Genomic DNA, 67,152 nt, shown 5'->3' with positions numbered 1-67,152 from the left:
GTTTCTCTTCTAAAGGATTGCTTGGAAGATTTTTATCTGGACCATTCTTATACTTGAAACTTTAGATCTCCAGATGGTATTATTTGACCAAACATATATATTACTATTTGTGGTGACATTTGCTGAGAAAGTTGTTCTTTATTTAGGGTTTTTTACTTAGTAGCTTTACCCATGACAATGGTAATTTTTTTTTATATTTTGTTTTGAAGGGATCTGGAGATGGACACTAATTTGTCTGAAGTCATGTTCTCAGGAATATCATCCTGCAGAACCTCTTTGGTAAACTTGTTGCTCCTGAAGGGTAACCCTAAGAAACGCTGCCCAGGGGCTTGCACTTATATGCATTGGTTTAATTCCTTCTGATTTCAAGATTTACTTAGTTTTATCATTTCTCAGTGATTCAACAAAGCATCCCTCTTTTGAGTTTTGTTCTAAACATCTTGATCTTTGGGCATTATTTTTCTGTACGAATTTTCTGAAAATCTTCTGGCCAATCCGATTGGTGGAAGCTTCTCTTTCTAATGCTATTTTCTCTGTAATTATATCCTAAATGGAACTCCTCTGTCAGACCAGAATTTTGGGGGGAATTTCCTTCCAGATATCTGATAATCGGATTTAATTGCTCCTGAATTGACTTGTGAAAGATCATGTCTTTGTCATCATCTTTTCTACATGAGAGCCTCCCCAAGGGAGTGGCTTGGGGAATTGGTCACAGTCAAATTTGCCCATTGATGAGAAATCCATTGATGTCACTTAAAGAATGTGTCCCAGTCTATGTTTCTTAAAAAAAAAAAAATGAACTGCATGCAAACACAACGTGCGCGCACACACACACTACTATAAAAAAGATGCTCCATGTCCAACATGGGGCTTGAACTCATGACCCTGAGATAAAAAGCTGTATGCTCTACCAACTGAGCCAACGAAACACCCCACATGCACTACTTTCTGAAGAGCCTTGTCTTGAATATATTTCTCCAAGGACCTCGGGCCTCCAAGGGACCCTACTGGGCTAATTATTTTGTGGCTAATTTTATTCATGGAATCTTTTTATTCAGCAACGACATTTTGAGGAGTCTCATAAACACTGATTTTAAGTACAATGTCATGATTATGACAGTAATGAATATTGAGGAATTTTTCCTGGGCTCACTTTTCTCATGAAATTGCTTTCTATTGGTCATCATTCATGGAGGTTTTTCCTTGGTCATGCTCATCTTTGAATTTATCTCTCCTGGTGATAATTCTTGCAAAGTCTCTTCTCAGCTATTTGCATCCATGTAGTTAGTTTCTCCAGACAAATGATCTGGAGCTATTTCATTCTGGCCCATTCTGGTTCTGGAATATATCCCCAGGAGTAACTTTTTGAGGGGAGGGGTGGGGAATGATCGCAGTCTGGCTAAAATAGCCATGGGTTTCATCATTAGGGGCAATGAGTTCTCTGAATTTCTCCCTTCCTGGCATTATATGTGGATTTTTCTCTTCTGGTGCTTCACATGGAGGAATTTTTGCCCCAGCAACCTGTACATATGAACTGTACAACTTTTAATATTTTTTTTCATTCCATTTCACTTTGCCTAAACTTATCTATACGTGTGATATTTTCAGACAATGATGTCTTTGGATCCTGTCATTTTATTCCTGAAGGTTGTCCTTTGGACAATAGTAACCAAAGAATTGCTTCCTTTTCTAATTGTTTCTTTGGGATGGGTATCTTTTGACCATGACTCTAGAGGACAGCAGATCCAAGAAACCCCATCTGATGCCAGCATGACTTCTGACCCTGGCTTCCAAAGGTCTGCTTCTGGGAACACTAATTAAAATTTTCTTCTTTCTCTAACATTCAGACTTGCCTTTTTGTTGAAAAACATCATAAGATGTTTCTTCTCGATGAACAGAGCTCAAACACGAAAGCAGAAAGACCAAGAGAACTTTCCCTTTACTAATATGAGACATGCAGTATGACTCAGCTATGAGCCTCCTTGAGGAATTTTTGGCTCAAGCATTGGACTATCTTCACACAAATCATAAATTTTAATCCGGCCATGAAAATCATTCACCAGTTTTTCTTCATTGACAAGCATCTTCTTAAAGCCACATTGTTGACTGATAGAAGCTATTTCACTTTCATATTCTGAACATATCTGGTTGAGAGAGCATAGCTTTTGTATTTGTTTCCCAAAAGTCATCCTTCTTATTTTCTTTCCAAAGATAGAAAAAGGGTATTTGTTTCTCCATAGGATAGTATTTTGAAAAAATTTATAATCTATATAAAAGTGTAAGAATGATATCAATCAGTACTAATTACTCAAAAGAATGTTTTTACTGGAACATGTTCTGTCACTGGGAAGAACTTTAATTTATGGACTTTATGACTTTCATGATTATAACAGCATCTCAAAGGATCTAAGATGAAATTTTGAAGTAGCCTGTTTGGGATTGCAAATGCTTAGAACATCAGTTAATTTTGGCTGATAATCAAGACAATAAAATATGCATGAGCAGGCTTAAATGCTTCTGGATAACAGTGATCATTTGAAAGCTCTTTGAAGATTTCATTTCGTCTAAGAGGTAAGAAAAAAACTGTAATTGACTTGGAGCAAAATGTCCATGGACAGGGGAATTAAACTTCCTTTATCAATAAGTGCAACTCAACACAGCCTAGCAGTCCAGTGTGTGAGTTCTTGACAGACAGACCTCAATGCCATCTCCCAGTTTGCTGGCCTTGGGCCAGTCATCCATCTCTGAGCCTTACTTGTTTCCTCAGCCATAACATGGGGATTATTAAAGTGCCCAACTTGGGAGTGCTCAGAGTGCTGAATGTGATAATGTAGTCAAGCACTTAGCATAGTGCCTGGCACATATTAAATATCCATTGTAAGTCAGATAGTAGTCTTGAAAACAAAGATAATGCTTTTTAAACTGTATATTTCATTCTATTTATTTATTTGACAGAGAGAGAGAGACAGCAAGAGAGGAACACAAGTAGGGTGAGAGAGAGAGGGAGAAGCAGATTCCCCACTGAGCAGGGAGCCCGATGCGGTGCTGGATCGCAGGACCCTGGGATCATGACCTGAGCTGAAGGCAGACACTTAATGACTGAGCCACCCAGGTGTCTGTCCCATATGTTTCATTCTTTTTTTTTTTTTTTAATTTTTAAAAAAGATTTTCTTGGGGCACCTGGGTGGCTCAGTGGGTTAAGCCTCTGCCTTCGGCCCAGGTCATGATCTCAGAGTCCTGGGATCGAGCCCCGCATCGGGCTCTCTGCTCAGCAGGGAGCTTGCTTCCCCCTCCCTCTCTGCCTGCCTCTCTACCTGCTTGTGATCTGTCAAATAAATAAAAATCTTTAAAAAAAAAAAAAGATTTTCTTTATTTATTTGAGAGAGAGAGAGAGTGAAAGAGAACATGAGAGGGGAGAAGGTCGGGGGAGAAGCAGACTCCCCATGGAGCTGGGCGCCCAATGCAGGACTTGATCCCAGGACTCCAGGATCATGACCTGAGCTGAAGGCAGTAGCCCAACCAACTGAGCCACCCAGATGCCCCTGTTTCGTTCTTTAAACACATGTGGAAGAATAAATTTGAAGGGTAAGTGGGAATTTGTATATTCCCTTTAGAAAGCATAGAAAGTCTGAGTGAAATCATATGGTATTTGTCTTTCTCTGACTGACTGACTTTGCTTAGGATAATGCACTCTCAGTCCATCCATGTTGCATCCGAAATGCAAGATTTTCTTTTTATGTCTGAATAATATTCCATTATATATTATTATATCCATTATATATATATGTATATATGTATATATATGTATATATATATATATGGTGTGTGTGTGTGTATATATATATATATATATATATACACACACCCCATTCCAGCATAGAAAATCTGAGTGAAATCATATGGTATTTGTATTTCTCTGACTGACTTATTTTGCTTAGGATAATGCACTCTCAGTCCATCCATGTTGCATCCGAAATGCAAGATTTTATTCTTTTTATGTCTGACTAATATTCCATTATAGATATATCTATATCTATACCTATAATATATATCTATTATCTATATAATCCCTATCTTCTTTATTCATTCGTTTATCATGTATGGAATTTAAGAAACAAAACAAATGAGCCAAGGGGGTAAAAAGAGAGAGAGAAAAACCAGGAAATAGACTCTGAACTATAGAGAACAAACTGGTGGTTTTCAGAGGGGTGGTGGGTGTGGGGGATGGGTGTAATCGATGACGGGGATTAAGGAGGGTGATGCATGGAAATGTTGAATCACTCTATTATACATCCGAAACTAATACTACACTGTATGTTAACTAAATTGGAATTAAAATAAAAACTTAAAAAAAGAAAAAAAAAAGAAAGTATAGAAAGTCTGACTGAATGCATATGTTTTGGGTGCAGAAGCAATCCATCCTAAACCTTTCCTCTTTGGGAATGGTCCTGATTTTAAAGTCACTTCAAAATTGGGCATTATTTTGCAGCAAGTTTATTCAGGCTCTTCATTTCTCCCTAAACAAATAAAAGCTGGGATTCAACCTAGACTTCTCCTTCCCACTCACAGTGGATTCCTCCTCCCCAGCACCTCCCAGATCCAGCCCTTTCCTGCACCCTGAGCCTTTCCAGCCGTTCCTCCACACACACCACTGACGCTCTAGTGAGACCTCGTTGCTGCCTCCGAGCCTTTGCACGTGTCCTCCCACTCTCAAACTGCTCCTGGTGGTGTCTCAACTGCTGTCATCTCCACCGCCATCTCTCCTTGCACTGCACTTACTGTGGTCCCTGAGCCTCTCCTGCACTCAGCACTGAATGCCTTACTGCTCCTGCCCATCAGGAGAGGGAGGCCAGTGAAGAAAGCTGCCAACCACAAGAGCTAGAAGGTGAGGAAAACGTGATTGCCCTTCTTCAGGTCTGCCTTTAGTTTCTCACTAAAAACAAAGCCAGCTTGGCCAGAGGTGGGATACGTAATGTCATTTTAGCAAGAGAGGCGAGAAAGACCATACAGTGAGCGAAGGCACTGAACTTCCTCTAGAGAATATGTCCACCAGAAAGGGGCAGCACAAGCATTGGCAGTGACCTCCAGGCACTGCCCTGGGGGAGGAGGGAAGAACTTGGCCATTTTCTTTTGCTATTCAGTCCCTGAGCAAACCTGGCTTTTGGTAAAGCCTATGAGACTCTGGTCACTATCATGACTTGGTTTGTCCTGGGCTGTTGAGAACAGCCATCTCTACTGGGGGAGGGATGAGTCAGGCTGCAAGTCCCATACCCTTAACCAGATGATCTCTGAGGCTGCTTTTCTGAGGGTGGTGCTGAGGAGTGAGTTCAGGCCCTTACTCTGGAACCAAACCTTTGGGAGTTTGAACACTGGCTCTCCTTTCTAGCCAGGTGGGCCCAGGCAGGTTAACTGATGTCTTTGTGCTTCAGATTCTTCATTGGTAAAATGGGCATAATAACCATATGTATCTGCAAAACATATGTCTGATAAAGGGTCAGAATCCAGAATATATGTCAAAACTCTACTTTTCACATATTAGGTTGGCAGAAAATAAAAGTAAAATAACTAGCTCAGTGTGCCAAGAGGATAAAGAAGAGCCACTTTCAAATGGGAGTGTAAATGAGTCTAGCTTTCCAGCTGACAATCTGGCAAAATTGATTGCAATTAAAGATAAAAAACTAGAATTTTCTTTTCAAAATAAATAAAAACTACAGTACATTTTTGGGATAATTGAGGGTGTTTGAAAATGAAGTGTACATAAGGCAAGAATTTTATCAACTTTTAAAAAATTAACTTTTTTTTTTTTTGAGAGAGAGGGAGAGAGAGAGAGAGAGCAAGCACGAGCAGAGGAGGGGGAGAGGGAGAGGAAGAGAGGGAATACAGCAAAGTCTGAGTGATTTGAGTTTTCATCATCCTCACCGACATTCAGTGTTGCAGTATTTTCTTTTAAGGACTTATTTATTTCTTGGAGAGAAAGCATGAGAGAGGAGGAGGGAGGGCAGAGGGAGAGAGAGAATCCCAAGCAGACTCCCTGCTGAGCGTGGAGCCTGATGCAGAGCTTGATCCCACAACCCTGAGATCACCACCAGAACCAAAATCAAGAGTCAGACGTTCCATCAACTGAGCCACACAGGCGCCCCCACTGTCACTATTTTTTAACTCCGGCTATCCTGACAGATGTGTAGTGATGCATCATTGTGATTTAAATTTGCATTTCTGTAATGGTTAATGGGGTTGAACATATTTTCATGTGCTTATTTGTCTTAAGTATATACTCTTCCATGAAATGTCTGTTCATGTCTTTTATCCCCCAAATGCCAATATCTTTTGATTTAGCAATCCATAAACAGATCAGCAGAGACCTCCTAAGATCTGTGCACAAGGGGCGCCTGGGTGGCTCAGTGGGTTAAAGCCTCTGCCTTCAGCTCAGGCCGTGATCCCGGGGTTCTGGGATCGAGCCCCACATCCGGCTCACTGCTCAGCAGGGAGCCTGCTTCCTCCTCTCTCTCTCTGCCTGCCTCTCTGCCTGCTTGTGATCTCTGTCTGTCAAATAAATAAATAAAATCTAAAAAAAAAAAAAAAAAAAGATCTGTGCACAAGAAGTGCACTGTAACAACTTTTCAGTAACAAAATAACAGCAAACAAAAAGCCAAGCTTGGCAACAGTGCAACAAAACAGTAGTAAGATGGATTACATTTTCATGGCCCAGGGATGTGACCAAACACTGGGGCCAAAGAATGACAAAAGGCAAAAGTATGGAATCTCTTAAAGTAGACAAAAATTATGACTTCCCTCACACAGGCTGTGATGTCCAAGAGATAACCGCTCTCAGGTAGAGGACAAGCTTCCCAGATTTCACCTTTCTCCTGGGATGCTGCAGGTACCACCAGTCCCCCTACAAAGCTCTCTTGGCTTCTTTGTGTGGGTTTTTGGATCCTTTGGCTTCTTCCAGCTACTCTGGAAAGTGTGGCTGAATGCCTTCCCACCAGGTGCCAATTAGAAGGACCTCAGCACCTGCCCAGAGTGCTTCACTCAAAGACTAAATGGGTCAAGGCCACTGAGAGTTTCCCAGATTGGCCCTTTGTGATAATGTCAGACTCCATTTTTTGGTGTCTGCCTGCTGACAGCTTGTAGACGTCAACTCTCCTCCTCCCCGCATCTGGGCAAGCTGATAAACTCAGGTGTTCTCAACTTTGGCACAGCGAGAGTTTCAAGCCAGGCAAGTCTCTCCCCAAGGATGGGCACTCCTACCTGGGTCCACCCCGACAGAAATACAAACCCTAAGCCAGTGTCCTTTCCTTGCAACCTCAAGTTATTTTCAAGCCTAGCTTGGGAAGCTCGTCCTTTTCTTCCCCAAATGCATCATCGTGGAACCATTTAATACCCTCTTGATGTGTGGCCACAACACCCTCCCTTTGAGCTTTACTGTCTTTGGAGCTGCTTTAAAATACCTGTTGTCAGTGACACAGATACACTCTAGGACATGTATAAACACTCTAGGCCTGACTGGAAGGTTTACCTAAAACTGAGACATCAACATGTGAAATGGATGTGTTTCCACTGTCTAATCTCAAAAAATTTGAAATCCTTTTGAGTTTATTTTATCCTATCAGTAGTTCAAATGCTTACATGATTAAGGGTTATCAAGGCCACCAGAAGAGAACTTCAGCTGGAGAGTCCGTTCCTGCAAGACACCTCCTTCCACAATAAGCGTCATGAAAATCCACCTTTTGATAACTTAAGAAGATTTGGAACCAGGATGTATTTGAGCAGATATTTCATGCTGAAAAGCCTGGGAATTTATTCCTTGGGGAGTTTTGACACAGTTGCCAGTCTGGCCAGAATACTCTGGGGAGGGACTCTATTGAGGCATTCCTGGAATCATATTGGAAGTACCTGGCAGAGATTCTTGCTTCAAGGCATCCTTCTCAAGGGGTTTTGTGTTCTCTTGTATGAGTGTGGTCTTCTTTGTGGAACTAGCTACAGATGTCAGTGGCTAAACAAAACAAAAAGCAAAAGAGTCATTAGCAGAGACTAAAACACATTCAGTATGTCAAGAACACAACACTGCCATTTTCATGCCCAAGACTAATAACGAAATCGTAACACATCAGCTCTAGCAAAGCATAAGGCAAATCAGATAGGAACAAGATAATTCACCAATAATTTTACTGCCTGCCAGAACAAAACTCAACACCACTTAAAGGAAAACTACATAATCTGAACTCCCTACAAAGTATCATCTACAATGTTCAGCACGTTAGTAATAATTCCTAGACCTGTGAACCATATTCTAGAAAAAAAGGATAAAATAGAGAACCCAAAATGACAAAGATCATGGAATTGGTGGACAAGGACTTAAACCAGCCATGACAAATATTTTCAAATATTTAAGAGAAAAAATGGGCACAATGAGTGAAAAGTTAGGGTAGATAAGCAGAGAAAATGAAAATTATAGAAAGGAACCAGATAGAAATTCTAAAATTGAACAGTGCAATATTCAAAATGAAAAAAATCACTGAATCCCTGAGTGGGATACTGGGCATTGTAGAAGAGGTCAGTCAAACCTGAAGTCAGATCAAAATAAATGATCTAAACTGAAACAGAGAAAAAAGACGGAAAAAATATATTCAGTCTCAATGAGCTATAAGAAGATATCCCGCAGCCTAGCAGCTATGTGATTGTAGTCGTTGGTGAGAGAGGAATCTTTGGAGCTTACGCTCTCCCAGCCACTTCTACCTCCATCTTTGTGCCCTGTCCAGTGGAGACCGTGCACAATGGATACCGTGTCCAGTGGGTCCTGCGGGGCACTGCAGAGAGGTCTGTGGAGCATTTGCCCATGTGATCGGCAAGACCCTTCTAACTATAGGCAATAAGTCTATGTGTTGACTCCATAAGAATGTGTTTGTAAAATATTCGTATGGCTACAGCTTTATAAACAAAGGGATTGTTTTCAAACTTAGAATCATGGCTTACTTACTCAAAACTGCCTCAACTTAATAAAGAGAAACCAACACAAGGCAACTTTTGCTAAGTTTCTTTGAGGTCTGACTCACACACTGCCTCCTCTGAACATCTCTTCCTGAGTGCTATAATTGGATATGATATCTACCACACACAGTGCTGTTTCTACTCCTCTTTCTGACACAGCCCCTGGACCAGTGGTATTCAATCAGGGGTACTCAAAGGCTTTCTAAGCCAAATGCAAGCAATGATGGTTTTAAGATATGAAGGGAAATTTTGCAAAGCTTTGAGTATGGGCATAAAAACCCATCTGCAGGCCTGCTGAAATCTTATGCAACCCATCCTGGGCCTACATGTGAGACCAGGTTTAATAACACTAGTGACTCAAAATTTGAAAATGACCAGGAGCAAGGAAAAGTTTGTAATTTGCCTTGAGCCAAGGAAAAATGAGAACTTAGAATCTCATCTTATTTGAGGGACCTTCACTTCTTTATCTTCTACCTAGTTCTTTCCATCTTTTACTATAAGAGTAGTTCTCCTTAGCCAGGCAAGTTTGTTTTAAGATCCCTGTTGGGCTTCTCTGTTTCCTTCTAAAAAAAAAAAAAAAAAGGATCAATTTCCATAATCACAATTTGTGCATGAGTACTTTCTTAAAAGTGAAAACTTGCTTCTAGTCCAGGTATTCTGCTGGCTTTTATTCCCATCTTCCCTGACAATGGCCTTTGTCTCACACTTGGCAAGGGAACAGCATACCTTTTACTCATCTAAATCTTGCAAAGGAATATTGCTAGTAAAATATCTTGGGTGCAACTCATTTGGACAATTCCAAACATTAATGCAATCAAAGTTTTCTTCAATAAAGGCATCATGAAACCAGGGTGGAGTTTTGGAAGTCTTTCCCTGCCTTATATATATTGGTATTTCTGTTAACAGGGAAGCATGGTGTTCAGAAAGGATGACAAGGGCCGCAAGGGGATGACAACTTCCTTGTCATGCCCTCCGCTCTACCATCTCTTAGCACCTGTTCAAATGAACTATTCCTGAGTGAGTCCACTTTGTCACTTTAGACTAGTGAAAAAACAGTAGTTTGAAACCACCTTTCTTTTGACCTCTTCTCCCAATAAAACATCGACTTAAACAATAAATATGAATGAATTATAAGGAGAGCCAAGCATATTAGTGTGAGTATACATAAACAGTTTTGTGTCTCTTCATCAAAGGTGGCTTTGGAAACTAGCAAAAGCCAGTGGATTGTATGAAACTGCATGGAAGATTTTAATGCACAGGGTACAGTGATAGTTGGAAAGATGTCAGATATCTAAGCCCCGTGAGTCGATTCCCTGTCTCGATATCGTGCACTTTGGAGAAAGCACAAAATCGGCACAAGCTGCTTTTCAGAAGATGGTAGCAAAAGACGTGGAAGATTAAAGATACCCTTGTCAGGTTCATGAACACACAGCTGTTTCCGACTACGAGAAGGTAATAATTTATGCCAGTATTACAGCATTGCAGAGAAGGCATCGGTGCCTTGATACATAAATAAATAGCACACAGTAACTAAAACACTTAATAGTAGATAATAAATAAAATAATATACCTGACTTATATACTGATAACTGTATTTGGTTTCTGAAATACTGAATAAGTTTTGAAAGGGTTCAAAGGAAATATATTAGTTCCAAGTGACTTAACAAGATTTTTAAAGAAACCCAATTTTTTCAAACCAGTAACAGCTAAGGTATTTCCTGGAATCTAAAATGGAATTGCCTTTCAACACTTCCTTTTTTCATTGGCTAGGATTGTCGAAAAGACCAGTTTACATATAACTCTAAGAAGATGGAGACAAGTGAGCTCCGGGAGCCTCAGTGCACTGGGCACTGTGGCCTTGCTGGCCCGTGGATTTCCTGGGATCCAGCTCTGGGGTGTGCTCCTGTCCACTGCTGGGTTCCTTCCTCCCTACCTTGTCACACTTTTCACACTTCTGCTGAATCTGACACTCTTCTTGGTTCAGAATTTCTGTCATTGCGGTTTCTTTCAGGTTATTACCCTGTTCTTCCTTCAACTGGATCTCCCGTTGGCTCTCCTGGGGTGAGAGGAGAGCGGAGTCAGGTCAGCCCCTGGGAAACCTATACTAACAGGCTTGTCCTCACTGGGACAGACCACAGGCCCAGGGCTGTGAGGACCTCCCAAGTTTGCTCCTGTGAGCAGCTTTTGCCTGCTAGTAGGTCCAAACCCACCAATCCCACAACTCCTCTGAGCTGGACTCCCACCTCAGCCCCAGACTCCTCATGTTTCAGGAATATCTAGGCCTAAGGGATCTCGCAAGTCAATAAACCAAGAAGCTTTCTGGGCTAGCTCTGGAATCCCACTTTGGATTTCAAATTGCCATGAGAAAGCTGGAAAGCCCTCCCCAAGACAACTCTGGGCACACACACACCTCTTCTTTTGCTTTAAGGGCTTTCCTGTAATGATAAAGCCAGTGACCCAGGTACTCTATGGGGTCACTGGGCTGAACCTTCGCCACCTCTGCCAGTGCCTGGCTCAGGCAGTTTCCGAAGCACCTCTTCAGGTAGTCAGTTTCCATCCTTGCAGGCCTGAGAAACAGCATAGTGGAGTCACATTACTTTATAAATCAAATCTGGTCTTTAAGATAGACACACTCTAGTAAATTCAGATCCGTTTCAGGATAAATGCGAGCTCCTTCTGGATGCCACCCTTCCCAAAAGAAACGATAAATACATACTTGCCAATTGCTCTTACATTCAAATGGACTTTTTTTTAAAAAGCTCTCCAGCTGTCTTGGGTCAGATAACAGGTCCTGGGGGTCATGAGGCCCAAGAGGAGCTTGACAGAGTGGTGGTTAAGGGTGGCTAAGGTCTCCACTTACCCAAAAATCTCTACCCTGGAGTAGGGAGGAAATAACTGCGCAACCAGGAGGTCCCCAGGGGGGGATCTAAGGACCCAGCAAGCTGTGCTATTGTGAGGTTGGAAACAACACTCCTCTGTGACATGGATAAGTGAGGCTTATTTATTTCAGAAGGGACCATGGAAAAGTCCTGGGGAGGAGAGGGAGGGAGAATGGCAGGCACCGTAGCTACCCATGGTCACAGGTTCTGCCAGGGTGTAACACACTATTCTACTCTAGAGAGCAAGCAAGAAACTAGTGGAAGTTGAGCTGATGCCCCAGTATTTACTATTAATCCAATTTCAGGAGCTGGAGATAGTGTAGCCTGAGTCACACGATAGGTTAGGCGTGGCCATGTAGAGCTGCAGTCTGAACACAGACTCTGGGAAGAGACAGACTGAGTTCCCGTCCTGGTACTGCCGCTTGTTAGCTGTGTGATCTTCAACAAGTCACCCGGTCTCCCTGAGCCTTGGTTTTCTCATCTGTAGAAAAAAATAATAAAGGTATGGGCTTCATAATTGCGGGGGTGAGAAGAGATAACAAACAGAGGTAAAGCACTTAGCCTGGCACACAGTACATAAAATATATATATTTTGGATTTTTACTTATTTGAGAGAAAGAGACAGTGAGAGAGAGCATGAAAAAAGGCGGGGGAGGGTGGGAGAGGGAGAAGCAGGCTCTCCACTGAGCAGAGAGCCCAATGCGGGCCTTGATCCCAGAACTCTGGGATCATGACCTGAGCCGAAGACAGACTATTAACTGACCAAGCCAGCCAGGTGCTCTGGTACATGTTAAATAAATATTAGCTATTATGCTGGAAGACTGTGACATACAATGGACTAACATCTATTTCTGGTCACCTCCATATTTCTGAAGTTTACATACTTTAAGTCCAAGAGCTAATAATAAAATGAATAATAAAGTCTTAGTTCTAGTATTAACATTTTCTGGAGATGTTTTTCAGCTTAAGGAAGGAAAGATACATAGATACTCATAGAAAAAAAAAATACATATATTTCCTAGCTCTTTCCATTAGAAAAGCCTAGAGGCAAAAACAGTTAAGTAGCAATGAATGAACACAGTGATTATAGGGAACTTGCTTTGAAATAGCCTTTACCATTTAAGAGCAATCAGGGCTCCTTGGAGAAATGGTGAATTCCAAGTTTGGGGCAGGAGAGGTCCAAGAAGCCTGGAACATTTTCTCGTCTCACAAAGTAAAAAAATGCTAGAAAGTAAGCGATTAAGGACACAGGAACCAGCAGACTGGGCTGCTACTGGCCCAATCTGGGGCAATTAGACCACTGAAATAAATACTGACTCTAACACATTATAATTAATTAGGTAAAATAAAAAATCCATGAATCAATGTAAGAACAGATTAGTAAGTGAGTGAATGGGAGAGAAGCCAAGTTCTAAAGGTAGAATGTCAACCAATAAACATGGGAAGAATAATGGAGTTTTTAAAAAATCAACATTTTAAACCATCATAGTATAACTGCATCAAGCCAGAATCCTCAGTGAGGACTAAAACTGAATGAATATTTGATAAAAAATAGGATACCCGTATAGTCTCAAGGTTTCTCTCCACAAATTATGTATTAATTCCAAAAGGAAATAGAAGAACTTTACAGTGCTGAGGCCTGCCTGATACAACCTTCAGCAAGTGATCTAAGGAAACATCACTAACAAAGGGACAAAGTGACATCATGCGTCTCCTGATGGGATGCACTTCTTAGGGGGATGAAATATATTTCTGTGGATTCCTTGCCCAAAATGCAAAACTTGAATCTAATTGAGGAAATATGAACAAAGCCAAATTGAGAGACAGTCTGCAACTGGTCTGCACTGTTAAAAATGTCAAGATCGTGAAAGACAAAAAAAGAGGAGGAACCATTCCAGATCAAAGGAGCTGAAACAGGCCTAACGAATGCACGGAACGCATGATTCTGGATTGAGTCTGAAACAGAAAAAAGAATTTTATGAAGTGTTGTTGAGGAAACTGAATGTGAATTGTACATTACATAATAGAAGTGTATTAAGGTTACGGAGCCTGGTGTCTAAGTCTGTTAAGCATCTGACTCTTGATTTTGGCTCAAGTCATGATCTCAGGGTTGTGAGATCAAGGCCCACGTCAGGCTCTGTGCTGAGTGTAAAGTCTGCTGAAGATTCTCTCTCTCTTTTCCTCTGCCCCTCCCCCTGCTTGCCCTCATGTTCTTTCCCGTAGTTCACCCTCCGCCCCACAAAAAGTGTATCAAGGTTAAATATCCTGGTTTGACTCACTGAAATATGAGTAAGAAAATGCAATTTTTCTTTGGAAATACATGGTGTCGTAGGGCTAAGTAATGGCTTCCCAAAGTGTCTAAGTCCTAATAACTGGAACCTATGAAATCTGTTACCTTGTCTGGCAAAAGGCACTTTGCAGGTGTGATAAAGGATTTTGATTTGGGAAGATGATACTGGCTTATCCCTGGAGGTACACTGTAATCTCAAGAGTTTTTATAACTGGAACACAGTAAAGTCAGACAGGGAACAAGGAGATGTGATGGTGTAAGTTGAGAGAGAAAAGGTGATGTCATTCAGGGCCTTGAGCCAAAGACTGTGGGTAGCCTGTGCAGCTGGAAAAGGCAAGGACATAGATTCTCCCCTAGAGCCTGCAGAAGGAACCAGCCTTGCTGACACCTTAGTTTTAGCCCTGCAAAACTCATTTTGGATTCTGGCTTCAAAAAACTGCAAGAGAGTATGTGTTTAAAGCCACTAAGTTTGGGGAGTGCATGGGTGGCGCAGTTGATTAAACGTTTGCCTTCAGCTCAGGTCACGATCTCAGGATCCGGGATTGAGTCCCCTTCCACTCCAAGTGTGGTCTGTGATCTGCAGCGTTCATCACCCAGAGGCTTGACAAAATGCAGATTCTCGGGTCCCACCCCCAAACCTACTTACTCAGATTTTGCATTTTAACAAAAATACCCAGGTGATTCAGTTACAGATCTACTTTGCTTTTATCGCTGGAGAACCGCCCTTCCCAGAGGGCGGAATTCCCAACTCTGCATTCCGGAAAAGCTCTCCACTTCCCAACCCTCGAAAGTCTGCTTCTCTGTTGAGGTGTGGCAAACCCTTTCTGGAGAAAGCATCTGCTCGAAATTGCACGTTTCAACAATGGTCTCAATAAAACAGGGGACCTGACTGTTACTAAAACTTAATGCAAAGACAGTAGAGCCAGAATAACAGAGCCGCAGTGTCAGGCCGGGAGAGGGAGGAGAACAAAGGGATGCCCTTTACAGCCCTCTCTCCACAAACACCCCGCACACTTACCAAGGGGGAGGGGCCTCTTTTTCCCAGAGCTCCCCACAGAGTCAACTTATACGGCCCCTCCTTGTTCACCGACTTCCAACTCAGCAGGCAGGGCAAAAAGCATAGAGCTGGTCTTTGTTCACACTATATTCCCAGTGCTAGGCACACAGTAGGTGCTCAGGAAATATTTTTTTGACTTAACCCAGTGAAGGCTGGAGGCCGGTCCATCTGTCAGCGCCCACTCTGGTATCTACTGCCTCCACAACGCTTAGGGAGGCTTCTCCTGCCCAGCACTGCCCAACATAAATGGAAACGGAACGTGGGAAATGCTAGCAGCGTGCTGTACACAAAACACTTGGGTCAGGGAAGATGGCAGTGGCTCTGGCCTGGCGGAGGTTGGACGGCTTCCCGGAGGTGCGGGCGCCCGAGCTAGCTCTGAAAGGAACCAAGCCGGGGTCACCAGAATCTCAAAGGTGCGAAGCCGTGCAAATACAGGGCCATCAAACTCCGGGGACGGGGACTGTCTCCTCTGCCCGGAGGCTGGGGGATTTCCCACCCTAGGGGGGCAGGTACCCCCCTGCGGCTGCTCCCGGCGAGCCCGCCACCCCTCTCTCCCTCCCAGCGCCCCCGGCTCGACTACTCTTCTCGGCCTCCCCTCCTCCCAGCCTCCAGGCTCTAAGTCTCTGCTCGCCCACCCTGGCGGTCCCTCCTGTGTGGGGCGCCCCCGCCACACCCCGCGAGCGCCGTCTGTCCGCGACTCTCGCGCCCCTCCTCTCCGCCGCGCGCTCGCTCCCCAGCCCGTCGTCCCACTCCCGAGCCTCCCGCTCCCCGCCGCGCGTTCTCCCGGCGCCCCATCCCACGCTCACCGCTCAGCGCGCCCCAGCCGCTGTGCAGTGCGCAGTCCCGGGTTCCGAGGCACGCACGCTCGTTGCCTAGCGACGGGACGCGACGGGCGGGGCGAGGGTACGCGCACGCGTCGGGTACGCGCACCGAGAGCGCAGGCGTCTTTCGCCCAGACAGAGACCTGGAGCTTGGCGGGGATCCCGCGGGAACCGTGGTTTGAGCCGTTGGGCCTTGCGAGTGGTGCGGGGCTCAGACGACGCCCCGGCTTCTTTGGGCGGAAAGAGGTTTGTGTAGCGCCTGGGAGTGCCGCCTCCTCCTCCATCCCTTCTCCTCGGCTGGCCTCGCCACGCTGGGTGGAGAGGACCGGGAAGGCGGGAGACCCTTCCGCAGACCCAGGATAGGAAAACGAACCCAAGAGCCCCGAATCGAGGGTTGCCAGATACACACGGGACACCGGTTCATTATACATTTCAGATAAACAACGAATGATTTTGTATCATACTACACTGTACTAACACGTTATTCCTTATTTCTCTGAAATTCATGTTGACCTGTGCATCCCCCTATTTTTATGTGCTACATCTGGCAACTCTACCCGAATCCCCTCCTTTCCCACTAGGCTGGCCGGATTTCTCCTAGGCATGGGCAAAGGACCTCTTTCTGTTTCTTGTGACAACGTCTCCAGGCTCGCGGCAGCTGTTTCCCTGGGAAAGGGCTTTCTTATCTTGAGCCGAGATGCCTGTTGGTGTATATGAAAAATAACATTCTTTCAACAACCTGTGGGATGGGTATTATCGCCATTTCATGGACAGGAAACATGAGAAGCTAAGTAACCAGTTTACCTGGGTTCTGTTAATCTAGGCCCATAGATCCGAGACCCACACTCGATGGGATCTACTCTTAGGCTAGAGGTTTCTCCCTTGAGGACACGGTCCTTTTCCCGTGTATTATTTTTCTGAACAGCAGCGGGAATCTGTTCCCTGTTTTACCTTTTCAAAAGACATTGAGATGTCACTGTAGTTATTTTGTCTTTAGAATATGTCCCATTGCAGAAGCACAGTGAAGATACTGTGTCTCAAACTGGTTTGTAATACTATAATCCTTCTCTCTGTATGGTTAAGACATACTTAACCAGCTTGAAATGCCGGCTTGAAAAGGAATTCGGTTCATTCATGCCAGTTTATAGAGTTTTTATGACTACATTTATGTACACACATACACATGCCTTCCCCCACTGCTGTTAATACAAAAGGTGGCATACTATATATAATTTCTACACCTTGCTTTTTTCCCCTCACCTCACACTATGTCCTAGAGATCACTCCCTATTTTAGAGATCTTCCTAATGTCTTTTATATACTATATATGCAAGTAATCCATTGCATTATTGTATCTCAACAGTCCCTTAAGGATGAGTTTTTGGATGGGGTTCCAGTTTGACTATTCTAAGTAATGGTGCAACGTAACTACGTGCATATACCATCACTCCATGTTTTATCAAGTTAAGATCTGAGAAGGGAGATCTATGGTTCAAAGAGTAAATACCTATGTAATTCCATAGATATGTCAGATTCCTCTCTGTGGGGGCTATACCGTTTATACATGCACCACCATCAAATGGGAGAGACACTACTGGGCTTTATGAACCTCAGGAGGTTGTTGTTTCTGAAATTTTATGCAGAATGTTCAGTGCATTTGTCCAGGGACAGGACTAGACTTGCTGGCATTCTACTCTCTCATATTCAGCTAATGCCTGACCTATAGTAGGTACTCAGCATATATTTGTTGAATAATGAATAGCAACTAGATTCCATAAGGATAATTTGAGGGTGATCAGTTTTTTCAAAGCACCTGAAGTACAGTAGTTTCTACATTTCCCTTCCTTCCTTAACATCTGGTCTAAGATTATTTCTGTCCATCTTAATAACTGGATAGACAGGAACATTACTGGGAGAGTGGAGAAACTCATTCACTTGCCTCCATGGGGAGCCAGCATGCCCACCCTGTGACTGAAACACACTCCTTGAGGAGCTGAAGGAGCTTGTCTTGGGAGGACAGATGGGTGTGTACACAGATGATTCTCAGGTTGCATGACAGGTGCTGTGTGAGTTGCTTGGAGAAGGAGGATCTCCTTTGCATGGCCTGGGAAGGCTCAGGGAATGAGAGATGACCTACATCTTGCAGGTGATGAGATATATTTTCTAAGCTGGGAGATAGTGAGGAAGCATTATGTTCAAAAGCCTTAGAAGTGGAAGTGGGCAAGGTATGACCAGCAGAATGGTAGAATATTAAGTGGGGTTAGAGCCCAGGATATGTTGGAGGCAGAAGAGATGTCTGGAGTTGACCTGAGAAGAAATTGGGGCCAAAGTGTGAGGAGCATCATATGCTATTCTTTGATGGCTGAATTTTTTTTTTTTTTTTTTAATTTTATTCTCTGGCCTTGGAGATTCATGGCCTTTTGTGTTTTTTTTGTTTGTTTTTTTTTTGAGAGTCAAGCCACTGACCTTCGTGGCTTGGGAGGAACATCTGTGTAATTAAGATAATGACTCTGGAATCAAGAGTTGAGTATAATCCCATGTTCACCATGTTGACTTATATGCTCTTTGTGCATGGGCTTCCTCATCTGCACAGCGGGGGTAATGACACTGATTTATCACCCACATTGTGAGGATGGAGTGAGACATGCATTGCTTGGCAAGTAGCCATCTCACAGGAATGATGGTATTCCTTTTTATGACTCTCATTATTTTATTGTTGCTGTTGTTTGGTTTCTATATCATTTATTTCTGCTTTAATCTTTATTATTTCCTTCCCTTTGCTGGTTGGCGGTTTTGTTTGCTCTTCTTTTCTGACTCTTGGCCTTGAGAGCCTATCAGGATTTTGAAAGTGCATCTTTGTGGTAGCTGTTGTGAAGTCTGTGGATTCTCTTTGGAAACTGCCAGAAGCTTCATGGAGCCAGCTTGCTTGTGTCATCCCTGATGGGAGGTGCCCATAAGAGGATGTAATGCTTTGTTGGCCTCACTAGAGTCTACTTTTATTGTCCTTATTGAACATTCCCTGCATTAATGCAAAAATATTTACCTTTTAGAAGTCAGAGGTGAGAAATGGAGTCAAGGTATCTTCAAAAGTGCCTTGGGACATGTCTAACTCAAGGTCTTGCAGAAGTGGCAAGAATTCGCCCAGTGGATCCAATAGAATATTTAGGATTGTGGATTTACAAATATAAGGAAAACATGACCATGGAACAATTGGTAAGTAGGGATCTTCTTTTAGAAAATTAGAAGAGTAAGATAGTTGTTTCCATTTGTCTCCTTTTAGAAAAAATTTAGTGTTATTTCTATTATGAAAATAGTATGTTTATTATGAAAAACTTGGGCAGTATGAATAAAACACTCCATAGATTACCTCCTTGTAGATTTTTAAGTATTTTCTTATCTTTTTTTCCTATGGATTGCCTATATATTTGTAGACTTTTTCTGTACATAATTGTGATCATACCCAAGGTTTAATTTTAATTTTATGCTCTTTGTTCAAATAAAACACACATTTCCCCAAATTATTACACATTTTCTAAATGGGGTGGAGTAAAATTTGCTTCCCCTTTCCCTCTTGTTGATGGTTAACATGCTTTCAAGATTGTTTCTACAGGGGCGCCTGGGTGGCTCAGTGGGTTAAGCCACTGCCTTCGGCTCAGGTCATGATCTCAGGGTCCTGGGATCGAGTCCCGCGTCGGGCTCTCTGCTCAGCAGGGAGCCTGCCTCCCTCTCTCTCTCTCTCTCTCTCTCTCTCTCTGCCTGCCTCTCTATCTACTTGTGATCTCTCTCTGTCAAATAAATAAATAAAATCTTTAAAAAAAAAAAAAAGATTGTTTCTACAAATTGTTCTAGCTCTAATTAGTCATGTGACATTGTTTTTAAACACTGCTAGAGACAGAAGGAAATGGCCGACCTGGAGCATGAGAGAGAACTAGCTGTGATAGAGCAGGAGATGATGGAGAGGCTCAAAGCAGAGGAGCTCCTGTTCCAGCAGGTGAGACAAGACAAGCGTGGGAGTTCAGGGGTGACTGGAGTTAGCGGTGTCAGCCTCAGTGTGGTGCAACCCAAGTGTTGAAAAACCCCCCATCTCTAATGAGTTAGGAATGGCTCTCTTATATCTTCATGTTTCTGTATTTCTGTATCTGTGTCATCTTTGCTGGAGAAACAGCAGCAGTGGGGTGGGAGGAAGACCCAGGAAGTGTGCTCTTGTGGAGGCCAAGGGGAGAGACCCAAGGGGTCAACCATGCCTACTGCTGGTTGAGTGAGAGCAAGAGGGCAAAGTGCTCATTCAAGACCACTGGTGACCTTGGAGGGAGCAGTATGCATGAGGTTGGGTGCAACAGTGGAGATGGTGAGTGCAGGTAATACTTTCTAGGAGATTTTCAGGGAAGGAGATTGGTTTTTTTTTTGTTTTGTTTGTTTTGTTTTGTTTTTAAGGAGCAGAGAGGAGAGGATGGTTGATGTTAAGGGATAGGGAGAGGGGTGCCTGGGTGACTCAGTGGGTTAAGCCTCTGCCTTTGGCTCAGGTCATGATCTCAGGGTCCTGGAATTGAGCCCCACATCGGGCTCTCTGCTCAGCAGGGACCCTGCCTCCCCCTTTCTCTCTGCCTGCCTCTCTGCCTACTTCTGATCTCTGCCTGTCAAATAAATAAATAAAATCTTTTAAAAAGGTGGGGGGGATAGGGAGAGGATGGTCTAGGTACATGTGGATGTATAGGTTTTGTGGCGCAAGGTTTAAAACAGTTTCTGTATGACTCTTTCTTCTTTTTGAAGTAGGGACCATGATCATCTTCCAAGAATGAAGTGAAGTGGCAGGTGTGGGGAGAGTGGGGAGGATTTGAAATGGTAGTGTTGAAGAATGGTAGAGTTGACCGGGAAACTTAGCCTTACTTGGTAGCATTGAATAACCTGTCAGAGTTAGAGACCAGGCATTTATAATGTTGCCATTTGGTTTGGTTTTAAGATTCTGTGATTTTCTCCACTTGGGCCTAGAAATTTGAGTGATGATGTGGAAGGGGCAGAACCTTTGATTGAAGTAGGTTTGGGATAGCAGGATTGGGGAGCTGAAAATGTTGATAAGAGAATGGTTTCAGGAATAAGTCATGGATTATAAACTAGATAGGGAAAGTTCCAGAGTGGCTTTTGGACTAATTATATTTGTGGAGAGCTTCTGAACTAAATTTGTTATCTCCATCATTCTACCATTTAGTACTTAACCCCAGAGTCTCAACTCAAGTCTATACAGTTGTAAAAGGGAAAGAAGCCTGTTATTTGGGTGTGTGGATAAAAAGGAAAATATAGACATGACAAATAGCTTCTCTGCCTAACCTCTTATCCCTGACACTGAGGTAGAACATTCTAGGTACCCAAGATAGATATGGCTGTTGAAAACTTTACTGCTCCTGAATCTTCATTTTTCAGTCACTTGGTTTATTCTTATGGGGGGTTTGCAGAATGTTGAGTTGGGTGTCAGACAATCATCCAAATGGGCGAGCATCTGCCACAAAATTGCCCCACTTTGAGTGAGAATCTGCCCTTCATCTTACATTTTCTACAGCTAGTCTCTCAGAATGAGAACTTCTCAGCAGTTCTCCTTCTCTAGGATAATTCCATCACAAACGTGGGGCTACTTGACTTTCCTTGGCTCATCTACTTCATCTTACTTAGATAAAATTGGTCAATAGTAGAAATCAAGCACTTCTTTCCCTGTATCCTGTATCAGTAAGAAGGGCTCCCCTGTGCACTGAACCTTGAGCATTGGGTCCAGAGTGGAGGATGCAACAACATTCTGCAGAGATTTTATGACCCATGAAAGAAACAGTGTGGTGGCCAGAAATAGATGAGAGAAGGAAAAAGGGGCCTGTGGAGAGAAGGTCCACTGATGAAGAGCTTAAGAGAGAGTGAGCCAGAGATGCTAAGGGACAGGAGCTCTGAGTCCACCACTGAGTCAAGTGAGCTGAGGCTTCAGGACTCTGGTCCCCACCCTGTTGTTCTCAGTCGGTGCCACTGACTTAAAATGCCCTGAAAGTTTAGGACACTCTCCAGTAAACCCAGGGCTCTGTGAACAGGGAAGTACTTTGACTGATATTTTCTACCTACAAACTTACTGAGGAAGTAAAAGCTTTTTGGTTTGTTTGATTTGTTGGAATATATTCCTAATGGTTTTACTCCTGTGTGAAGAAAGGGATTGAGCTTTGAAGTTTTCCAGAAAATGTTGAGAAACTGGTTCTCTTGACCAGTGTGGTTGGTACTTCACAAATGCATTTTACACTGCTGTTCTTAGATTAGTCATTTTACTTCCTGCACCAATATCTGAAAGTGGATCAAAATGCCATGTTCCTGCCCTTCAGCGACCTGGCCCATCACTTTTATCCCAGTGTGGATAATTCAAGGTTACCAGGAAATTCCCTTTAACAACCCTCTGTAAATAAATAGTAATGACTGTTTATTATCTCTTTATTTATAAAAATGTATTATTTTTTAAGAATGCATTTGAAAGACATAAGGGTACATGGAGGTGTTATGGTATATTATGTAAATTCAGCGAGAGAGAACAAATTTCCATTCCAAAAGTTATATCGACAAAATAATTTTTTTTAAAAAAAAATAGTAATTAAGTACAATTTTCCTTTTGGAATATAGGCTTACTGCTTAAGAGAATTAAATTATTTTCTTAGAGATAACATTTCTTTTAGTTGGAGTTCAAAGTTAGTGTTCCCTATCATCAAAATTGATTAAAAACATTTATCTGTTAATGTTGATCTTTAATGAGATTTTAGTATTTCCTCTTTGAAAATAGCTGAGAGATTGGTCCTGCCAAATGCTGATATCGGTCCGTGTGGATATAATTTTGACCATATTTATCTCTTGGAATGCATCTGTAGAATTCTATTAGATTTTATCTTGTTTTGCCTTTTGGCATGTCATTACCTCCTAGATTAGTCAGTTCCAGTTGAAAGTTGGTAAAAGCTTCTCAGTTACACAGTTACCTGGATTTGAAGATAGGGAAATTTCATTCACATTGAAGTCAAGGCCACAAAATACTTTGGGCCTATAGTCTGAACTCGGGAAATACACCTGCTGCCAATTTTGTGTGGAAACTGGGGGAGAGGAGCATCTAGATTCTTGTTTAAGGTTTTGAACACATGGGAAGTGTATAAAGCAGCTTGACATTGCCATTCAAACATTAGTTGTTGAAATGGCTTCTCCGAAGTGTTAAGTTTTACATGTAAGAGCTGTTTTGCCTTGTAAGTTTAGTTTGAATTGATTTAAAAACATTATTAAGCCTGCAGTAAAGCTTATGTGCAAAGCCATTTCAGGTTTGATAATAGAGATTGAGAATGAGTCTTCTCATTCCAAAAAATTTCAGTCTTGGTCCTGAGCCCCACAATGCACAGTAACCCGTCACCATGTGCAGCCATATGCACTGCTGTGTGCTGGGGCGAGCTGAGATATATTCATTTTCTCTTTTTGACAAAAATCTGCAAAACTGATGATGGTTGCATTCATAAGAGAGAATGAAGGACGCTCTTGGCACTGCTGGCTCAGTGGCACATGAGAGATTCAAGCATTTTCCGCAGAGTGTCTGCTGTTGAATAATACAATGAGTATTCTTGGGCTTTCAACACTGCATTTTCACAAGCTCTGTAAATTTATCCAACTAAGCCTCTTTCTGTTCCACATACGTTTTTATCATCATTGGTTGTAACACATCTTAGCAGATTTCACTGCTGATTGTACTGAATTCACGTTTCTCAACTTCTTTGGAAATATTTCTTGGGACGCCTGGGTGGTTCAGTCGGGTTAAGTGTCTGACTCTTGATTTCAGCTCAGGTCATGATCTCAGGGCTGTGGGATGTAGCCTCGGGCTGGACTCCATGCTGAGCGTGGAGCCAGCTTAAGATTCTCTCTTTCCCTCTCTCCCCAACCACCGTGTGCTCACGCACTCCACTCCCTCCCTAGAAAGAAAGAAAGAACAAGGGGGTGGGGGGAAGAAAGGAAGGAAGAAAGACAGGCAGGAAGGAAGGAAGGGAAAGAAAGAAAAAGAAAGAAAGGAAGAAAGAAAGAAGGAAAGAAAATACCTCTTGACTATTCATAGAGGCTGATCTTTCACTCCCTTCAAATTCAGCATTGATACCAGTAAATGACAACAGCTGAGCAGTGTTGGGAATATTTGCCTACCTATCAAGAGCCAAGGAAAATCGCTCAAAATAATTCGCCTCGTTTTTACTTGACTGTTGATGTTGTTCCTGGTGTCATCAATTCTTTGGGCAACTGTTTTCTGCAAAAAGCTAATAATCTTAATTTAAGTTTATTATTATTTTTTTGAACACTGAAGTCCAACACGTTTTAATTAAATCGTCATTGGGATATGAACTTTTTTGTTTGGCTAACAAATGAACCACTTGGAAACTTGCTTTCATTGCAGCCTCATTTTTATTTTTAATTTTTGTGAAGAAATTTTACTGTGATGAAATAATCCTGTTTAAAATAGTCTACTATTTCTGGGTGCCTGGGTGGCTCAGTGGGTTAAAACCTCTGCCTTCAGCTCAGGTCATGATCCCAGGGTCCTGGGATTGAGTCCCTCATTGGGCTCTCTGCTCAGCAGGGAGCCTGCTTCTCTGTCTCTCTCTGCCTGCCTCTCTGCCTACTTGTGATCTCTGTCTGTCAAATAAATAAATAAATAAATAAATCTTAAAAAAAAAAAATAGTCTACTATTTCTGACCTTTGTTTTCACGTGAGTTGAGAATACTGTGATGATAAGTGTTTAGTCTGATAACATTGCTATTGCATTCTTTTAGTAAAGTATACTTCATAATAAACACCATACTTTGATATTTAATTTGGTGTTAATATACTGTCTACTGTATCTTAAAGGGGCAACATTCAAAGTCTACTTCTTTTCTTGTTATGATGTGGTGGGTACACATCGATTTAAAAAATGTCACGGTGTAGGGATACCGTGACACTCCAAGAACTGTTGAGATAAAACAGAGTCACTGGTTGGTAGCACGCTGAGCACCAGTGCAAAGTGATGAGAGCACTGCCGATGGTCCCTGTTGCCACCACTCAACTGTGCTATTGTGCAAAAATAGTCACAGACAATAAGTAAGCAAACGAACATGATGGTGTTTCAATAAAACTTTATTTATAGGCACCGAGATTTAAATTTTTTTGTAATTCCCATGTATCAGGAATGTATGTAATGTAAATGTAAAACCTTTCCTAGCTCAGGGGCTGTACAAATACAGGACTGAGTCAGATTTGGCCCACAGAATTTAGTTTGCTGACCCTTATTCTAGTGTGGCATGTATGTTGAGTTGGGACGAATACATTTTTGATTATCTATAGTTTTAGATAATATACTTAAGATTTTCTCATCCACTCTTCTGCAACTAAGGTTTGGCTCTTTGAATACCCATCTATGCTTGAAAGGATTTTATCTAAAAGAAGTACTGCAATCTCATTTGTTGCTTCAAGAAGAAAATAACTTGATTTTGTACAAATTGTGCTTTTCTACAAATTAGCAATTAAGGAAGTTTCCTCTTTTATGTTAGACTTCAGGAAATATTTGTAAAAGCTAAAGTATTAAGTGGCTGTGATCATTTATTCTTGTAAGCTTCTGAAATTTAGGTGGGTATAAACTTAATTATCCTGGGACTTTTCAGAGTGATTAGAGTTAATTCCTTGCAATTGATCTGACGCTAATATGACTTATTTATTTCTGAATATTCAGCAACAGCTGGCATTCCAGCTGGAGTTGGAAATGCAAGAAAAAGAGAGACAAAGAATAGAAGAGCTACAGAGAGCTCAAGAAGAATTAGAGAAGGTAATCTGAAGTTTTATTTTTAAAAAAGTATGTTTTATTAAAAAAAAAGGTCTGTTTTATTTAAAACCTCATAGAATCCTCAAACTGTTTTTTGCAACTGTCATATATGGGATTCAGAGATGTACCACACATTAGCTGTGCAACTGAAACAAGTCTTACAACCTTTTCAATCTCAGTTTGCCTTTTTGAAAAATAGGGGTAAAAGTCTAATTTTACTAGCAGTATCTCACTGGTTTGTTATAAGGGTCAGCTACCGATTGTTTGTGGGAAACTGCTTTGTGAGCCGCAGATTTCTCTCATGGTGATGGAAGTAACTTTCTAGCCCAGGCACAGGTGTTCTTGACCGTGGTAGCTGATGTTCAAGTTCTTTGTAATATTGAGGGCATTTGGCTTAACCAACTGAGCCACCCAGGCGCCTCCAGCCAGTCTCTCTCATGCAAATATGACTCCTCTATTTATTCCATAATTAAAGTTAAAAACAGAAGTAGGTCTTGTAGAATATGTGTACCCCAGCTTAGATGAGAGCATAATTATTTAAAGCACTTTTTTAAAAGTTGGAAGTCTGAATTGAATTTAAAAAAGTGATATTCTTTAAAAGATAAATTCAAAGACCTATACATAGTTTAAAAAAACACATCGTTAACAAAAACACAGATGCTGAGCTTATCTTAGTCTGAGTGCTGTAGGGTGCAAAGATTCACACCATGCACATGTGCCCATAAATACATGGAGATATAGACCCCCTTTGTCTTCAGTGAAGACTCAGTGATACAAAATGATGGAAGAAAAGTTTCTGTTTTATCACTTGTCTCATTGGCTAATAATTTGGCTTTAGGTTTAACCTTTCAGATCATTTCATTTTTTAAAAAGTCATGTTTAATTATAAATAAAACATGGTTTTCTATTAGTAGCCAGTGTTAAATGAGACTGCAGGCTACAGTTTTGTACTAAATGTATTCAGATCACCCTTTTATTACTCATGACCTATTTGCTATTAAATTGATCATATCATTATTTAAAAATAAAATTTCTTGGGGTGCCTGGGTGGCTCAGTAGGTTGAGCCTCTGCCTTCGGCTCAGGTCTTGATCCTGGGGTCCTGGGATCGAGTCCCGTGTTGGGCTTTCTGCTCGGTGGGGAGCCTGCTTCCCCCTCTCTCTCTGCCTGCCTCCCTATCTACTTGTGACCTCTCTCTCTCTGTCAAATAAATAAAATTTTAAAAAATCTTTAAACAAATTTCTTAAAAATTAAACATGGAATCAAAATGGAAAGTATGTTCAAATATTTTTCTTCATTTTTGTATATTATAGAAGATGAGAATGAATACAGAAAATATAGCTAAGAGTGAAGATAGTTCACATTCAGAGGTGAGAAGGAAAAGTTATTCTGTGTTAAGTGAAATGAATGAGTGTCCTGGAAAGCAAAGCTTAACGTTGATGCATGAGTAACTAAACCTTTTAATAAGGAAAGTGTAAAAATTGATAGTCTAAGTATGTGTTCTAGTAACAAACAATTCACAAGTATGATAAGCTTTAAAGCAAAATCTCAAAGTGGATAGAAATGGGACATTCAATTTCTGTTTGTATTTTTAAAAACAAAAATGTCATAAGATATTTATTGACCATATGTTTAGTTACAATGATAGATCTTAAATTTCTGAATGTGGTTTTTAATTAAGTTTTAGCATTTATTTCTAGAATTCTCTCTCTAGTAACAGGTATTGGTTCATTCCATTAACATTAAAGTTTGATGTTGTAATTCAGACGTTACTGAAATCAAAAGAAAATGAGTGTCTTAATTTTGAACTCATTTAAACTTAAAAATGAATTTTAACGATTGTAGGATGTAACATCAGACACAAGCAAAACACTAGCTGAAATTAGTGATCGATATGGGGCACCTAACCTGAGCAGAGTGGAAGAACTTGATGAGCCAATGCTATCTGATGTAAGTATCTTTAAGAAAGTGTGTTGTGGAGGCGCCTGGGTGACTCAGTGGGTTAAGCCTCTGCCTTCAGCTCTGGTCATGATCCCAGGGTCCTGGGCTCTCTACTCTCTACTCTGCAGGGAGCCTGCTTCCTCCTCTCTCTCTCTCTGCCTGACTCTCTGCCTACTTATGATCTTTCTGTCAAATAAATAAATTAATTAAATCTTAAAAAAAAAGAAAGTGTGTTGTGAAAAACAGGGGTTTCGTTTTTGTTTTGTTTTTGTTTGTTTGTTTTTTGACTTTGGGAAAGCCTAGTGCATAGGAGACCAGGGTTTGTTGGCAAATGGGCCCTTAATGTCAGAGAAAGACAATCAGTTCCCTGGGTGTTGACCATCTGTTCTTGCTGGGCTTTCTGCTCTTTCGTGAATGTGTGCTGCTGGCCACAAGGGTCAGGGTGGGCACAGGTCTGGCTCCTTGCAAATGTGTCAGCACTGATGGGAAAGTAGCTGGAACCTAGTGTTGAGGTCATAGTGTGCCCTTGTGCAGAGGGCAGCGTGTATATTTTGGGCTCAGGCTTTGAAAATCTCAGAATCTCTTCAAAATATATATTTAAAATCCTTTGGTGAAATACATAATCTTTAAGTTAAATTTGGGGGCCAACTAGTTGATTCTCAATGGCAAACACTAGAACCAGATACAAATGCTAATGAAAAATGCATGCTTTTCTACTATAGGCTTGTGTAATAAACATACAGTGTTTTCTACGTACCAGGCACTGTGCCTGTTACTGTTACTGTTGTGCGTAGTTATTGAAACACATAGTTATTGATCTTGTCTGGGGGGAAACAGACAATTGGACAAGCAGTTAATAGTCTTTGCTTGAGTGATCAAGTGATTTATTGGCCAGAGCATAGATTTTGAGAGTGAACAGGTGAGCTGTTAATAACTAAGCCAGATCCGCTGGTGTAGACCAGGACTGTCAGAGGGTAGAGGGTATATTTAGTGACCTAACCATGTACGCTGACAAAGTGGGGCAGCCAGCCCAGTGGAGGAGCTCTATCCAGGAAGGTTTCCTGAAGGAAGTTGATGACTGGTTGCTGAGAGTGGGAGGAGGAGAGCACAGCCTCTCCTCTGTGCTCTCACAGTCTGAGAGCACAGCCAGTATGAGATACCCCAGGGGAGAGTGAGGGGGTGTGAGGCAGGGAGGGAGGAGGGACCAGGCAGGGGAGGGAGGAGGAACAGGCTATGAAAGACTTGGTAATTTGTGCCCAGACCAGTATGTAGATTTGATCCTAAAGGCTGTAGAGGCTGATGCAATCACCAATCAGCATTTTAGAAAAGCCAGACGTGGCAGCACAGAGGGCAGGATGGAGAGAGAGACCAGTTAGGAGGCTAGTGCAATAACGCAGACTGGGAAGTCGTTGGAGGCCTGTTAGAAGGGGCACCTGAAAGCACTTGGTCCTAATGAGTCAGGAGAGACATTTTCATTAAATGTCTGTGTTTGGTATCATGCAGGCAGGCAGTGAATACCAATGAACAGAACAGATGGGGTTCCTCCCCTCTGGGGGCTGTGGGAAGGGGGGCAGGTGCTCCGAGAGGAGGGACCTGGCCTGGATGAGTCTTCCTGAGGAATGATGCTTGAGGAGGTAGCCTGAGCTGAGTGCAGCAGATGGAGACAGCAGGACGCTGTCAAGGAGCTGGCGTAGCCCAGCTAGAAGGCTGGGTTGCATGGAGCTGTGAGGTGTGACTCAAAGCCGGAGAGGTGGCTAAAGGTCACATCACACTGTGCTCTGTAGGACGAGTGCAACAAGAGTCACTGAAAGGCTCTCTGTAAGGTGGAGAGAGGTGGAGAGGTGATTTTAGAGGAGGGAGAGACGATTTGAGTGGGCAAGTGTGGAAAAGGGAGACCACTGAGGAGGTTTCATGATTGTCCAGATGCAGGATGACCAGGGCTTGGACCAGGGTGTAGACAGCAGAGATGGGGAGAACCAGATGGATTCAATGTTGGCTGGGAGGATGAGGGACAGAAGGAAGTCAAGGGGATGCCCAGATTTCTGCCGTGGGCAACTGGACTAGGAGCTTAACCATTTGTTGAGTTGAGGAATGTAAGAAGAGGAGGTAGGTTTCATGGAAACGATGGCTTCAGTTGTAGATGTGTTGAATGTCAGGTGACCCTGAGATAGGCAGATGTAAGTGGCTAAAGACCAGCTGATGTGGGATAGCTGTCCAGAGGACAGGAGAGAGCAGCAGGTGGGAGATAGGAACGCAGCACCTATAGGCTATGGGCTATGTGGGGCTAGGAGATGCAGGGAGTTAGTACCTAGGAGAGTGTGCAGACTGCAGAATGGGGCTCAGGCAAATGCATTAGAAATTCCGTCATTTAAGGGGTGGATTCAGGAAGAATAACAATAAGAAAGGGGAACAAGGGAAATAGAAGAAAGGATGGGTTAACAAATGCTTGAGAACATTTGCTTGGATCTTACTTGAAATAATTTGAAACTATCAAAACTTCATTTACACAGTCACAGCTCTAACTGTATTAAAGCCTATTTATGTTTTGTTTTACTTTTAGGTTGCATTAAACATTGACCAAGATTTGTAGGATCAACCAACCTAAGAGCAATAAATTTTTCTGCTTGTTTCGTTTCAAAACACGAGGTTCCCAACTGTATTTTTTCCTCTAAAGACAGCTTTATAGATGGGCTTCAAGGGTAGTGTTAAAAGGCTGTTCTGGATTCCCCAGTACAATTTGTGATTCCTAGGATTCCTCTGAGAGCAGGAGAGAGAGTTCGCCCAAGCTACTGAAAGGGGCAAATGAGAGATGAGCTGAAAAGAGCATGTGTGTCTGCGTGAAAACAAGATTGTTGAGGTGCAAGTTCTGGTCTGGGAGGAGTGAGAGGGCCTGCCACCAGTGCAGGGCTCGGGAGAGTCCAACTTGCTTTATATCCCACCTTCCCCCACCAAGTGGACGGCAAAGATTTCCCCAGTTTGCTAGGCAGTGATACTTGGTAAGACCATTAACCCATGCTTAGTAATGGGCTGGATAGGGAAAGATGCAAAGTGCTGAGGTACAGAGAAGCAGCCTCTCTTCTGGAGCAGCCAGTGGACTGTTGGTGCTGCTATTCGGGGGAAGCTTTTGCTGGACAAAGGCCATGCAGGGGCCTTCCTTGAGTGGGTGCTGGGTAATCCATGGTCCCTGGTGTCTCTCCTGGCCCCTCAGAAGTTTAAGGCCCAGCCTTAAACTTTAGGGAGAACTTTGCTTCCTTTGTAGAATTCTTCCAAGTCTAAATCTCTGTTATGAATCCTTTCTGTTCTTTAAGGAGTAGTATAGACATGGAAACATAAATGCCAGGAAGAGGCTTCTTAAAAATAAATAAATAAATAAATAAATAAGTAAGTAAATAAAAGTCTGCTTTTGGTCACCACATACCTTCCCTGAGTCAATGAGAATAGAGCAGCCTAGTTGCTTAAACCAGAAAAGAAAAAAATGGGGAGAGGAGGGATATTGTATTGGTTTCATTAAAAAGAAATGTTATCTTGCCATGTCAGTTCTGTACATTTTCAAGAAAGAAGTCCCAGGTGCCCTGGAGAGTCAGGCCATTAGGCACTGTGCGCCCCCAGCATGGATGACCCATATCAGTCCATCTAGGCAGGTGTGTCTAAGGGAGTAAGACAGTGCAATGTCCCCAGGCCTTAGACTATGATGAGGTCCTCATAGAGGGCAGGGAGTGGAAGGGCAGGCTCAGAGGGCCCTTGGGCTCAGCATAGCCCAGGCCAGTCTTGTACTGCGGCTTAACAGCAAGAATCTGTGAGTGTTGGCTGGTCACAGGTGAAATTGCTGTGATTCTGGGGTAGGGAGTAGTCTGGTTGGAAGCACTCCCAAGCCAGATCTGGGCACAAGAGAGAGGAGGTAGAAAGGGGTGAAAAGGAGATGAAACGTTTTTTCTTGACTTTTTTCTATGCCTGGTAATTTTTGGTTAGATGTGAATTCTGTCTTCTTGGGTGTAGGATATTCTGTTCCTATGAATATTTTTGGATGTTGTTAAGGTACTCAGAAATAGTTTGATCCATTCTGGTCTTGTTTAAGAAGTTTTATTGAGTGGCATCAGAAGAGAATGGAGTCTAGGGCCAGTTTTGCCTCACCAAGGCAACACTCTCTGGGTGTACTACCCAATGTTGAGTGAACTATGAGAATTTTCACTTCAGCTGTGGAAAGATGAGGTAGGATTGATAGCAAGAGAAATTATTCCCAGCTCTCTTCAAGCCATGGGTATGTCCCCTAATAGTTTCAGAGGTTTCTTTCCTTAGCTTATTGTTTCCTCATACCTATGCATTTGTTCTCAGCTGAAGACTTGGGGGGACCCTCCGGAGGTATCCCTGGACTCCTAGCCCCTCCTTATCCAAGGAGACCGCTGGGCTTCCTGTATGTTCTCCTTCCCTGTGATGTAACTTGTCAACACTCACAAGGCAGTGTCCCAGTGCAGTAGTAGGGAGCGCTCTGTTTCCCATTTCTCAGCGCTCACTGTCCTTTTCTGCACTACGTTCACTGTACTAAGAGCTGTTGTTTTGTCTGTTTTGTGTGGGTTTTTCATTGTTTCACATATGAGGGTAAGTCCCGCCCCTGTTGGTCCACCTTTGTCTGAAACCAAAGTTCAAATGCCACAGAATTTTTCTCATAAAAATAACTGTTCCTCTTGGCTTTCTCCACTTTCCTAATTTGGTGAAATGTAACATGATTACTTTCTGAGAAGAATTTGAGGGGTTCTGGAGGTATCTAATGACAGGCCCAATGGGAATCAAAGAATCAGCTTTACAAATGCTAAAACTACATCAGAGAATGCACTTCGGACACCAGGCCGAAACTCAGTACCCTGTTCCTTCTGGCTAGTTTGAAGAAAAGCAGCTGGAGAGCTATTGTTCTCTCTGTCATCTGGAGAGCCTGTCATTCTGCTTCTCATATGGGGGACAGGAACATGGTGGGGCTATAGCCAGTTCTGATCCCTGAGGCTTTCAGGAGCTAGAGCTCAGAGGCCAGGTTTACCCCCGACCCATGCATCCTTCTCTTAGGAGAAGGAAGAGAAGGTACAGCAATCGCCTGGCTTCCTCTTCTGCCACACACTTCTCTCCTGAGAAATGACACCGTATCAGTATTATTTTGGCTGAAATAATGTGACTGAAATTCTTGACTGGAAGCAGGCTGATAACAATGATCCATTGTCTCCCATGCAAAGTCCAGAGGATGGGCAGGCCACAAAGTGATGGATCAGGGCTCCAGCCCCCTCTCTCTCGGCTCTGCCTTTCTGCTGTCTGTTGGTTTTCATCCCCAGGCTGTTCCTAGTGTGGCTGCAGTAGATAATTCCAGACGCTGTGTTTAGACATGATGGCATCTTGTGGAAGAAGAGAGGAGAGTCTTCCTGCTGTTTTTGTTTCTATTCCTAGAAACTCCCTGGCAGCCTTGCCTTCCTGTCTCTCTGATTATGATTGCATTCTACACTTATCCCCAGTCTCATTTACAATGAAGATAAGGAGTCATCTCCTGAAGTACTTACACTGTCATCATCTTACTGATTCATTGGGTTAGAGATTCATTTATTTTTCAATCTATGTCAGAGGGCCACATGCAGTTACTAGGGCGGGGCTAGGGAGGGTTCTAGGGTACGAAATCTAAGTGTTGACTCTGTAGTTAACACAAACCTGAGGATAAGCACCTCTTAAATTTTGCTACCCTGACACCCTGTTTGCCTTGCCCTAGTCTTGGCTCTGCCATTTACTATGGGAAATAAGGATAGGGCGTGACCCCTGCCTTGCAGAACTTTCGAGTACTTGGCAAGCACAGCTTGTGTGCGCATATAATAGGCACTAGCTAGAAGTACAAACAGCGGCTAAGAATTTAAAGGCGGATATGATTTGAGCAAGCTTCATGAAAGGGAGAGATTTTTAAAAGAAGCCTGGAAGGAGAGGTGAGTTCTGAACATGTGAAACCCATGGACATGTAAAGGAAACTGGGCCAAAGAGAGACAGCAAGGAACAAGATCGGGGAGGGCCTGGACACCAGCCTCCAAGGTCTGGACTGAAGACCAGGGAGTGATGCCAGGGAAAAGACGGAGGATGGCTTTGAGAACTTTTCATAGTTTCCATTAAGGATGTGGAGGTGAAATTCCGATCGTGTAGTTAAGAGCATGGATTTTGGTAATGAAGGGAAGGAGATTGAGGTTATATTCTGGAGAAATTTGGTGATGAAGAGACAATGACCTGAGGATATAGCAAGGTTGAGCAGGGATTCTCTCCACGGGCGAAGTGAGCTGCTTCTTGTGCTCTGGCAATAGGAAAGTTGATGAGCTGAGAAGTGGAGAGTGAAGTTGTGGCTTAGGAGGATTCAAGCAGGGGTCCAAGGAGTGCTAGACATGGGACAAAACTCACAGGGGGAGGAGAGCATTTTCAAAATGTGTCTTCTTCCAGGAGGGGGAAATGTAGAGAAAGACATTTTAAGTAAACAGGATGAACATTTGGGAGAGGAGAGCTGTGCAGAATTTGCATGTTCTCCATCTGATCCTTTTGGTAAAAAAGGAGAGAAGGGCAAAGGCTGGTCAGGGAGTTGAGTGAGGTGGTGTTGAAAACTTACGCTAGGGGAATGGGCCACTAAAATGCCTGTTGGACAACTCCGTGGACCCACTGCAAGTTCCCTCATTCAAAAAACACTTGATGGATGCGTCCTCTGTGTCAGTTTCTCATCCGGACAGTAAGTACGAGTGCCCGCCTCTTAGCGTTGTTCGGCAGATGAATGACGTAATTCGTGGAAAGCTTTCTCAGCAGTGCCTCACACTCAGTAAGCACTCAACAGAGAATGAAGTGGTTGCCGCTGCTGTCTTATGTGCCAGGCACTATGATGGTAAGTGGAATCTCCATCAGAGTTCTTCAGTCCTGCTCTCTAATGGCCCATAACAAACTCAGAGGGAGAGCGGTATCCGTGGGTAACGGAGGCACGTAGAATTGAGGATTGGTAGACTGTCACAGGACCACGGGGATCTGGGGTCAAGTGCGAGCAGCAGTAAGTGTGTAGTCCATGCTCCATGATCACCATCAGCTGGGTGACCCCACTTGGCTCTAGGCAAGGAGGTGAGTGATGTTGTTAAAAAAGCCGATTCCCAGACAGGGAATGGTGGGAGGAGACGAGGCTCAAGGGAGGAGAGGAGACATTGGGGGCATAACTAATGGGAGAAGAGTCTGCAAGTTTGGCCTAACCAAGCAGTCAGTGTTTACAAAGGGCTGTGGCCCTAACGAGGAACTTGACTATAAATTAGGCATAGGGTCAATGCCCATTGTCCAACTCAGGTATCTACTTTAAGGACTGGGATAAGACAGAAGGGGGTTTGTGACTAGGTGGGAAGGGGTCAGGCTCAAAATTGGTGGAGAGGGGAGGGGGCTAACGTGAGCACTTCTTCATGCCGGAGGCTCTACCAACATTTCGTGGATTGTGGGTATGAGCCTGGGTTTGAATGTGTGGAGAAACAAAGTTTCAGAAAATAACTGTTCAGAGTTCACTAATGAGTCTTATAATGGGCTTTGTGGCCCAGTGCTGTTTGAGGTAACTGCTGAATGTATTTGGGTATACTACGAGCATTGGAAAATAGCCATGTCTGAAATAGAGTTGACTTTATTTTTACTTATATATTTATTCATTCATTTATTTTTGAGACAGAAAGTATACTCAGTCAGAGGGAGAGGCAGAGAAAGAACCCCAAGTAGGCACCACGCTCAGCATAGAACCTGATGTGGGGCTCAAACCCACGACCCTGAGATAGCAACCTGAGCCAAAATCAAGAATTGGACACTCACTCAACCGACTGAGTCACCCAGGCACCTGACTTTATATTTCTAGAAGCTTTTTCTGCTCCTCAATTCTTTAGTATGACAGGCTGCTTCATTATTGTCCAAGTGCCCAGTCTAGAGTGTGGCAGTCATTCTCCCCCCTTCTGTGGTTATCATACTTCAAGCCCAATACAGGGTGCTTGATACTTGTTCCTTTTTCTCTTGTGTTCCAAAGCCACAGGTAATAGGTTTCTTAGCAAGTCACTTTGCTGGTGTCACTGTCTCTACTAACTAGTCTAAATATAAGATATCAGCTTCTATAACACATTATTCAGAATCATGTGCCAGCTACCCCCAGGCCAAAGATTATCAGGGCTTATCCCAACTGTGGTCAGTGACCATTCATCCTTTACCTAATTCTTCTCATTTCAACAAATCCCTCTGAGCTGGCTTCCCTCCGAGGACTTAGCTAGTTTCTGAGAGCATAGCCCAGACTGAGAGGTGGTCAGTGCCTTTGAGAATCACGCTTGCACGTGGTGAGCAAGTGTACAGGCAAGCAGGCAAAAAAGGATGCGAGTTTGATAGGTAGTGCTATTCATTTTTTACGTAGAATTACTTAGAGCTTCATGGAAATGAAAGACTCAGAACAAAATGCACCCATAAAAGAGCAAAGGTATAGAACTGATGGTGGGCGGGCAGGAGGGCAAATGCCAGCAGAGCAATGGAGATGGGAATGCCTGCGGGAGGCTTGAAGAGGAGTAGGTTTGGGCCAGCGATATAGTGAGCGAGAAGGTCAGGAAGGTCCATCTGGACCGGGTCGTGAAACACTTAAAATCCCAAGCTCAGAAGTCTCGACCATGTCTGCTGATGATGGGAATGGGAATGAGATCTGCACGTGGAACAGCTTTGCTGGGAATGGCAGAGAGGAAGTGGGCTCTGTGGCGAAGAGAGGTTTTAAGATGTTTTCACTGATGACATTTAGGATGCTTAAGGTTTAGGACGCTATTGTTGTAGTCTAGGGCTAAGGCAGTGAAGGTCTGAGCATGGGTTGTGGCAGTGGAAAATCATTCTGTGAACATTTGTTATGTATCTACTACATGCGAAGAACTGTACTAGGTTCTTGTGGGGAACTTGAGTTTGAGCAATAGTTCTGCTCTTAAATCATGTGCAGTTCAGTAGGCAATGTCGGGAAGATGAGTGATGGATATGGCACATTCCAGAGTGGGACTTGGAAGCTGATTGGATGGGTGTGGGGGGCATAGGAAGAGCCTGGGTCTGGAAACCTGGTGGTGCCATTGAGGGGTTAGGAACATGAGGCAGAGTTGCAGGTGGGTGGTGGGGACAGATACCTGGCCAGCCAGGTGTGTAGCTTGGAGCTCCTTTCTGCTGGCCTCCCTGAACAGAGTGCAGTGGCAGGGTGGGGACCCTTGTTTGGAAGACACTAGAAGTGACCTAATTGATTTTTCAGGAGACCAGAGTCTGAGGCATGTAACTAATGTGTACATGATAGTATCATGTTCCAAAGTGTCATTAAAAATATCCAAGTGTGAAAAAAAATATTCGAGTGTGGACCACTGAGAACACAAAACAAAAGCTCTAGCATTTAAAATTGTGTGAAAGTTTAATTAAAGCAAGAACTCAGAAATGAGTAGTACACTGAATCAAGTTTGCTCCTAATTGTGTATTATATTGTAACTTTCTGCTACCACTAGATGTCACAAAGATTCAGTTTTTTTAAATTTTATTTATTTATTTATTTGACAGAGAGAGAGAGAGATCACAAGTAGGCAAAGAGGCAGGCAGAGAGAGAGGAGGGGAAGCAGGCTCCCTGCTGAGCAGAGAGCCCGATGTGGGGCTCAATCCCAGGACTCTGAGATCATGACCTGAGCCGAAGGCAGAGGCTTTAACCCACTGAGCCACCCAGGAGCCCCAAAGATTCAGTTTTTAAAAGCCCTACCTCTTCAGGCTTCAAAAGATTTCTTTTTGTACAGAAATAAGATTTTCTAGTATTCACAAGTATAGTGAACTTTAAACTTGATATTAGTATTATGAAATACTTTAACTATGCATAAGATTACACAGAATAAGATAAGCAATATCTTTTTGCCAACTCAGATTTAACAAATATTAAGCCTTTACCCTATTTGACAGTTTAAAAATAAATAAATAAAATCTTACTGGGGCGCCTGGATGGCTCAGTTGGTTGGGCATCTACCTTCGTCTGGGGTCATGATTGCGGGGTCCTGGGATTGAATCCTGCATTGGGCTCCCTGCTCAGTGAGGAGTCTGCTTCTCCCTCTGCCCCACCCCTCATGCTCGCTTGCTCTCTCTCAAAATAAATAAATAAAGGAAATCTTTAAAAATAATAATAAAATCTTACTTACAGTTGATGTTCTGTTTGTACTCCTCCACTCCATGCCTCTCATTTTTTTTAAAGATTTTATTTATTTATTTGACAGAGAGAGAGAGAGAGATCACAAGTAGGCAGAGAATGCCTCTCATTTTTTATGCCCACAGATAACCCTTGTCAAAAGGTCAGCAGATGTGCTTTCCAGATGCGCATCCCCTGCCATTTTCATACAAATGTGTATGTGTTTCTCCAAAAACAGGGTAGTTTTTTTGTGAGAGTTTTAACTTAATGTTAAATGGCGTCCTACTATAGGTGTCTTTCTGCGATTTGCTTTTTCTGATTCAGCATTATATTTTTCAGGATTTATCCCTGATTCGTGTATATTTCATTTACTTTAACTGCTATATAGGTACTGTTGTACCTATTCTTCTATTGGCAGTTGTTTGTACTGCTTTAAGTGGTTCATTTTTATACATGCACTCTGTACATATCTCTTTGGGCAAATGTGTGCCTTTGAGGCAATCTGGATGGTCTGCACATGGTCTGTACACTATCCCTTACCTATCAGTGACTCTCTGTCCTAGTAAAGCCAAGATCTGTCAGACCACCTTCATAGAGAATGTATCAAGAACCACATCCTGGAGGAGTCAAGATGGTGGAGCAGTAGCAGCCTGAGACTACATCAGGTAGCAGGAGATCAGCTCGATAGCTTATCTAAACATTGTAAACACCTACAAATCCAATGGGAGATTGAAGAGAAGAAGAACAGCAATTCTAGAAACAGAAAATCAACCACTTTCTTAAAGGTAGGACTGGCGAAGAAGTGAATCCAAAATGACGGGAAGATAGACCGTGGGGGGAGGGGCCGGCTCCCGGCAAGCAGCGGAGCAACAGAACACAAAATCAGGACTTTTAAAAGTCTGTTCCACTGAGGGACAGTTTTGCTCCAGAGGCTAAACCGGGGTGAAGCCCACACGGGGTCAGTATGGCCCCAGGTCCCGCAGGGTCACAGAAGGATCGGGGGTGTTGGAGTGTTGCAGAGTTGCAGGTATTAGAATGGGGAAGCTGGCTATAGAGACAGAGCCGAGGAGTGAGCTCTTGGCTCGGGGTTACCTTGAACCGGTTGCAGGCTGGGTGAGCTCAGAGCACAGCCAGAGGCCAGGGATGCGGGAGTGATTGGGCGCTGTTCTCTGGGGGCACGCTGAGGAGTGGGGCTCCGGGCTCTTGACTCCTCCGAGCCGGAGACTGGGAGGCTGCATTTTCATTCCCATCCTCTGGAACTCTACGGAAAGCGTTCAGCGAACAAAAGCTCCCGAAAGCGAACCCGAGTGGATTACTTAGTCTGGCCCCCGGTAAGGGCGGTGCAATTCTGCCTCGGGCAAAGACACTTGAGAGTCACTACAACAGGCCCCTCCCCCAGAAGATCAACAAAAAAAATCCAGCCAGGACAAAGTTCACCTACCAAGGAAAGCAGGTTCAATACCAAGGACAGCAGTGGAATTCCAGAGGAGGAGAAAGCAAAACACAGAACTCATGGCTTTCTCCCCATGATTCTTTAGTCTTGCGGTTAATTTAATTTATTTTTTTCAAATTTTTTTCCTCTTCTGCTAATTTTTTTTAACTTTACCCTTTTCTTTTATAATGTTTTTTAATGAGTTTATCTAATATATATATATTTTTCTTTCTTTTTTATATTTTTTCTTTATTTGTTTTATTTTTTAATTTTTGCTTTTTTTTTTCCTGAACCTCTTTTTATCCCTCTTCTCCCCCCCACAATTTGGGGTCTCTTCTGATTTAGTTAAAGCACATTTTTCTGGGGTCTTTGGCACCCTTTTAGTATTTTACTTGCTCCTTCGTATACTCTTATCTGGACAAAATGAGAAGGCAGAAAAATTCACCACAAAAAAAAAAATAGAACAGGAGGCAGTACCGAAGGCTAGGGACATAATCAATGCAGACATTGGTAATATGTCAGATCTAGAGTTCAGAATGACGATTCTCAAGGTTCTAGCTGGGCTTGAAAAAGGCATTAGAGAAGATAGGGAAGATATTAAAGAAGAAGATTAGAGAAGATTAGGAAGATTAGAGAAGAAGGGAAGATATTAGAGAAACCCTCTCTGGAGATATAAAAGCCCTTTCTGGAGAAATAAAAGAACTAAAATCTAACCAAGTTGAAATCAAAAAAGCTACTAATGAGATGCAACCAAAAATGGAGGCTCTCACTGCTAGGATAAATGAGGCAGAAGAAAGAATGAGTGTTATGAAGACCAAATGACAGAGAATAAAGAAGCTGAGCGAAAGAGGGACAAATAGCTACTGGACCATGAGGGGAGAATTCGAGAGGTAAGTGACACCATAAGATGAAACAACATTAGAATAATTGGGATTCCAGAAGAAGAAAGAGAGAGGGGAGCAGAAGGTATATTGGAGAGAATTATTGGAGAGAATTCCCCTAATATGGCAAAGGGGGAAAGCATCAAAATCCAGGAGGTGCAGAGAAACCCCCCCCCTCAAAATCAATAACAATAGGTCCACACCTCGTCACCTAGTAGTAAAATTTACAAGTCTTAGTGACAAAGAGAAAATCCTGAAAGCAGCCCAAGAAAAGAAGTCTGTAACATACAATGGTAAAAATATTAGATTTGCAGCAGACTTATCCACAGAGACCTGGCAGGCCAGAAAGAGCTGGCACGATATATTCAGAGCACTAAATGAAAAAAACATGCAGCCAAGAATACTATATCTAGCTAGGCTATCATTGAAAATAGAAGGAGAGATAAAAAGCTTCCAGGACAGACAAAAACTAAAAGAATTTGCAAACACCAAACCAGCTCTACAGGAAATATTGAAAGGGGTCCTCTAAGCAAAGAGAGAGCCTAAAAGTAGTAGATCAGAAAGGTACAGAGACAATATACAGTAACAGTCACCTTACAGGCAATACAGTGGCACTAAATTCATATCTCTCAATAGTTACCCTGAATGTTAATGGGCTAAATGCCCCAATCAAAAGACACAGGGTGTCAGAATGGATAAAAAAACAAAACCCATCTATATGTTGCCTACAAGAAACTCATTTTAGACCTGAAGACACTTCCAGATTTAAAGTGAGGGGGTGGAAAATAATATACCATGCTAATGGACATCAGAAGAAAGCTGGGGTGGCAATCCTTATATCAGATCAATGAGATTTTAAGCCAAAGACTATAATAAGAGATGAGGAAGGACACTATATCATACTCAAAGGGTCTGTCCAACAAGAAGATCTGACAATTTTAAATATCTATGCCCCTAACATGGGAGCAGCCAGCTATATAAACCAATTAATAACAAAATCAAAGAAACACATCAATAATAATACAATAATAGTAGGGGACTTTAACACTCCCCTCACTGAAATAGACAGATCATCCAAGCAAAAGATCAACAAGGAAATAAAGGCCTTAAATGACACACTGGACCAGATGGACATTACAGATATATTCAGAACATTTCACCCCAAAGCAACAGAATACACATTCTTCTCTAGTGCACATGGAACAGTCTCCAGAATAGATCACATCCTGGGTCCTAAATCAGGTCTCAACCAGTATCAAAAGATTGGGATCATTCCCTGCATATTTTCAGACCACAATGCTCTGAAGCTAGAACTCAATCACAAGAGGAAATTTGGAAAGAACCCAAATACATGGAGACTAAACAGCATCCTTCTAAAGAATGAATGAGTCAACCGGGAAATTAAAGAATTGAAAAAATTCATGGAAACAAATGATAATGAAAACACAACGGTTCAAAATCTGTGGGACACAGCAAAGGCAGTCCTGAGAGGAAAATATATAGCAGTACAAGTCTTTCTCAAGAAAGAAGAAAGGTCTCCAGTACTCAACTTAACCCTACACCTAAAGGAATTGGAGAAAGAACAAGAAAGAAATCCTAAACCCAGTAGGAGAAGAGAAATCATAAAGATTAGAGCAGAAATCAATGAAATAGAAACAAACAAACAAAAAAAAACAAACAAAAAAAAACAATTGAACAAATCAATGAAACTAGGAGCTGGTTTTTTGAAAGAATTAATAAGATTGATAAACCCCTGGCCAGATTATCAAAAAGAAAAGAGAAAGGACCCAAATAAATAAAATCATAAATGAAAGAGGAGAGATCACAACTAACACCAAAGAAATACAGACAATTATAAGAACATACTATGAACAACACTACGCCAACAAATTTGACAATCTGGAAGAAATGGATGCATTCCTAGAGACATATAAACTACCACAACTGAACCAGTAAGAAATAGAAAACCTGTAAGGAGATTGAAGCAGTCATCAAAAATCTCCCAACAAACAAGAGCCCAGGGCCAGACGGCTTCCCAGGGGAATTTTACCAAACATTTAAAGAAGAATTAATTTCTATTTTCCTGAAACTGTTCCAAAAAATAGAAATGGAAGGAAAACTTCCAAACTCATCTTATGAGGCCAGCATCACCTTGATCTCAAAACCAGACAAGGATCCCACAAAAAAGAGAACTACAGAACAATATCCTTGATGAACACAGATGCAAAAATTCTCACCAAAATACTAGCCAATAGGATTCAACAGTACATTAAAAGGATTATTCAGCACGACCAAGTGGGATTTATTCCAGGGCTGCAGGGTTGGTTCAAATCTGCAAATCAATCAATGTGATACAACACATTAATAAAAGAAAGAATAAGAACCATATGATACTCTCCATAGATGCTGAAAAAGCATTTGACAAAGTACAGCATCCCTTCCTGATCAAAACTCTTCAAAGTGTAGGGATAGAGGGCACATACCTCAATATTATCAAAGCCATCTATGAAAAACCCACCGCAAATATCATTCTCAATGGAGAAAAACTGAGAGCTTTTCCGTTAAGGTCAGGAACACGGCAAGGATGTCCATTATCACCACTGCTATTCAACATAGTACTAGGAAGTCCTAGCCTCAGCAATAGACAACAGAAGGAAATTAAAGGCATCCAAATCGGCAAGGAAGAAGTCAAACTATCACTCTTCGCAGATAATATGATACTATATGTGCAAAACCCAAAAGACTCCACTCCAAAACTGCTAGAACTTGTACAGGAATTCAGTAAAGTGTCAGGATATAAAATCAACGCACAGAAATCAGTTGCATTTCTTTACACCAACAACAAGACAAAGAAAGAGAAATTAAGGAGTCAATCCCATTTACAATTGCACCCAAAACTATAAGATACCTAGGAATAAACCTAACCAAAGAGGCTAAGAATCTATATGCAGAACACTATAAGGTACTCATGAAAGAAATTGAGGAAGACACGAAGAAATGGGAAAATGTTCCATGCTCCTGGATTGGAAGAATAAATATTGTGAAAATGTCTATGCTACCTAAAGCAATCTACACATTTAATGCAATCCCTATCAAAATACCATCCATTTTTTTCACAGAAATGGAACAAATAATCCTAAAATTTATATGGAACCAGAAAAGACCTCGAATAGCCAAAGGAATATTGAAAAAGAAAGCCAAAGTTGGTGGCATCACAATTCTGGACTTCAAGCTCTATTACAAAGCTGTCATCATGAAGACAGCATGGTACTGGCACAAAAACAGACACATAGATCAATGGAACAGAATAGAGAGCCCAGAAATAGACCCTCAACTGTATGGTCAACTAACCTTCAACAAAGCAGGAAAGAATGTCCAATAGAAAAAAGATAGCCTCTTCAATAAATGGTGCTGGGAAAATTGGACATCCACATGCAGAAAAATGAAATTGGACCACTTCTTTACACCACACACGAAAATAGACTCAAAATGGATGAAAGACCTTAATGTGAGAAAGGAATCCATCAAAATCCTTGAGGAGAACACAGGCAGCAACCTCTTCGACCTCAGCCGTAGCAACTTCTTCCTAGGAACATTGCCAAAGGCAAGGGAAGCAAGGGCAAAAGTGAACTATTGGGAGTTCATCAAGATCAAAAGCTTTTGCACACCAAAGGAAACAGTTAACAAAACCAAAAGACAACTGACAGAATGGGAGAAGATATTTGCAAACGACATATCAGATAAAGGGCTAGTGTCCCAAATCTATAAGGAACTTAGCAAACTCAATACCCAAAGAACAAATAATCCAATCAAGAAATGGGCAGAGGACATGAACAGACATTTCTGCAAAGAAGACATCCAGATGGCCAACAGACACATGAAAAAGTGCTCCACATCACTCGGCATCAGGGAAATACAAATCAAAACCACAATGAGATATCACCTCACACCAGTCAGAATGGCTAAAATTAACAAGTCAGGAAATGGCAGATGCTGGTGAGGATGTGGAGAAAGGGGAATCTTCCTACACTGTTGGTGGGAATGCAAGCTGGTGCAACCACTCTGGAAAACAGCATGGAGGTTCCTCAAAATGTTGAAAATAGAACTGCCCTATGACCCAGCAATTTCACTACTAGGTATTTACCCTGAAGATACAAACGTAGTGATCCGAAGGGGCACGTGCACCCGAATGTTTATAGCAGCAATGTCTACAATAGCCAAACTATGGAAAGAACCTAGATGTCCATCAACAGATGAATGGATAAAGAAGTGGTATATATTTACAATGGAATACTATGCAGCCATCAAAAGAAATGAAATCTTGCCATTTGTGACGACGTGGATGGAACTAGAGGGTATCATTCTTAGTGAAATAAGTCAATCGGAGAAAGACAACTATCATATGATCTCCCTGATATGAGGAAGTGGAGATGCAACATGGGGGGTTAGGGGGATAGGAGAAGAATAAATGAAACAAGATGGGATTGGGAGGGAGACAAACCATAAGTGACTCTATCTCACAAAACAAACTGAGGGTTGCTGGGGGGAGGGGGGGTTGAGAGAGGGGGAGTGTGGTTATGGACATTGGGGAGGGTATGTGCTATGGTGACTGCTGTGAAGTGTGTAAACCTGGTGATTCAGAGACCTGTACCCCTGGGGATAAAAATACATTATATGTTTATTAAAAATAAATAAATAATTTTTTAAAAAAGAACCACATCCTTCGTATTTGGACAGCAGTGTCCTCTTGAAACAGGTGAAAAGTAATGTGTGAGAGTTTCTCTGGGAAAGTGGTTCTGAACTTGAGGATGCCTCAGAATCTGCTGGAGGGCTTTTTAAAACGCACCCCAGGAAGGCTGGGGTTGGAGTATTTCCATGCTAACAAGCTCCCTGGCAGTGCTCTCGGGGAGCCTATGTCAGCCTGTGCTCTTCCCTGATGCCCTTCTCCAGCTACCGGACAATGCCAGATTCCTTTCCAAAGTGCTCACGTGAGCTTACTACTTACGCTTACTGGCAGGGCCTGGGGCTCCTGTGACGCCTTTTCTTTTCCGGGTAGTTGGTATGACACTCATTTTTGGCCTTTGTGCCATGTAATGATAGTCAATTTGCACTTCCCCTGATTATTTAGTGAGGTTAGAGATCTTTTCGTGTTTATTAGACAATGGATTTGCTCTTCTGGGAATTGTGTATTCATATTATTTGCTTACATTCGCTATTGATTTGTTTGTCTTTTTCTTATTGACTTTATTTTTTGGTTATATGTGTTGGGAAATCTCTCAGGTGGTGGGTTGTCTTTTAACTTGGTTTATGGAGTTTATTGTTGTGCAAAAATGTTAAGTTTTACTTTAGTTAAATGAACCACTTTTTTTTTTCCATTTATGTTTTGTGCTTTTTTAACCTCCTAACCAATTAATGAAACATTACTAGTTTCAGGCTGATTTAAAGATTATCTTTAAAAAATTTTTCCTGTTTTTAAAGTTTTTTTAAAGATTTTATTTACTTATTTGTGAGAGAGCACACAAGCAGGGTGAGCAGCAGAGGGAGAGGGAGCAGCAGGCTCCCCACTGTACAGGGAGGCCGGTGCAAGACTCGATCCCAGGATCTGAACTGAACACCGACTGAGCCACTCAGGTGCCCCTAAAAACTATTTTCATTAGAGTTTTCAAATTAATTTCTTTCAAGTATAGTCAATAAAGCAACTGGCTATTTAAAAATCAGGTAAAGCATACTTTTACCAGTTACACTGAATAAAAACAATTCTAGTTTTCATTACTTGTACATTGCAAGTACTGAATTGCATTCAGTTACACTGAATAAAAACAATTCTAGTTTTCATTACTTGTACATTGCTGACAATGCTGAAATGATATTTAAGTGCTAAAACAAACGTATTGCAACCTAAACATCACAACACACTTCTCCCCCAGCCAGTAGCCTTTCTTCAAGGAGACAGGAAGAAGAACTTTTGGTCAGAAGACTCCAAAGTCTAAGGGAGTGCAGAAGTTACCAAGTGGGAGGTGTGCAGTGAGTGACTTCCAGCAACTTCCAGCATAGCGAGGCTGATGCTGGTTTTATGTGATTTTATGAGTCGTGAGAAATGCTGACCCACTTCAAAATGTCTCCCTGTGCTCACACTGGCTGGAGCAATACCAACTAGATATTCATTTGTATCAACCCTATTAACTGCGACGTCATAGTTCATTCATTAAGAAGGAAGAGAAAGCCATGCGTGGGATGCAAAAACCACTTTGCATTATGTCTAATCCCTTTGTAAGGCAGATAATATCTCCATTTTACAGAAGCGGAAAGAGAAGTTCAGAGAGTTATTTAAGCTTCCAAGATTCTCGTAGCTGATCATTGAGAGAGCTGATATGCAAACCCAGACTCTTCTGGCTTGAAAATTTTCTTGTTACAGCTGTGTTCTCTCGGTAGCATTTCGCCATAGCTTACTATGTGTAGATATTACTAGTTGTTGATATTTTAGTTAAAGTAGCCTAAGCCATTTTGCTAAACCACAAAGCTAGTTGAATTGAATATGCTAGGAGAGTAGCTAAGCAGGTGGGCTGGTGCTGCAGAGTTTGAACTTGGCCAGACACCTTCTGAGAGCCTGAAGAGCTGGTACCTCCAGACAGCCCCAGGGCAGGGGTGGTGGGCAAGCAGATAGGAGGAAGTTCACTTGCTTTGCCCTTTTTCCTAGGGTAGTGCTTCCCCCAAATTTTAATTTTCTATAAATTACTGGGCAATTTTGTTGAAGTATAAATTCAGTTCCTGAGTCTCGGGCGGAGCCCCAGATTCTGCCTTTCTAACAAGTGGGCAGATGATGCAGAGGCTGCTATTAGGGGACCACACTGAATAACAAGGACCCAGCCCGTACGTGGAGTATATTGTGGAGAGTGTACTGGAGGGAAGAGGAAACGTGTTCAGACACTGGGGTCGCTGGAGAAGTTTGAGGGCAGAGCAGCTCTGCCGCAGTTCTAAGGAAGCTGGTGGAGGACTGCCTGGGTGGTAGAGTGTGGGTGGGAGGTGGGCACAGTGCTGGCAGTGTCTTCAGCTCATGCTGTAGATTCTGAACTCAACCAGAAAGTGAGCCCTTTATGGCATCTGTTGATTCATTGGACACAGAGCCGTGATGTTTGTGATCCTTATGGCTTCAAAGCCAGTGGAAGCAGATGGCTCTGAACAGTAGAATTAGGGTTGTGTTTGCTGCCTTATCCAAGGACTCTTTGAGATTAGTTCTTCAGCATTCAATAGCAAGCTTTTGGCAAATGAAGCACTGAGAGGCTCTTGGTCTAAGCTCTGGCATCAGGAGGCATTAGAGGAGCTGGCAGCAGAGACATAACCTCAATTCGTTGGTAATTACTTTTTATTATCTCGAATTAGGAAAAACTTGAAGCAGATTTAATGGGCATCATAGTGTAGGAAAAGGAGACAACTCTTGGAAGAGTCAAGTTTGAGTGTGGTGTCTCTTACCAGCTGTGATGAATCTTTTCCGGCCTCAGCTTCCTCCTCTGTTAAATGGGAACAATACCCGCCTGAGTCATTGTGAGAGCTGAATGACCCTTGTAGGAGTGCTTTGTAAACGGCAAGACTGCCTATATGTGTTTATCAATATGGAAAATTGGTATCAGAGACAGAGTAGGGATGGGAGCCTGCTTCTACATAGGTTTTTGATATCTGCTCTCAACCCACCAAATGAGACAATTATATAGACCTTTCCTAACATGAAATGCTTCTGACCAAATTTTATTTTTGGGTGGGAGGGTCCGTTTGGACTAAATGACCTAAACAATTATTTTAGTTTCTTATTTCACTTAAAATATTTAGATCCCAATACACCTTTCATATGAAAATATTTTCTAGGGCAAATAAGGGAAGACAACTCTCAAGAGAAAACTAAAGTCAGATTACTTCACGACTATAGTTTTGTTTCTTTACAATTTTTGCCTCTAAAATGTTCTACCTCCCTGTTTAGTTGTTTGGGATGGAGATTTGCTTAGTGAAGAATTACATTCTAGGGAAAAAGGTGACTCGACTTCTGTCTCTGCCATAACTTTGGCTGTATTGTGAAATCTTAGGTCAGTGATTTAAACCCATCAAGTAAAGTGTGGAGTGACGTCACATGGTCCTCTGTCAATCCCAGATCCCCGATTTCCCACCTGTGTTGCTGAATTGATGGGGAGTTGATTTAAAGGGAGGAACATGATATTTTAAATTTCTGTAAACTAAGTAAAGTCAATTGAGATCACCTTCAGTTCTTAAAATAAAACTGATTTACAGTGATTGGCTGTGACCACATGCTTTTATTTCAGAATGGAAGGTATGTGCTTACGTGAAGTCTTTTTTTTAAAAAAGATTTTATTTATTTATTGACAGAGAGATAGAGAGCACAAGTAAGCACAGCAGCAGGCAGAGGGAGAGAGAGAAGCAGGCTCTCCGCCGAGCAGGGAGCCTGATTCGGGGCTCAACTCCAGGACCCTGGAATCCTGACCTGAGCTGAAGGCAGCCACTGAACCAACTGAGCCACCCAGACACCCCTACGTGAAGTCTTTACGGATGCTCATGAATGTCCAAATGAGTCCCAGCTGGGTTCTAAATTAAAAGTGGAGGGGTGATGGATTCCTTGAGGCAATGTAGGATACAATTAACATTCATATTGCTGGCTATGTGTTGACTTATATCTTTGACTCAATGTTTTTCTACTTTAAAAATACTAGAAATCATTCTACAAAAGCTCTTATTAACTGAATGAAAGATTAGAAGTATTCACAGTTGGGGATTTCCCATTGAAGCACAGTTGGGCGTTTGTAATCCACCCCTGCCCTTTCCCCCACCCCGCCCCTCACCCCAAGGAAATTTTGTGTTGGGAGATGAACTGACCAATCACATGCTGCCCTTCTATCCCACCCAACTTCCTGCTTTGTCCTCTGAAGTTACTGGCTGATTTTAAACACGCCCATGTTGGCTCCCTTTTTCACTTCTTTTGGATATTTACCTTGGTGAGTGTGTTTGCTTATGTAAAGTGAGTGCTGTTTATTTAGTGACAACACCCTTCAGAATACGCGTATTTAATATAGAATCCCATAACTATAGAAATCCTCCTAGAAATTGCTATATTTATCAGGATCTGGGACTCGCTTCATATTTTGATATTTATCAAGAATATTTACTTTAAACTTTTTGGATGCTCCTTGAATACATCCTGAACCGTTGAGCAAGACGTTTACTTGGAAGAAGGCCTGGGAACACACGTAAAAGGCGGTACTAGTATTTGCAGGGTTGGGGGGACCAGTGCAGGGCACTGAGAGCACCCAGTTCTCCTGCGGGCACCAACGCCCACTCACCTACTGCAGTGCCCAGCACATCCTAGGCACACACAGTGTTTGTGTTCCCTGTCATAGTTACACCTGGCACCTCACCTCCTCACCCTGGGGCCAGAAACTTGGATGTCACCCGGGAGGCTGAGCGGCTCTGCCTACTCCCATCTCTGCTCCCATCTCTGCCCAACAGCAGTGGCGGCTAGCAAAACAGCTTTGGTAAAAGCCCACATCTTGATCACGTGCCCCATCTACGCACATCTTTTGCTTGAAACACTCCCTTGGCTTCCTTGTGCCTTCAGGAAGACACTTCAACTCCTTCTAGGAGCCACAATGAGCCTCCCTCTTGCTGTCCTATAGCCCATACTCCACGCTCCGGCCTCACTAATCCCCTTGAAATGTCATGAAGGTTTCCTGCTCTCTCTAGGTTGCAGGCTTCGGTAAAAGTTCTTCCTGTTGCATGGGATGTTTTTCTCCCAGAGCCACCTGGCATATTTGTTTCTGTCATGACTGCGGAGGGCCTACCCTGTTCCCAGCATGCAGTGGGTGTTTAGTCCACCTTCAGAGAAGGAATGAGTGGATTGTGAGGATGGGAAAGTGGGTGGGTGTGGGGACCCCCGTGTGACTGGGGTGCGGCCTGTCCTGCCTGCACAGCTGCCGCCGAAACAGCACCCAGCAGAGCGTGATGCTTCTTCCCTAGCCATGCCTCATCCCCCAGCACAGGTCTGCCTTAGAGAGAGCCAGCAGGTCACCCGGGCCTCTGGCGTAAGCAAGACTCAGGGTAGTTGTTCTTGCACCGACGAGAGTCTGGGCCTCCTGCTAGGAACTGGCCTTATTTGGCTCCAGAACCAAGCCTTTTGCCCCTCTTTGGATATCCTGCTCCTTGGTCGTCAAATTGCTAGATTGCATAGTCTTCAGCTTAGGCCTGTAACTTCTCAAAGATTTTTCTCCTATAATGAAGACTCGAGAAGAGAATTTTTAACTTTGAAAGTATGGACTTCTTCCTTCTATGGCTTAACAACCTCCCACTGCAGTCTGTTTCATTTTCCACTGCATTGTAAGGTCCTTGATATCAAGAATCATAGTGGATTTTGTTTGCTCTCAGTATTTCCAGAGACAAGAGTAGTGCCTGGGATATAGTAGGTGCTCAGTAAATAGTTCAGTGAGTAACATGAACAAATATAGGAATGAAGGAGCCACGGCAAATATTTTGTTTCTTAAAAGAAGATTTAGAGCAGTTTTACATTTACAGAATTATTATACAGATTGTGTGGAGTTTCTGTATACCCTGAACCCATTTTTCCCTATGATTAATATTGGATGGTAGTCTGGTACAATGTTATGGGAACTTTTTCCTGAGCTCTCCCTTTCTGTGGCCTTCCCAGTGGTCTTCCACTCGGGGACTCCCCTTTTTGGTCCTTTGTCCACGCAGCTGGGTTTCAGTTACTCCACTCTGCTGCGCACCTTCCTGACCATGCCTGTCTTTGGGGCCGGGTGGCCGGAGACACAAAGAAAAGGAGCCCCGGGAATTGTCTCCACTTTCTGGGCAGTCACAACTCCTCCAACCAGAGACAGTTTCCCTCCCTCAGAACTTTAGGGCTTGCAGACTCCCACTGCCGATTTTGTCACCATGGAATCATCTGGGAGCTGGGGCTTGAGAGAACAGAAGAAAGAAACCGAGAGAGGATTTCCCTCCACTCTCTCACAGTGCTCTGCTGTCAGAGAAAGGGAGCCCCTCCTGGAGATTTCTCATGCGCCCACGTGCCTGCTCCCAGGTTTGCACGCCCTTGGGTTCCAAGAGGGAAAAAATGGGAGCTTTACTGCCTTTTCTGTGAAACTTTGAATTCTGGTCATCCCCCATTTGCCTACTACTGTTTACTTTCAGAGTCTTTAACAGGCCCTCCATGCGTTCTGTCCAGGTTTCATGGCGGCACTCAATGGCAGAGTCAGGGTGGGGTGTGCTGAATAATCAGTAATCCCACCCCCCTGCAACTGGGACCCCACATGTCTAATTAACTTTAAAATTTTTACCTAAATAATACATAGAGAGACTATACCTGCATAAACGTATGGATATATTTCCTTCCAGAGAAAATACACCATGTTAATTATGTTTACTAATCTGTGAATAGAAAGATCAGAGTATTTATTCTCTATTTTCCAAATTTTTCCCACAGTTGCCATAAATTACACCAGAATTAAACCCAATAAATGTTATTTTTAAAATTTTTAAAAATATTTATTTATTTATTTATTTTAGACAGAGAGTAGGGGGGTAGCAGAGGGAGAGGGAAAGAGAATTTCCAGCCGATTCCCTGCTGAGCACAGAGCCCAAGTAGGGCTCAATCTTAATGATCCTGAGTTCATGACCTGACTACTTGTGGATACAAAAATGAAGGAAGAGAATTCCAAGGCACCACTGAGGAAGAATTGCTGACAAGCTTTGGGGGGAATTGGATACAGATGATAAAGGATCAGAAATTGAAATAACTGCTTAGGATCTCAGGTCTCCGGAAGCTGGGGTATCAGTGTTTGGGGGAAGGGATGATTCTAGGAAGAGAAACAATGGAGGCAGGGCAGGATTTACATCCGATGAATGTCTCAGCATCCATTGCTTTTCAGGCTACTCCTGGATCAAGGCAGGAGTTTTACCTCTTGTCTCTGATTTTGGAATGCGTTTCCTCTATAATCTAGCTCACATTTTCCTGTCAGATAGAAAACCCCCATTTGCTTGACTCCCTGCATGGCTCCTTGTTGCCCTGAGTCCCAGCTCCTGGCTCACCTGCTTTCCCTGCCCTCCACCTCCCTGCCCAGGCACCTCCCACCTCCCAAGTAGAGTTGGGGCAATGGTCCTCTGTGCCGGCTCTAAGCCACATGGGGACTTCTTGGCCCCACAGCCTTACCATCTCCTTGCTGCCTTATAACGCTATAATTCCTTTGGGGTCCAGCTCAGGTTCTGCTTTTTTCTGTGAAATCTTTCCACATTTTTCCCTTCCTTTCCAGAATAGCCTTTGTATATGGAGTGCTTATTTGGATTTTTTTGCTGAACCAAAGTCACAAATCGTTGAAATGGCCTAAAATTTTAAAAGACTGTATAATCTGAATCTATTTATCTTTCTTTCATAAATAAATTATTCGTGTTCCAGAATGATATATGTAGGAAGAATTTGTGCTTAGATTAATGAGGGCAAAAGTACTAAATCTTTTGAAAATAGTCCATGTGATTATTATGCCATTTAGATGGTTAAGGGAGTTTCTCACCAAAGTTGATAAATGTTTGCACTTAACAGCATTTAAGAAGTGAATATACACTCCACTCTGTATCCAGAGTTTTGGGTCATCAACACTGCATTATCTCTTGTTGGTGGCAGAGCCATCAGGCACGGAAGGTGCAGGAGCAGGCCAAGGGCACCGTCCATCCCGGTGCTCTCTACTAGCTACCTGGAGTCAGGTGCCATCAAAGCCCCTTCATGAAACTAGTCAGTGTGGCTTACACAGAGCCATTTGCTTTGTATTTAATATTCATTTGGTATTTTATATTTTAATATCACATGTAAATCTGACCAAAATAATTTGTTTTCAAAGCCAAGTTTCTTCAGGGGTTTGTCAGCAAAGCTTCAGAGTTGAAGGTTGTTGCATGGAAATGAAATCAACTGTGGGCCTTTGACACATTGAATTGGACTTAGGTAACCAGTGGGGCTTGGGGAGGGGAGGACATTACAACAATTCATGCATAAGGGACAGCATGTGCGTAAGGCAGGCTTTAATTTTAATTCATGATGGCCAAGTCCATCTTGGTTCAGTTTTCTAAGTCAAAAGGGGGCAGATTGAAGCCACTATTCTAACTCTTGGTGCAAATGCAATTTTTTTTTTTTTTTTTTTGGTCTAACTGGTAACATTTACTATAAGAGGGAAATCATTTGACTGATTCAGCATTGCCATGGTCTTGCATTTTATATTTATACATAAGAAAATCATATGTACATAGAAGGCACTTAAGTAATATTTATTAAAATCTTACTGTGCACTGGCTCTATACCAATCCTCATCCAGCTTGAATGACCACATCTATTTCTCACAATGATGCTGTGAGGTTGGTAGTCATTGAACCTGCTTTACAGTTGAGGAAGCCGGAGCTGAGAGGTTGGGAAGCCTTCTCCAGGGTGGATAGTGGGTTAGAGGCCAGACAGGACTCCAGCCCTGAAGTCCACACTCCCACCCACCATGTTCTGTGTGCTGCTTGTTAACGTCTGTGGACTGAAAGAATATAAGGTGGCCTAGATTGAGTCGGGATGTCATACGAGACTCACACATAAGATGGGTACTGAACTTGGTGCTTCCAGATCCTTCCCTCTCTCTGAATCTGTGTCCAGACTGCAGAAACCTCCTGGTTATCTCTCCCAAAGCACTACTTCTCTGTATGGGACATGCCCATTTAGTCATTCTGGAATTCAGGGAGCAGTGAGACAGCTTTGCGCTCTGACTTCTTGCCAGCTCTGGGCCCTTGCTTAAACACCATCAATAAAACACCAATAAAACCTTGCTGCTTAAACACCATCTTGCTCTTACAGCAGAGTTAAAGCATAATGGCCATAGTTCTAGCTGCTGGGCTAACCTAGGTCTATAGTTCACATTAAACATTAGCTCGTATTGCCTCCAGGTTTGAAACCAGTGTACCCAGAAGAAATTTACAAAGGGACAGCGATGTTGAAATATTTTAAGTGCAAACAGGAGGAGTCCTGGCTTCTGACAAGGACAAGGCTATGTTGTCTAAAGTCCCTATTTGATCCTCATTTTTCCATCCTTTCCCAGTGGCCTTTTTCTCTCTGGACCTTCAGCAATCTTGTGCCTGAGCATTCCAGCTCCCTCTTTCTTAAATGCCTCTGATGAGATATGCATATGTAAATTCTCTTACTTCATCCCAGAAGCGGTCACTTTAATATAGTTTCTCCCTGGAGGGATAGTGCTACTACAACCGAAACACTCCAGATTTGGAGCACCAGAGAAAAATTTTTAAATGCTCACATTCTGAGTATAGAGGGAATTTGGGTAGCAGAATTGTTAGTGGGGGCTATCGCATCCCAACTTTTGCTTCTCACAGTCCAGCATTTGGTGAACAAGCCTCTGGCTGCTTACATTTTATTGCCTTCTAGTGGGAACTGGTTTCTCCACCCATTCTCACTGTGATCTCAGTCCCCTGCCAGTTGCGCTAGCCTGAGGACACAGCTAGATCTGAGGGTGGGAGATAATGAAGAGATAGAGAGACACCATCATTTAGTGCATGACTTAGCTAAAAGGTGTAAGCCTGTCCAAGTTCCTTGGTCAAAGCAAAAAATGTGCGGGAGTCCTGTGAGCAGGATGTTGACCAGGTGAACAGGACCGAATAGGTAGGTGTTTAATTTACCTTAGGGGAGCTTTGGGAACCTGGACTCGGATAATTTCCCTGTAATGAATCCATCTCTCAAGAGTTCCTTTCCCAAAATAGCATTGTCTCTGTAACCTGTCCAGATACTTCTTAACGTCTTGCTTGTCAAGGTGACTGCCAGTGTGAGAGACGTTGACAGTTTAGGTGATTTCTATTAGCAGAAAAATATAGGTTCAAAAGCTTCTCCTCTAAATGAATGTGTTGTGTAACATCTGAGCTGACTCAGGATACAGGTGCATGCTTTAACTCTGAGAAGGTAGAAGGAGGAGGAGAGCCCAAGCCAGGCAAGGTTGGGGGGAGGAAGGCCAGCACCCAATAGCGCACCTATGTGTTGCAGGCTTCGCCTAAACCGTATCTCTGGGAAAGAGTTCGTGGCTGCCTGTTTGTATCCCTGAGTCACCACAGACCCCCACCCTCCAACGTGGTATGTTAACCTTGGAGCAATATGGAGATTAGCTGCAGAGCTGAAGCAGGGTCCCGAAGGCGCTTCATTCAGTTCTACAGCATCTACACAGCCTTCTTTTTTTTTTTTTTTTTAAGATTTTATTTATTTATTTGACAGACAGAGATCACAAGTAGGCAGAGAGAGAGAGGAGGAAGCAGGCTCCCCACAGAGCAGAGAGCCCGATGCGGGGCTCGATCCCAGGACCCTGGGATCATGACCTGAGCCGAAGGCAGAGGCTTTAACCCACTGAGCCACCCAGGCGCCCCTACACAGCCTTCTTTACTACACACTGACCAGATGCCTGTGCTCGGGACGTCTGAACTGACGACTGGAATCCCTCAAGGTAAGAAGAACTCCCTCCCAGGAAATGGACTCCTCCAATTTTCTCACATGATTATTCAGGCACTTTCACTTTTCCATATATAGGAGTCACTCAGGAGCAAGCTGTGACCAGTCAGAGGGAGTGACACAGCTGCGCTCAGTCCCTCCCTCCTCACCTTCCTCTCATGTGCTCGCAGGCTGGTCGGCAGAAGTGAGCCCTGTGGCTCTGCCAAAGACAAGCCTGTTGGGTTTACAGAAGGAAAAAAAACCAACAAAACCAAAACCCCAAACAAATCTCAGGCAAAGTCACAGGGCTGAAATCAGTACCCTGAAGAAGCTGAGTGGAGAAGTGTGCCAAGATGAATGGCCCGGTGGATGGCTTGTGCGACCATTCTCTAAGCGAAGAAGGAGCGTTCATGTTCACCTCAGAGTCGGTCGGAGAGGGGCACCCGGGTGAGTAGGTGGTCGTGGGCTCAATGACAGCTGCCAGGGGGGTCATTTTACCAGAGGCCTTAAAGACAGTTTTTGTTGGTTACTCTGTGGGACCTCTGGAGGCGTAGTATGAGGCATTTTTTGTTCTATTAGTTTGTAGTTTTGTAAAACAGCCACCGAGTATGAACTGGGAAGTGATCAGGTAATGAAGCCCAGGGCTTGCGCTGTGCCTGCCTCCAGCATCTCCATGTGATGGGGCTACAGCAGAGAACACCCACTGGGTGGAACATAGTATACAGGGGACGTGTGTCATCAGATACCCACTTTATATATATTTTTGGTGGGGGCGAGAATAAAGCTTTATTATCAATGAGCGACTTAAGTCAACAGGGAACGTTCCCACGGACAAGACCACTGTCCCTGAGTTTTGAGTGTAAGGCACATGCAGGCTAGGTGTGAATGGCACATTCTGGTAGTCACTGAGATAGATCACCAGGTCCTGAAGGCCTCGGGTGTGTTAGCTGAGAGAAGTACAGGTGACCTCCTGAAGAGGAAGAACATTCGAGCAGTTTTTGGTGATGGGGGAAATGGGAGAGGTTCACACATGCGAGCGGTAAGGCTCATGATCAGAGCCTCAGGCTGGAGGTCACTGGTTCTCAGACCTCAGGGAACATCCGCGTCCCCCGGAGGGCTTGCTGGTGTACAGTCCCCGTACCCACCCCCAGAGGCTCTGATTTAGTAGGTCTTGGTTGAGGCTCAAGATTGGAATTTTCAGTAAAGTTCTCAGGAGATGCTGCTGCTGCTGCTGCTGCTGCTGTGGGAAACACATTCTGAGAATCACTGTTGTAGAAGAATCCTAGGGCTAGACACATTGATTTATGTCTTTTAAGCACTTCTTCAAAATTCATTTGAGTATTTGAAGTTACGGTAACTTGTCATCAAGGCTGCCTTTTCTTCCTGTTCCTCATCCACTTTCTTTCATACTCCTAACTCAGCTTTCATCATCTCCTCGCCCCACTCCTTCCATATGCTTTAGCCAGTGGTTCTCAACAGAGGGCCATGTTGCCCTTTTCCCCTACAGGCATTTTGTATTGTCTTCCTGAAACCGTTTTCTTTGGTTGTCTGACTGAGGGGTTGGGGGTGCTCCTGACCCTTAGTGGCTGGAAGCCAGCTAAGCCTCCAAACATCCTGAATGCCCAGGACCCTCCCCCTGCAACAAAGAATTTTCCAGCCCCAAATGTCAACAGTACCGCTGTTGAGAAACTTTGGCTTACACTGAGTTTTGTAGATGACTTAGCTCAATTCAAAACAAACAACCTCTTTCATCATGCACAACTTTATAAAGTCTCTGGGTCTACAGTGCTTGTAACCTTGGACTCATTTCCACGTGTAACCCATGAAGACCATACACGGGTTAGGAGAAGGATTTGCCCCACTCAGAGGATGTGGGTGCTTGACACGCAGTGGCCAGTGGCCCCCTCCTACATACAGCAGTGCGCTCAGTGGACAGAGAAGAAAAATTCTAGCCATCCAGTTGGCTGTTTTGTCCACTTAATTGTAGCCTTTCAGTTTGTCTGACTCTCCTTTCACTTGCCACGAACAATGAACTGTCCATGTAATTCAGCTTCCCCTAAACCTTGGTGATGGCTTGCTTGTCATTCCAGCACTGACTTCTCCACCAGGAGGATGATACGAATGCTTTTCCAACTTCCCAGAAAACCAGCTATAGGCTACCTTAAAGCTACTGAGCGATAGTGATACAAATTCCAAAAGCCTAAAGAAACAGTACAGAAGGGGCCTCCTTAGGCATTCCTTTAGTCTGTGGAGCTACCTTAACACTCTTGCTGAGCTCTAGCTTTATCCCTAATACCCCTTATCCCACCTCCCTGGGTGGACTGTGGACATGTGACCTACGTCCTCGAAAGAAACAGTCATCCACAGCGGGCACATGGGCAGCCCTAGCAGTCCTGACGGGTGGGCCTAAAGGGATATTGTAGCAGCAGGCCTTCCTTGGTAGGGGTGTGCAGAGGCGGTGACCTCAGATAAACCTAGATTTATTGTCGAATCTGCCGCGGGCAGGAGGTTGCACAGAGAGCCTCAAGGTGTAGGAGCAGTTCCCCAAGGCAAGTTAGAGGACTCACCTTGAATGGCAGATTAATATTTTAAGTTGCATTGACATTAACATTTTAAGTGATGTGCTTGTGAGAGCAGAATCACTTGGTTCTGGGTCTGGGTCCTTAATGTGAAAACCGAAAAGCAAAAACACAACAGAAGGACACAAAGAAGCTTCTGGAGGTGACGACTATGTTTCTTACCTTGTTTATGGTGATGGTCACATAAGTGTATTCACATGTTCAGATTCCCCAAATTATATACTTTAATTTTATGCAGGTTTTTTTGGTATACTAATTATACCTTGATAAAGCTGAGGAAAAAAACCTTATGACTCTATTAAGAGCAAACTCTATGGGTATTTTGAACATTAAATGAGATATCATATGTGTAAATAGATGTCACTTTTATTTCTGAGTCTGTGAACATTGGCAGTTCACCCAACCCAAGGCAAGACTGGATTTTTCCACAGTGCACTGCACTGAGGGTCTGCAGGCTCAACCATGTAGAGTCCTGAAGGCAAGTAGTGGAAAAGAAGATCAAATTCCAGCTCCTGCTGAGCCATTGTCAGTCCCACCTCGACTGAGGTCAAACCCAGCTAAGAGGACGAATAGCCTTCAGGACGCTGCGTGACGGTGGGCGTGATCCGCGAGCTGCTTATGGAAATGTTCTGCAGAACAGCAATGATGTGTAGAAGCTCTCCTCTGGAATTTCTGGGGGTGGGATGGTGGATTTGGGTGTAGTACTGTATACATAGCACACACAGCTTCTAGAACCTGTGGCACAATGTATCTGTTTGTCCCTCTCACTTTACGTGTTGGCACCTAAACTTACTGATGTTGTTAGCTGTTTTAACTTCTATTTCTAGGAGTTTTCTAGATTTTAGACTTAAAGGGAATATCTTGAGGAATGAGAGGCTTTTTAGTAGGAGAATGTGTGTGTGTGTGTGTGTGTGTGTGTGTGTGTGTGTGTGTGTGTTGTGCCTCTGTGTGTGAATTGCTTTAGTCTCTTAGAACTGATTTTGGAATGTACTTCTTTTTTAGGGAACGCCTTGAGTTTATATAATATAAATCATCCAAATTTAGGCAGAAAGGAGAAGAAATAAAAATTTCAAAAAGTTTCTAATTTTTTATATTTAAATCAGTATCTTCTTAGGTAGGTAAATTTGATATGTAAACTGACCAAATATCTAATTATTTTAACATTTCAGTTTGTTATACCTAATATTTCTGTGATTCTCATACATGTTCATTCTTGTACAGATAAGATCTGCGACCAGATCAGCGATGCCGTGCTGGATGCCCATCTGAAGCAGGACCCCAATGCCAAGGTGGCCTGTGGTGAGAAACGCCTGCTCCCTCCCTGTGGAAGACCTCAGTGGGCTCGGCTTGAGGCCTTTGCCTATGCCTGTGCCAGGGCTCTTGGCACAGTGGGGGTCAGGGACCCCAGCACCTGGGGGGCTCCCCAACGTGATCATGGGTGCAGCTGAATTAGGGCCTTGGCCAAGGTCACGGGGCAGGGGTGCCTGAATGGAGACCAGAGCCCTGCTGTCCTCACTGTGCACTGCCCAGATGGCTCCCTCCCTCTCAAGGGCCACCCTAGCCCCTGCCTAGAGCCCCACAGGGACCTGCACCCTCGGAGGGTGGACTTCACCCCAATAGCTTGGTGAAGAGCCAGTGAGAAGGTTGGTCCTCCTTGCTCTCAGGATCTCAGCCTGCGGCGCAGTGTCATCAAGAAGGGGTGGGCGAGGCATCCTGGACGCTGATACATGTTGGACCGCATTCCTTGTGACAGCCACCTACCCTCATTGTCTCACGCGAGCCACACGGCAGTCCCTAGAAGTATTGTCTTCGGGTAGCAGTTGGGGAAGCAGACTGAGAGAGGTTAAATAAGTGGTTTGAGATGACACAAGCAGGAGGCGCTTGCTGCGAGAGTGAGGTGTGACCCATTCTGTCCGAGGTGCTGTTCTCCGGGCGGCTCTTACTCATGCTCAGCCCTTCTGCTGAGATGTACTCTGTTTGTTAGCTTTAGTCTTTTATTTCCAGAATTTGTGCCTTGTAAGACTCTCCACAAGGGTCTGGGAGGGGCTCCCCTTGGCTGTCTCATGGCCGCCCACTTTCCTCCCTCTCTCGCAGAGACGGTGTGCAAGACGGGCATGGTGCTGCTGTGCGGCGAGATCACCTCCACGGCCACGGTGGACTACCAGCGGGTGGTGAGAGGTGCCATCAGGCACATTGGCTACGACGACTCCGCCAAGGGTGAGGCGGGGCCCCGGGTCTGAGATGCATGGGTGCCCCGACGGTGTGTCTTAGCTGAGGCTCTCGGTTCTCAGTGAGGGCAAATACCCCCGGGAAGAAAACATGCCTAGGCCCGCCTGGCAGGGTCAGGGGTCAAAGTCTCTGGGAACAGCACGGTGGCCCATGTGATGGCGTCCAGTTGAACTAGCCCATGTCTGTCTGTCTGTCTGTTTCGACTCTGGTCTTCTTGGTGCAGGCGAAGGCTTTGAAAGAGAGAAGCACCCACCAAGGAGGGGAGCTGTCCCCTGCTGGGGACGTGTCCTCTTTCATTGTTTGAGGCCCTCTGCTGTACTCCTCCTGCAGATGAGGAAACTAAAGCTTGGAAATATCCACCCTTTGTGTAAAGCGACAGCCAGCAAGCGGCTGCCTGTGTAGACCCCTGTGCTTTCTGCTTCTCTCTGCTGCTTCTCATGATAGAGAAAAAGGTGACTCTGTCTAGAAGTGGTACCCACGGCAGGTGAAGGGGGCAGGCTGGCCGAGGTGGGCTCCAGTTGCAGGCAGTGTGGGGACCTGCGTTCCAGGAAAGGGATGCAGGCCCTGGCAGGAGTGAGGAGGAGCTCCGCGATCAGGGGGAGTGACATCTGGAAAGAACAAGAGGGTCCAAAGCAGATTCCAACATCTGAGACAGGGCAGGACGGAATGGGGCTCAGCCTGGAGTGGCCTCAGAGGACTGCCCGCGAGAGCCAGATGCTGAAGGCCTGTGTGCATGGACATCCCAGCTACTGGGTCTTTAGGGCAACATGTGCCACCCCTGTGGGTCAGGGCAGGCTGGAATGATGCAGTGCACACCTGTGAGCGGGAGCCCCTCGCGACTGCAGGCGCAGACACAGAAGCTCAGGGCAGCGGCCTTCTGAGCTGCCCAGAGCACTCCCTTGAGCACATGACAGTTTGGGGGGACTGTGCTGGGAATCAGCGGGAGGAGGACCGGCAAGCACAGGCAGAATCTCCCAGTCAGCACACGAGGGTATTCACAGAGGAAACGCTGTCCCAGGCAGCAGCTTCCTGACAGGCTACCCTGCAGAGCTTTCACCCCATTCCACAAGGAGAAGCCGATTGTTTACATTTGTGTAGACCTTATTCAAGAGCGAGTCTTGTTCTGTGCTATGCAGAAGGGAAACTTCCCAGGCGGCCATGAATCCTAGAAAGAGTGAAGTGAGCGAGAGGCCAGCTCTGCTGCTGGCGGCATTTCTGCGTGCCCAGCTTGTCCCTGTACCTGCACCCACAGGAGCCCGCGCAGCGTGGTGGCTGCCCTAGCGCGGCCCCAGGCTATCTGCCCCTCACTGCTCTGGGCTGCACAGTCGCTGGGCTGCTGCCTTTCCCGGCCCTGCTCCTCTCTCCTTGAGAGAGATTCCGTGTTTCCAAATGACTTGGAGCGCTTGATGGATTTGCAGCACTGAGATGATTCACCGTGATTAGGAAAAATGCAAAGTGTTTAATGCACAATGGTGAATCCTTGGCTGCCCTCTAAAGATGATTCATTGGTTTGTGTGTTCAGAAACATTTGCTGGGGGGCGCCTGGGTGGCTCAGTTGGTTGAGTGACTGCCTTTGGCTCAGGTCATTATCCTGGACTTCCAGGATCGAGTCCTGCATCGGGCTCTCAGCTCCTTGGGGAATCTGCTTCTCCTCTGACCTTCTCCTCTCTCATGCTCTCTCTCACTCATTCTCTCTCAAATAAATCAATAAAATCTTTTAAAGAACAACAAAAAAACCCCCCAAACATTTGCTGGGAGCAGGAAGCTGCAAGAGACAGAGGCTACCTGATGCTCCCGGGGTTGGGGTGCTGCCTGGCATTAGATGATGTGGTACCAGGTGCCCAGTGGCCAGTCGGTGGCACAGTGTGCAGTGAAGGGAGGAAGAAGGAGGGACGGTTCCAGGGCATTTACTGAGAGCTGGTCGGATTTGGGTGTGTGGGGATGGGGAGTCGGAGGAGGAGTGTCCTACACAGAGACACCCAGTGGAGGTAGAAAAGCGAGCCACACTGAAGGCTACGCCCAAGTGCTTGGCTGGGGCGGTTCAGTGGGGAGGGGCTGCGTGGAGCTGAGGGGCTGCGTTCTGCTTCATTTGGCAGGAGGTCCCCACCTGAAACGTGCACAGGAACAGCAGACTGAATCTGGGTTGGCTGGTTGGTGGGTTGTAGTGAGCTCACACTGATGGCCTGGATAGAACCGACTGGCAAGAGAGTGGCAGCTACTCAGCCTGCCACTAACACTTGACCTTGTGGTGGGGCCTCTGTGAGTTTCAGCCCCTCATTCATGCAGTCCCCATGGCTGAGCCTGGCAAGACCTGAGGACCGACAGGGAGATGAGTGTGCTGTCCAGGGGTGGCAGCCCCTCCCCGGGGCTCCTGGGGCTGGGCTGCCACCTGCCAAACCTCTGCGAACCAGTTCCCGGCCTGCGGCCCTTCGCTGGAGAGAACAGCCTCCATCTCCGTGCCTGACCTTTGGGGATGGGCGGACCGGGCCTCGGGCTCCAGAGAGATGCCTTTTCCATTTTGCTCCAAGCCATGTGCATAGGTTGGGATCAGAGGACTCTAGGTCTGGGAGCCTGTCTGGGTAATTCCTGTGCACTCTATACGTCAGTATATTCAATACCTGCGTCAGGCACACACATGGGCTCCGGAACTGCAGTGCTGGAAGGTGATTTTCAGCCTGGTCTTAGAAGGTGCCTAAGGGGGGCAGGGCCAGAGTGACCCACCTGCTCTTTAGCCCGAGCGGCTGTAGCTCTTGATCTGGTTTTTATATAATCTGGGTATAATTTCATATAGTAAAATGCACTGTGGAGTGTGTTCTTTGACTTAGAGTTCTGGATTATCATATGGAAGTCTACATGGGCTTCCCATCCCTGGGCCTCAGCTTTGAGCCCGACAGACCACAGCTGGTTAGAGACCACCCACCTCAACACCAGATGCCACACGAGGAGCTGAGCAGTCCACCAGGAAGCTCACAGCCACGCTCTGCCTGACCCGTCCCCCCACTCTCCCTTCTGCCTAGGCTTTGACTTCAAGACCTGCAATGTGCTGGTGGCTTTGGAGCAGCAGTCCCCGGATATTGCCCAGTGTGTGCATCTAGACAGAAACGAAGAGGATGTCGGGGCCGGGGACCAGGTAAGCACACGGGGAGCACGGGCACAGTGTCAGGTCGTGGGGATAGCACCGTCTCTCTCTGCCCTGGCTTGGACTCCGGGGAGGAGCTGGCTGGGAAGGTCACGAGCACTGGATGGGGCGCAGTCCCATGTGGGTGGTACATGCACGAGGCACCCAATACACCCAAGAGTGCCAGCCGAGTGTTAGATTGGAAGGACGTTCCCGCCGTCTAACATGGGCCTTGCTCGGCCGGCCCCCTCCCCGGCTGCAGGGCTTGATGTTCGGCTACGCCACAGACGAGACAGAAGAGTGCATGCCTCTCACTATCATCCTTGCTCACAAACTCAACGCCCGGATGGCGGAACTCAGACGCTCCGGGGTCCTCCCCTGGCTGCGGCCCGACTCCAAGACTCAGGTGAGCTTCCTCCTCTCGCCTCCCACAGAACCCCCAGACACACCCTTCCCGCAACCCGTGGCCCTCTTGATTTTGTGTCATCACTCAAATCAAAATGTTCAGTCTGGACGCTCAAGAGTTACTAATTGTGAAAAGAACTCTTTATTTGAAAACTCTTCAGGTCTAGATGTTTTCTCTCCCAATTTTATTATGAAAAATGTTTAAAATACAGAAAAATAGAAAGAGCAGTTCTAGATCCTTCTTTTTTGCCCTCTTAGCATATATTGACCCTGGTCACATGACTCCCTGGTCCCTGCTATGTGGTGCTCGATCAGTGTCAGACATCAGTCACTGCCCTTCCACCTCCACAGGTCTCCCCACCTTGAGCAAGGACAACACCGAGTTGATAAGGGCTGTCTGCATCCCGCTGTGGCCCTTTACCGCTGTTTCCCATAAAAAGGCTCTCCCTTTGCTATTTTGGACTCCCTGTCCCCTCGGGCCCTGACCTCGCTGCTCCATGTGGTGGAGAAATCCTCACCCACGTCCACATGTGAAGGTCGACCGTGATGCAAGTGCAGACGTGGAGGCCCCCAGTCTGCCTCTGCCCTATGTGTCCTGCCCAGTTTAACCCTGGTGACCCTGCTGGCCCCTTTCCCAGGGCTGCCTTCCCAGCTCCTCCTCTGCCCTCCAACAGGTCCTGGGCCCTTTTTCACACCCTATCCCCTCCACCCACACTTCTGCCTAGTTTCCGCCATGTCCCACTCAGCACCCCAAGCTTCTACCTGCCAGGTCTCTGAATCCGCAGCCGTGTTTCCCATCCACCCTGCAAACACCTGTGCCTGGGAGCCATCGTGCCTGGTCTCAGTGTTGGCTCCTCCACAGCTCAAGGGAGTGCAGTGGTGCCCCCGCCTCCCGCTCAGTGCCCCCTACCGCCCCCATCTCCACCCTGCTTTGCTCTGTGCTTTCCCTCCAGAGCATCTCTTCCTCTCCAGCCTGGTTCCCAGGGCCAGGATCCACACCGAGGATTCTCCCTGCCTGGAAGCTCCCCTTAACTCCCTTTGGACTTTTCATTTCTTTTTCTTCTTCTTCTTCTTCTTCTTCTTCTTCTTCTTCTTCTTCTTCTTCTTCTTCTTCTTCTTCTTCTTCTTCTTCTTCTTCTTCTTCTTCTTCTTCTTCTTCTTCTTCTTCTTCTTCTTCTTCTTCTTCTTCTTCTTCTTCTTCTTCTTCTTCTTCTTCTTCTTCTTCTTCTTCTTCTTCTTCTTCTTCTTCTTCTTCTTCTTCTTCTTCTTCTTCTTCTTCTTCTTCTTCTTCTTCTTCTTCTTCTTCTTCTTCTTCTTCTTCTTCTTCTTCTTCTTTCTTCTTCTTCTTCTTCTTTTCTTCTTCTTTCTTCTTCTTCTTCTTTCTTCTTCTTCTTCTCCTCCTCCTCCTCCTCCTTCTCCTCCTCCTCCTCCTCCTCCTCCTCCTCCTCCTCCTCCTCCTCCTCCTCCTCCTTCTCCTCCTCCTCCTCCTCCTCCTTCTCCTCCTCCTCCTCCTCCTCCTTCTCCTCCTCCTTCTTCTCCTCCTTCTCCTTCTCCTTCTTCTTCTTCTTCTTCTTCTTCTTCTCCTCCTTCTCCTTCTCCTTCTCCTTCTCCTCCTTCTCCTTCTTCTTCTTCTTCTCCTCCTTCTCCTTCTCCTTCTCCTTCTCCTCCTTCTCCTTCTCCTTCTTCTTCTTCTTCTTCTTCTTTTTTTTAAATTATTATGTTCAGTTAGCCAACATAGAATAGAATCCTCTGTAGTTTTCTGCTTCCTATAGGGGGACAGAACCCTACTTGTTATTCTGGGATTCCAAGCCTTTTATGGTCTCCAAGTTTTACCTTCCTCTACCTCCCCTTCCCCAGTCTGCTTAATCTGGCTGATTTCACTCCTGTTCCCCTTATTTCTAGTGCTTTGCACCTGTGCTCCCACCCTCCACCTTACCTGGAATCTTCTCAGGTCCTCCCCTCTCCATCAGTGGCCAGCAAATCTCCCACATCCTGTGGCTTTCCCTGGTGGCCACCACCCAACAGGGCCTTCTCTTGTTCCTTAGTTGGAATTGGGCCCACGTGGCTGTGTAGCTCAGCACAAAGCATGTGACTCTCCCGTTATCCCGAGGTACATCCTCCTCGGCTCCGGTGGGAGGCCGCACAGGGTAGAGGTTGCAGCTGGGCTGAATGGGGCAAGGAAGTGCACTTGTGGCCTAAAGCAAACCCTTCCTGCTGTTCTCCAAGGGACCCCTAGGTGGGGAGGGGAAACATCAGCACTCCTCAGGGGTTCTCTGAGGTTGTGGGGCAGGGGAACTGACCTGCAAAGACTGTGGTGGGATTGAAAGAGAGGGGCACACGGGAGGAGCTTGGGCACCTGGGCCTGTCCTGAGGCAGAGCAGCACTATGGTGGAAAGTGGGGCAGAGGTTCTCAGAACACAGAATCGTGGAACAGGGTGGAAGGAAGTCGAGCTACAGGGTTTTCCTTTTCCTTGTGTGGTCATGAGGCCCAGATTCACCACCATGGGACCGGCCAAAACAGGGAAGGCCTGCATCATCCCACTTAGTACTTGAAGCCTTCCAAGTCCACGATGGGAGCTGGGGGGCCAGGATGTGCTCTTCTGGGGGCTCCCTTCCTGCAGGGCTACACAGAAGTCTCTTAATGCTACCTGGACACTGAAGTCCACCTCACTGCCCTGCTGCAGGGGGTCTGAACCCCTGGCATTGCGGAGGCGCAGGGGTGGGTCTGCCCTGGCCAGCTGTCCCACAGTCCCGCAAGCGGTGACTCCCCATGAGCCGTACTGGGTCAGGACCGGTTTCTGAGCCGGCTCCTGAGTCCATTGGAGAAGGGCTTTCATGATCTCAGCAGAGTGTGGACTGTGAACAGGATGAGTCTTTCCACCTGAACAAATGCTTGCTGCCGATATGAGACTCGAGAGGCGGTGTGGATGGCTATTTTTATACCTGGTCAGATTGGTGTTTTCCATGATGTGTTTTTCCCCACATCTTGCTGACATGGTGAGATAAGGGACGCACTTGGAACTCTTTG

General features: G+C 44.3%; 3 protein-coding genes across 3 annotated transcripts in view; 2 read left to right on the top strand and 1 right to left on the bottom strand.

Annotated features, from left to right (window-relative positions):
• Window positions 1–6,580: 6,580 nt before the first annotated feature.
• Window positions 6,581–39,212, bottom strand: DYDC2 (DPY30 domain containing 2). Its single transcript, XM_046027121.1, is given in 5 exon segments — window positions 6,581–7,996; window positions 10,925–11,047; window positions 11,402–11,558; window positions 12,159–12,351; window positions 39,062–39,212. Coding segments are annotated over 3 exon segments (528 nt in total). The 5' UTR covers window positions 11,549–11,558; window positions 12,159–12,351; window positions 39,062–39,212; the 3' UTR covers window positions 6,581–7,738.
• Window positions 16,224–30,391, top strand: DYDC1 (DPY30 domain containing 1). The gene is made up of 7 exons (XM_046027122.1): window positions 16,224–16,284; window positions 19,089–19,251; window positions 19,928–20,029; window positions 25,773–25,865; window positions 27,174–27,230; window positions 27,706–27,810; window positions 30,362–30,391. The coding sequence occupies exons 2-7, from the start codon at window positions 19,105–19,107 to the stop codon at window positions 30,389–30,391; spliced, it is 534 nt and encodes a 177-aa protein (XP_045883078.1). The 5' UTR covers window positions 16,224–16,284; window positions 19,089–19,104.
• A 16,544-nt stretch (window positions 39,213–55,756) lies between the features above and the next one.
• Window positions 55,757–67,152, top strand: part of MAT1A (methionine adenosyltransferase 1A) — a 17,665-nt gene continuing 6,269 nt past the window's right edge. The window contains exons 1-6 of the mRNA XM_046027120.1: window positions 55,757–55,809; window positions 55,893–56,240; window positions 59,594–59,671; window positions 60,467–60,589; window positions 63,619–63,731; window positions 63,982–64,125. Of these exons, the coding sequence (XP_045883076.1) occupies window positions 56,147–56,240; window positions 59,594–59,671; window positions 60,467–60,589; window positions 63,619–63,731; window positions 63,982–64,125 (552 nt within the window). The 5' untranslated portion in view covers window positions 55,757–55,809; window positions 55,893–56,146. The remainder of the gene's footprint in view (window positions 55,810–55,892; window positions 56,241–59,593; window positions 59,672–60,466; window positions 60,590–63,618; window positions 63,732–63,981; window positions 64,126–67,152) is intronic.

This window comes from Meles meles, chromosome 13, assembly GCF_922984935.1.
Source record: "Meles meles chromosome 13, mMelMel3.1 paternal haplotype, whole genome shotgun sequence".
In the NCBI taxonomy this organism is placed as follows: domain Eukaryota; kingdom Metazoa; phylum Chordata; class Mammalia; order Carnivora; family Mustelidae; genus Meles; species Meles meles.
The sequence above is the reverse complement of the archived record's forward strand: the minus strand, read 5'-3'. Positions and strand labels throughout refer to the sequence as shown.

Coding starts and splice junctions, on each gene's coding strand:
- DYDC1 (XM_046027122.1), top strand. CDS start 19,105: ATGGAGTCAAGGTATCTTCAAAAGTGCCTTGGGACATGTCTAACTCAA. Junction 19,252..19,927: donor ACATGACCATGGAACAATTG/GTAAGTAGGGAT, acceptor AAACACTGCTAG/AGACAGAAGGAAATGGCCGA. Junction 27,811..30,361: donor ATGAGCCAATGCTATCTGAT/GTAAGTATCTTT, acceptor TTTTACTTTTAG/GTTGCATTAAACATTGACCA.